Genomic DNA, 67981 nt, shown 5'->3' on the forward strand with positions numbered 1-67981 from the left:
AAAATATCACCCCTTTACACTGATAAAACCTTTGGTTCTCTCAGGGCAGTGAGTTGAAAAAAATTCAGAGATTTACATATACATATTAATCAATTAAAACCTTCTAACTGATTAAAGATTTAACAGCATCTTAGGTTTGTTTAGTACATCCTTGTCAATGGTGTGAACCTTTGATCTTTTACTTATAAATTCTGTGTTCTGTATGCTGCTATCTCACTTCACCTCATGAAGGGTCTACACTCTGAAAGCTTGTGTTTTCAAATAAACCTGTTGGATATCACTTGGTGTCATGTGATTTTTGACCTAATCCAAGGAAAGACCTAAACTGTGGTACAGACTTAGGAGCCGGGGCACCTTTGATCGCTCACACTTTATCTTCCAACAGATGTAATCCAGTCCAGTCCATACAGTCCATTTGGCAAACTCGGGTGACAATTGAGAAGCCGCGAGCATCGTTCATGATACGTGGACTCCCGGAAGTTTTGATCACAGACAATGGAAAGTCATTTACCAGCAGGGAGTTTCAGTATTTCCTGAGTCGGATGGCGTTCGGAACGTAAGGACAGCTCTATACCATCCATCATCCAATGGTCTGGTGGGAAGAGCAGGCCAAACATTGAAGGCAGGCCTAAAGAAGCAGCCTACAGCATCCCTTGATGTCAAACTGTCCCGATTCCTGTTCGATTATAGGACCATCCCTCACACAACAAGAGCAATAGCTCCAGCACAGTTGCTGTGGGGAGAAGACTCCCCACCAGGTTAAACCCGATACTCCCAGACCTGGGTCGGTGGTGGGGGAAGGGTGAAACAGCAGCAGGAATGCCAATGTTGGCCACATGCCTCCTTTAAATGAGAGAGACAATTTAAGTTAGGGGGTGAAGGTTGGTGGTGGAACCGTGGAAATGGCCCTGCATTGAAGCAAGGTCAGGTCCCACGACTTACTAAATTCAAGTAGTTGATAGAGTCGTGGGCAAACATGTGGATTACCTGACAGCTGTTACCTCACAAACGGGGCAGGAGTAAAACTTACCTGGTCCCTCAGAACAGCCAGCAGGCCAGTCAGAAACTAGGTTCTTCCCCCTCCGTCTAACATCGAGGAAATCTTGGAGTCCAAGATGGATGCGGCCTCAATACTATTACCACCAGAAGAAGAGGAGGATGCTCTCCTGGTGGTCTGGATGCAAGAGGTGGGCTACGGTCCAGTACATGCCATCAGAGTCAGAGGCACCAGACCTGGGGTGAAAATGTTGCAGGAAAAGCTACATGAGAAAGATCAGGCCTACATCCCCGGACTTGGGGCCGTGGGGGGGCAGTGGGGGTTGATTTAGGAGTGGAACCAGGTGGGCCTCGTTGACTACGAGATCCTCAAATGGGATTGTTAACCTGGGACGATCAGGCAGCCCTGGCTGTCCAATATAGACAGGAGACTGTCTGTCTGTCTGTTTTGGGGGGCTGTGGAGTCCATGGACCACGTATATATTGGGTGTGGACACTTGCACTCCCTTTTTAGTTCTCTTAAAGACCACATTTTGCGTTTTTGGTTACACTTCAGCCCCACGCTCCTGATCTTTGGGCACCCGGTGCGGAGGGGAGTGGGCAGGTCGGAGGATCTCCTCATGGGTCTGCTCATGGGCCTGGCCAAGCTGCTCATTAACAGGTCCAGGCAGCAGGCCACGAAGGGGGTCATTATGGCCGAATGCCTGCCCCTTGTCCGTGGCTACGTTTGTGCCCAGGTGTCCCTGGAGAAGGAGCATGCGGTGTCCACCAATATTCTCTCCACCTTTCAGAAGAGGTGGGTACCGTGGGGTGTGGAGTCCTTTATCTCCCCATCAACTTTCATTTTGATTTGATCCCTACCCTCCCCTTCACCTTTTTGTTCACCTAGGCATTGCCCCCAAGGGCTTTGCTTACTGCTGGTTCTTTAGTCACATGAGTGTCTTTCCTGGTGGTGGTATGTTAATAAAGTTACTTGCACACCTGGTGTTTTTACTGTGTCTCACACCTGCACACGCAAAGGGGGAAAAAAAAATGAAAAGAAAATATAAACAGGAGATTTAGAATCTCCTCAGTCTAGGAGACTGACTCCGAGCTGGCTGGCTACATGCAGTGTACTGTTCACAGATAAATAGAAGGTGACTTGGTGATGGGATACTGGCGTTTGTGCAGTTATTTCACTTTGCACTTTACACAGTTATTTTCCCAGTCAATACTAAGAAAGTTGAATGACCTCATTCTCATTTTTCTAAAGTTCTTTTCATGTTTATGGTACTTGCATACAATTCTGAAAGTTAGAAAGTGGAGCTGGAGGCCACTCAGCCATTGTGGTTGTGCTGTTTTTATGACAGAGTTACCTAATTACTAACTCTTGCCTGGTCTTCACCAAAGTCTTGTAATTTCCTTTCTTCAAGCACACATTCAAATTGCATTTGAAAGTTATCATTAAATCTACTCCCACCCAGTGTTTATGTTCCTTCCGAAAGGAAAATGTACGTAAAGACTATTCTTACTCATTGCTTAGTGCCTCAGTGACATAGAGTTGTTACACAAGTTTGCAGAGAAGTTAATTGCATGATTTCCATCTCAAGGTAATGCCTAGTGAAAAAATAGGAAGAGGCATGGTGGCTCAGTGGTTAGCACTGCTGCCTCACAGTGTCAGGAACCCAAGTTTGAGTCAACCCGCAGGTGACTGGCTGTGTGGAGTTTACACATTCTCCCACTGTCTGCGTGAGTTTCCTCCCACAGTCCAAAGATGTGCAGGCTAGGTGGATTGGCAATGCTAAATTGCCCATAGTGTTCAGTGATGTGTAGATTAGGTAGGTTATAGGGAGATGGGTCTGGGTGGACTTGTTGGGCCGAAGAACCTGTTTCCACACTGTAGGGATTCTATGATTCAAAAGCAATTGATAATATGTTCAAATGGACAGGTGGCAATGCTTTAGATTTATTTTCCTTGCCCTTCTCACGACTAGAAACCATATCATCTCCACTTGGCATGTGAGAATTTAGCAAGAAGATTAAAACAGGAAGATGTGCATGTGAGATGAGGGCGTGATAGTCTCTGCCCTTGAACATTCTCCTTATATTCACTGCTGAGCCTCACACGTGAGAACTGGCTGCTTGAGACAGGTACCATTTGGTTGCTGACGGCCGTGAAATTGTACCATCGCAACAGACAATGCCTTCAAACTATGAAAAGAAAGTAACAATGGAAAAGCACCAACTCAGAGCATGATAGTGACAAAGAATCTTGTGTGGCATCTGTGGCTCAGTCAGAAGCACTCTTGAATCCATGATCTTTTGATTGAGCAGTTCAGGTCCCATCGCAGAAATATGGGCAAAAATTCAGACTGATACATCAGTGCATTACTGAACAAGTGCTTCACTGTCAGAGGTGTTGTCTATTAGATGACATATAACATAAAAACTTTGTCCACCTTCTTAGGTAGATGAACAAAAACTAATGAGACTTCTTGAAGAGAAGCCAGGGAATTTTCCCTGTATCTCTGCCAGTATTTATCTTCTATTAACACCAAAAAGTAAAAAAAAAAGGATCTGGTTGTTATCACATTGATATTTTAGGATTCTGCTGTCTTCAAAATGCCAGCTGTAATTCTTGCACTACAACAATGACTAGACTTCAAACATCATTGACTTTGAGGTGGCTGGAGTTTGGGAAAGGTGCTATCTAAATGCATGTCTGCTTTCTCTCTCAGAAAGAAGCAACGGCCTAGGCAAAAAAAAAATCAACAAACAAGACAGAGAAAGATTGAAAAGAAGTTGAAGTTGTTGTGACACAGGACCTGGAACCCAGTTTACCCATTTTTGGTTATTTCTTTCTTGGGACACAAGGACCATTGTGAGTCATTAGAAAGAAACTCTGTTCCATTTAGTGACTCTGTTCACTCCCACTGACAATACAACAGTAGACTCAAAAACCACAGCTGAAGTAAGTCATACCAAACTTCAGTACTAACTACATCACCAGGCTGTGTTCCAATCTGTTGTTGGTCTGGGTGTGCAGCTTACAAGGGGTGCCTTTTTAATTTCTCATTCTCAATTTATTGTCGGCTTTCTCATATACTTATAGAAACTCTTTTTTTTTGTTTCTGTCCAAAGACACTGAACATTTTTAAAGTTTTCTGTTCTGATGTTTCAATAGGTAATATTGACTCTAAATAATTTAACATTTTTGATTCATTCATGGGATGTGAGCATTGCTGGCTGATCCAGCATTTATTGTCCATCTTTTACTGCCACTGGACTGAATGTCTTACTGAGCCATTTCAAAGTGCAGTTAAGAATCAACCACATTGCTGTGGGTTTGGAATCACATGTAGGCCAGACTAGGAAAGGGTGGTAGATTTCCAACCCAAAAGGACATTAGAGAATAAGATTTTTTTTTAACAATTGACAGGAATTAGATAGCCACCATTACACCAGCTTTTAATTCCAGATTTTTCAAATTTCACCATCTGTTGTGGAGGGATTCAAACCCACATACCAAGTGCAATAGTCTGGGACTCTGGATTAATGCGAAGAACAAACTCCACACTTGGTTGGATCAAATAAAATCCATGTGTGTCTATGTCAGCATCTGCAATTCTATCTTATGGTATTCTTTCTGACTGGAATAGGAAGTAGTTTTTAAACATGTCAAGGAACTGTGAAGAAAAAAAGAGCTGTACCACAAAGTTTTAAAGGAAGGAGGCATCAAGGCATAGTTAATGCTGCACATAAAATCCCTTAAAGTCACGTGTCAACTGAACAGAAATAGGCTATTCAGCCCTTCAACCAATCCTAGCATTCAACTGAACCATGACAGATCTCCGTCCATACACCATTTACTTGCTACTGATCCATAACATTTAGTATTCTTGTCTAATAAAAACATTTTAATTGCTACCTTTCCAAATTTAATATCAGGTTTATTCAATTGTAAAAAGGTCTTAAAAAGTCCAAAATCCTTATCCTCAAATAACAGCAACGAGAATTCAAATAGCATCAATAACATAATAAATGTTTTGAGGTTCTTCACAGAATCATTAATTTAAAGAAACTGTGGTACCGAGCCATGTAAGAAAATATTTGACCAGACGGTCAAAAGGCTAGTCAAAGGGGAAGGCAGTGGTGTAGTGGTATTGACAATGGGCTTGTAATCCAGAACCCTAAGCAACTGGTGAGAGTTCAAATCTCCCTAGAGTAGATGGATGAAATTTAAATTCAAGGAATTTAAAAATCTGGCCTAATGTTAAACATTGTAATCTGTTCTTAAAGATCAATCTGATTCACTAAATCCCTTAAAAAAGGAAAGTTGCTGGTCTGGCCGACATGTGACTCCAGACACACAGCAAGGAGTATTGTATTCTAACTGCCCTCTGGTAATTAGGAATGGGAAATATGCACCTAAGTAGTATTGCTGACATCCAGTGAATTTTTTTTAAAAAATGCAGGTTTTTAAATCATGAGAAAAGCATGGAACAGAGCGTTTGAAAATGCACTGTCAATTGTGCTGATTTCCCTGCAATTAAAGATAAATGGTTTTGTTCCTACAGCTGTGTTTATTACTCTTAAAATAATTTCTGTTCCCTCCAAAATTAATTTGTTGATTTATTCCCTAAAGTAATACACATTTTTGCTCTTGGCTTAGAACAGCATGTGTTTGCTCATAACTGATTTCACTCAAATACTTGAACAGAATCCAGGGGAAAAAAATACTTGGAAACCAGAAAGCCAATTATTGGAAGTCAATCTAACATTGACTTACTGCAGTCAAAACTAAGCAAACACAGCACCAATACTGCCATCCAGTGTTCTATTTCTGAATAACTGCTCCACTGTGCAACAAGCATATAAAAAGGAGAAATGTTCTGAACACAAGGGCTAATTTTCCCCATATCCAGCACTCGGTTAAAGGATAAAGATTCAATATTTTTATATATTGCCTAACAATGAAAATAATTAAATAATCTCAAAACAAGACACATAAAGTTCTTGAGGCATACTGGAGTGACTAATCTCAACATTCAAAGGATTTTGAGTAGAAGGCCAAGATACCAACAATGAAGAAAGCAGTTAAACAACACTGTTTTAACTTGAACTCCAACAACAAGCTCAGCTGGTTGCTGTGTTTCCGAAGTTTGGTAAACCATGTTTACCTATACCGCACAGCATGATATTTAGATGGTCACAACGTACAACGATACATGAATCTATGGTTAAAACAAAAATCAGCACTACAAATTTAAATCAAAATGTTTTAGTACCATTTTGGTTATCTTTCTTTTGTCACTTAACATCTGAAAATCCCAACACTTTCAAATAGTTTATAAAACTCAATGTTACCCCTGATGGTCCATAAAACACAGCGTTACTCCCTGACAATCTATCAAATCCAGTATTACACCTTGACAGTTTATAAACTACCCCTGATGGCCTGTGAAACCCTGTGTTAAGCCCTGAGGGTTTATAAATTTCAGTATAACCCCAGACAGTCTACAAAAGCCAACGGTCTCCTGGTACTTCTGATGGTCTTTAATCTCAGTGTTACTCTCCAACACATCAATATTGAGTGGAATGGATTTTGTAAGTGGGTTGAGGAATTCTGGTTCAGCTCAGGCATACTGTGTAGTTTAAATCTGCAGGACATATCTTTGTATCTTCCACCGGATACCTGCCCAGATGTCAGCCTGATTAAAAACCAAAAGAACTGTGGATGCTGTAAATCAGAGACAAAAATAGAAATTGCTGGAAAAGCCGAGTAGGTCTGGCAGCATCTGTGAAGAGAAATCAGAGTTAATGTTTCAGGTCTAGTGACCCTTCCTCAGAACTGATGGTAGGTAGGAAAATGTGAGTTTATATGCAGAAGATAGAGTGCAGGAAGGGTGTAAGGAGTAAACAATAGGTGGGGATAGAGCCCAAAGAGAGAGAAGAGCAGTTGGATAGACAAAGGATTGGATAACAATCTGGCTAGGAGGGTGAATAATTGTTAATGGGGACTGAGGAAGGGTCACCAGACCCAAAACACAAACTCTAATATCTCTTCACGGATGCTGCCAGACCTGCTGAGCTTTTCCAGCAACTTCTGTTTTTGTTTCTGATTTACAGCATCCACAGTTCTTTTGGCTTCTAACTGTTAATGGGGACTGTTAGCAGCTAACAACAGGTGGTGTGTAATAGCAGACGATGTGATACCAAAGCCTGTTTGTGGGGCTTGGGGTAAGGAAATGGGAGAGCTCAGACCCTAAAATTATTGAACTCGGTGAGTCTGGAAGACTGCAGGGTCTCCAGGCAGCAAAATGAGGTGCTTGTGCTGAGCTTTCATGGAGCACTGCAGTTGACAGGGCCCCAAGCTGGGTCCATCCCACTCCCCGCACTTCTACCCTCACCACTTCTCCTCCGTCCCACAACAGTGTTAGCATTCCCCTTGTCCTTACCTACCATCCCACCAGCATCTGCATCCAGAGGATCATTAGTCTCCTTTTCCACCACTTCCGGTGAGATGTCACCACCAGACACATATTCCCCTCCCCTCTCTTTTCAGCGTTCCACAGGGTCCGTTCTCTCCGGGACATTTGGTTCAATCTCCTTTCACTCCCACACACCTCTACAGTCTCACGGCAGCTTCCACTGCACTTGCAAAATGTGTAACACCTGTCCATTTACTTCCTCCCTCCTTGGTATCCAAGGGCCCAAACGTACCTTCCTAGGGAAGCAGCGCTTTAACTGCACTTCACACAATCTAGTCTCCTCTACATTGGGGAAATGAAGCATAGACAGGGTGACTGCTTTGCAAAACAGTTGCATTCTGTTCACAACAAAGACTGTGTGCTTCCAGTTGCCTGCCACTTTAACACAGCATCCTGTTCCCTGGCCAACATCTCTGTCTCAGGCTTACTGCAAGCTGGACGAAAGTATACATTTTCTACTTGGGGAGCCTGCACCCTTCCGGACTCAACATCGAGTTCAATAACTTTAGCACCTGAGCTCTCCCATTTCCTTATCCCAAACCCCACAACCAGGCCTTGGTATCACATAGTCTGCCATTACTCACCACCCACTGTTAGCCACTAACAGTTCCCATTAATAGTTATTCACAGTCCTAGCCAGATCATTATCCACTCCTTTGTCTATCCAACTGCTCTTCTCTCTCTTTGGGCTCTATCCCCACCTATCATTTACTCCTTACACCCTCCGCCCATCCAATCTTCTGCATATAAACCAACATTTTCCTAGCTACCATCAGTTCTGAGGAAGGGTCACTTGACCTGAAACGTTAACTCTAATGTCTCTCCACAGATGCTGCCAGATCTGCTGAGCTTTCCCAGCAATTTCTACTTTTGTCAGCCTGATTAACTGGCTTGTCTCCCTTTTGGAGGAGGAACATGCTGGAGGTAACGATAGGTGCATGTAAGGTGCCATTTGCAGAACCAGTGATAGCTATTACAGGAGGATCCAATCATTCATCCCAGGAGGAGACTGATCCTGAGAGGATCCAGTTGGAAGGCCATCTTTGGATGTGGTGGGGAGGGGTTCAATGGAATGTTAAAAGCTAAACGTATGAGCACCGGGGTTGGGAATGCTCGACTGATTCAGGCTTGTCTATTTCAACATGTTAGTCACATTATTACAGTGATATTAGTATGATTTTTGAAATTAAACTGTGGATGTGCAGGCTTCCACTTTTGGAGTTTTGAGTTATCAAATCAGCATGGATGCATCTTATGCTGTTTCATCTTAGCCCTCAAATGAGGACTAAAGTGACCAGCAACAGTAACAGCATCTGTAGCAGATATAAGAAGACTAGCAGCACCAAGAGCAGCGCAGCCTGCGCACCCCTCCTCCTGCCCCGACACATTCACTATTCCACAGGGGAGAGATGTGTACCAGATTAATGATTGATGAGGGCAGAGCAGTAGATGATGTTAACTTGGACTCTAGTAAAGCCTTTGCCAAGGGTCTACACGGTTAACTAATTAGTAAAGTTAGATCACACGGGATTCAAGGTGAGTTTGCCAATTGGGTACAAAATTGGCTTAACGGCAGGAGACAGAAAGTGGTGATGGTGGGCTCTTTTTTGGACTGGAGGTCTGTAATCAGCGATGTTCCACAAGGAACGGTGCTGGGTCCACTTTTGTTTGTCATTTATATACATGATTTTGATGAGAATATAGAAGGCACAGTTAGTAAGTTTGCGGATGACACCAATATTGCTGGTATAGTAAATAGTGAAGAAGGATATCTAACATTATAAAGAGATCTGGATCAATTGGTTCAATGTGCTGAGGAGTGGTCAATGGAGTTTAATTTGGATAAGTCTGAGTTATTGCATTTTGGTAAAACAAACAAGGGCAAAACTTATTCGATTAAAAATTAGGACCTTGGGTAGTGTTCAGACCTAGGGATTCATATACATAATTCTTTGAAGTTTGCATCATATGTAGACAGGGTGGTTAAGAAAGCATTTAGCATGCTTGCCTTCATTGCTCAGATCTTTTGAGTATTGGAATTGGAATTGGGACATCATGTTGAGGTTGTACAAGACATTGGTGAGGCCTCTTTTGGGGTATTGTGTCCAGTTCTGGTGCCCTGTTATAGGAAGAATATTATTAAGCTAGAGAAGGTTCAGAAAAGATTTACCAGGATGTTGCGAGGAATGGAGGGTTTGAGGTATAAGGAGAGGCTGGATAGACTGGGACTTTTTTCACTGGACCGTAGGAGTTTGAGGGGTGACCTTGAAGAGGTTTATAAAATCATGATGGATATGGTTAAGGTGAATGGCAGGTGTCTTTTCCCTAGGGTTGGGGATTTCAAGACCAGGGGGCATATCTTTAAGGTGAGAGGAGAAAGATTTAAAAAAGACATGAGGGGCAACATTTTTACACAGAGGGTAGTTCATACATGGAATGAACTTCCAGAGGAAGTGGTGGATGTACGACAGTTATATTTAAAAGACATTTGGATAAGTACATGAATAAGAAATATTTGGAAGGATATGGGACAAGCGCAGGCAGGTGGGACTAGTTTAGTTTAGCATTATGCTTGGCATGGGTTGGTTGGACCAAAGGGTCTGTTTCCGTGCTGCAATACTCTGAGAGAGCTGTTGCTCATAGAACATGTTCACATCATCAGAGGATGCAGAGAAAGCATGTAAACCTTCTCAATAGCAGAGGCCCAGAATCCGGCATCAGATATGTGCAGCCTGCTTGAAAAGGATCTGTTGCAAAATAGACTCGGTGTCCATATTTTGCCAATGGCCATCAAAAGTCACCACTGCCCTTAAATTCCTTGCCTCTGGATGCTTCCAGGGCACTATGAGAAATGTTTGCAGGATCTCAAGCTCAACGGCCAATAAATGCATACAACATCTCTCTAACGGTTTGTTTGCTCAGGCAGGTAATTCTGTCATCTTTGTCACTGATTACATCGGTTAGATTGAACAGCTATTCCAGAAATATCCTCTCCTTCGGCCCTCAGATTCTACATCTGCTTTTAGTTGAGGGGAGCTTACATCATTCTATAGTTTCTGACACAGATTCACCATTGCTAATCTTATTTCCATCATTTGGTCTTTTTCACCTGTAGTATGTGAGTTGCCTGGTGAAAAACCCAACTATCTGCCTTGCTGGTCCCACTGAAAGATGAGCATCTGAGTGAATGGTCTGTATGAGTCCTCAGACTAATCAGTGTGTGGTCTCCACTGCTGAATCATTATCATCCTCCTGCACCAACGCCTGTGGAATGCTTGAAGGTCCTGTGAGAAATTAAAGGCATCAATGAAAACAGCCAAACTAGGATCATAAGATATTGGGGCAGAATTAAGCCATTTGCCCCATTTAGCTTGCTCCGTCATCCAATCAGGGCTGCTATGTTTCTCAATTCCATTTGCATGGCTTCTTCCCGTAACCCTGAGCCCTTTACTAATCTGAACTTGTCTATCTCTATCATAAATATACTCAATGATTTGGCCTGCACATCCTTCTTCAGCAAAGAATTCCACAGCTTTAGTAGTAGGGAATTTGAGTTTTTCTGGAAAAAAGGAAACATTGTAACAAAGCTTTTCATCTTACAATTATCAATATCATTTGCAAAAATATTGATTCAAGGGGAAAATTGATATTTATGCTGCATGATATACTGCCAAGTGATAAACTTCTTCCCATAGACAATGCACCAAATAATGACGATTGACAGTCAACTGCCAGGTTTGCTTAAACTTTAAACCAGGGAGGTTGACTGATTGATCAAGACATTGTCCGGAGAGATGAACCAGTGAATGGCTGTCATCCACTTTGTTCAATTGAAACAGGTGCTACGTGGGTAAATGTTATTTCTGTCTGCAAAATAACAGGACTCCGAGCATTAATCTATGTAGCTTCCAGTGCACACAAGCATGTCACACTGCTAGCTTGACTGACAATCCTAAATTAGCTGCTAGTCTTATTCTTTGGCCACTCAGAATTATTCAGCAAATGTCCAATGCAGTACCATATCTGATGGTTAGACATCGGATTACAAGTTTTGAAAGAAGTCTAGCCTTACAAATTGCTTTAAATCTGCAACCTTTCATTCTTGCACACGTGGCTACATTTTCTCTCATTAACTTGGTGTAGGTCTCTCATTATTTTGAAAACTTCAATCAGATCTCCTCTCAGTCTTCTCCTCTCCAAGTAGAACAGACCCAGTTATTCCAATATATCTTCATAACTGAAATTTCTTATCCCTAGAAGCATTGTGTTAACCTCTTTTGCATGATCTTCAATGCCTTCAGATACTTCGTAAAATGTAATGCTCAGGACTAGATGCAATACTCCAGTTAAGGTGAGACTAGAGTATTAAACAAATTTGCGGCTTGCTGAAAGATTCCTTGCATAAAATGCCCAAATGTCACACTTTGTGAGGTGCCAAGCAAACTTTAGCAACACTTCAAAAAGCAGAGTTATAATGTAATTTATCTCCTCTCAGTAGGAAAACATTTTCTACAGGTTATTTTTCTCAATAAGAACACAAGTTGAAAGACATGTTTGTGTTTTACCCTTCCAGGAATATATTTTTAAAGAGGGTTAAAAATCAAATACTACTGCTGTGATAATGTTCGATTATGTACTAGTGTGCTGTGAAGGTCACAGCATGAGGACAGCAAATAAACTCCTCTATTTTGCAGGTAAAAATTAAAGACATTCACTTGCTCTCTTGGAAGCAAATCAACAAGGAAACAGGGCATAAGAATTCCAACTAACCTGAAAAGTCACCAATCTCAAAAAAATCAATTGCTCAACTACCAATGCCACTGCTATCCCCTAAAGTAATGGCAGCAACATTCCACTATCTCCTCTTCCATATTAACCTGTATACCTTCTAACGGTATTTTGTTCGGGCTCACTTCTCATTTCTAATCTTTGCGTGTGCTATTACTTCATCTTGCATTTAATATCTAATAAACTCACTTTTTCATTAAATCAAGAACGTGTGTTAAACTGGCACTGCCTTAAAACATTAATTTATTTGGTCTGGGAAAATGGTATTCACAAGGAGAGTTTCTATTTTAATTAACTGTGTTGAGGCAAAGGTAGGTGAATAAAGCAAGACAGCCAGTTTATCCCACCTCACCTGGGTGCGAAATATTTTGGAGTATCCAACCTGGCACCATATCGAACCAGGGAATCTCACCCAACACTGCTCGTAACAAACTGGGGCGCATGTCCGACATTTAAATTCTCAGATTAAGCAAACGGATTCAACGGCCTTTTTGAAACCATTTTTTTAAAAAAAGAATTGCAAGAGGTTTTTTTGAGTTTGCACTGCTATAGCACAAAAATGCTCAGATTTGCTACCAGCAGAATTGGGGAAGCTAGTTTTAAGGATTTAAATGTTTTGTCCTGAGATTCAGTTCAGAAATTCCACAAGACACTTACAACTAAAATATTGCCTGGAAGTTTAAACTAAAACTCTGGAATTTTATAAGTAAAGCCAATGGATTACAGGTGGAAATGAGCACAATGAAATGATTTAGAATTGTGGTAGAGATTAAAATTGGAGAAGTGGAAATAGAGAAGGAAAGGAAAAGAGAGGAGGAAAGAGATAGCAAAAGAAAGAGAAAAAAATGGGAAAGTGCATGGAGATAAGTGAGAGAATTTCAGGAAAAACAGTAGGAAAGGGAGTTTAAACCAACACTGAGGGGCAAGAATCCTACTATGTCTTTGCAAAGACAGCATGAGCTCATGATTAAGGTGAAAGCAATTCAGTTTGCTATTTAATTCCTAAATTTGATGAAGCAGAGTGGAAGCTTTGTTTATCTCTTTCAAGTGATTAGCACAGTTGTTAAAAGTGGCCAACCCAACAATGCAGAGAAAGCTTTCAGGGAAAGCTCACAAGGTTTAGTCCCTCTTACCTGAAGAAAATGTCATGATTATGAGGATGGTTTTAAAAAAACGGCTATTTTAAACATGTTCCAGTTAGTGCCAGGTTTGTACCAACAGAAATTCCATACCCTCAGGAAATAGACGTCACTAGAATTTGAACAGTATAAGCAGATTGATTTTGACCAGAGGTACAGATAACTAAAACAAGCCATTTAGAAAAGCCTCTATGAACTAAAACTTCATTTTTTTCCCAATAAGGGTATTCCAATTGAGCAGAGAATAACTGGGGCCAGACAGGCAGCCACACTGTGACAAACAGACTTTCCTTGGTGGCAGCCTAGTAAGCTGGCCAACTATTCAAGAGACTAACTCAAATGACATACACTGAAGCTAAGGGAGCATTTCTCCTGAAATGCAAGGTTAAGGCATTGATAAAGAAATGAACTCCCCTCATTGACCTCCAAATGAGGAGAACACAGTGGTCAACCTGATGGTGGTGCTGGCATAATACTGCAGAGAAATACTCCTGCCAGTACAAAAGACTCTAATGGATAGGCATGTCAGTATTCATAAAATAGATGCTGCATTCAGCCAGCAGAGTTACTGGACACAGCTCTACAAGGATCTAGCAAGATATTGCAGAACTTGCCGTTCATGCCAGGTTGTGGGAAAACCCCAACTCACAATAAAAAGTATACCTATAATGTCTGTGTTTGCTGTAGATGTTCATGGGCTTTGTGCAGCCCCTGCCCAAAACATAAGGGGTCTACCAGCACATCCCTACTGTCATGGACATGGCTATACAATTCCCGAAGGCTGTTTCACTGAGGACCATATCCACCAAAAGAGTGTTGAGGGAACTGACCCTGAGATTCAGATTCAGGACTCAAATTTCACTACTAACCATCTAACCAATGCAGAAACATGAGCAACCTTAGACTCCTTATTCCAGCTAAAGTCTTCAATGCATCACCTACAGTGACGAGGGCCACTAGAATGGTACACCAGACCGTTAAAAGAAACATCCATGACTGGGTAAACGACTAGATATTTTTCTGTTTGCCACCCGGGGACTCATCCAATATACCACTGATTTTGCTCAGTTTCAATTAGTTTATGGGTTTCAAGTGCAAGGGCCTCTGAAACTAATGAAGTGTTGGTTTTCAGAGCAGAAGGAGGATGTCTCCATGTTACACTACATGGTAGAACACCAGGAGCCACTCCAGCAAGCCTGTGATATTTCCCAAAATCACTTGAAAATCTCCCATGCAGTGATGCAAAGCCAAACAGCCAAGGATCCTATGACCCGAACATTTCACTTGGAGGCTACGTGTTAGTTTAAAGTTTTGGCAAAGATCTGTAGCTCAGGTTGTGGGTGAGGTTGTTGACTTGTTCACCGAGCTGGCTTGTTTTTGTTCAGACGTTTCATCACCATGCTAGGTAACATCATCAGTAGTGCCTCCAATGAAGCGATGTTATTCTACTTTGCTTGCAATTTATACTATCTGGTCCGGTATAGTGAGTACTGTAACTTCTGGTTTTTGATCTGATTTGTATATGGGGTCCATTTCTATATGTTTGTTGATTGCATTATGGCTTATTAAATTACCCAGCATACCTGAGTGACCTCAGTGTATAGTGACACCTGCGAGATGCACTTATAGCATTTGGGGTGCTGCTTCCAGAAAATACAATCAGCTGACTTAGTTGTCAATCTCATAAAGGCTGAGTTTGCTAAGGCTCAAGTAGCCCCTCTAATGTAATGGATCAAGAATGAATAATGTGCAGGGCTGAAAAGTTGTGACAGTTGCCCATTCCTACAATGAGATGGAAAATCATGTGGTTCTTGCGGATCTATGGGTTCTACCAAAGATTTGTCCCAAACTTCATCATAGCAGCTGATAAACCTACTGCGGAATAAAGCAAAGGTAGATTTGACAGAGAAATGCTGGTCAGCTTTCAAAAAGCTGGAAGGCATTCTATTAAGTGAGCCTGTGCTTCCAGCTCCAAAGTGCATCCAAGCATTTAAAGCAGCCATTGATGCAAGTATCATCCTGTCGGGGCTGCCCTCCTTTAGGAAGATAAATCTGGAATAGAGACCCAAAGGGGATACTTCTCCAAAAACCTAAACAGGCACCAGAAATATTACAGCAGAGAAGGAAACCCTTGGTTTATTACTGATTCTCAAACACTTGGGAGATTTATTTTTTAATCATGAAACATGGGCATCAGTGGCCAGCCAGCAGTTATTGCTCGTTCCTAGTTGCCCTTGGGAAGGTAGTGATGAGCTGGCTTCTGGAAATACTGCAGTCCCTGTGCTGTAGGTTGATCCACAATGTTGTCGGGGGAGGAATATCAGGATTTTGACCCAGTGACGCTGAAGAAATGGAGACATATTTCCAAGTCAGGATGGTGAGTAACTTGGAGGGGAATTTGCAAGGGGTGGTGTTCCCATGTATCTCCTGCCCTTGTCCTTCCAAGTGATCTTGGGTTTGGAAGGTGCTGTCTAAGGATCTTTGGTGAATTACTGCAGTGCATCTTGTTAATAGTATATACAGCTGCTACTGAACGTTGGTGGTGGAGTGAATGGATGCTTGTACATGTACTGCCAATCAAGTGAGCTGCTTTGTCCTGGACAGTGTCAAGCTTCTTGAGTGTTGTTGGAGCTACACCCATGCAGCCAAGTAGGGAATATTCCATCACACTCCTGGCTTGTGCCTTGTAGATGATGGATAGGCTTCATGGAGTCAGGAGATGAGCTAGTCACTGCAGTGTTTCTAGCCTCTGACCTGAATTCTTAACCCCTATCTGAAATGGACACAGAGAGACCATAGTCCATGAAACCTTATATACAAAAGGCCCAGAATGCTAGGAGATTCCATTGGACTTGTTCCTTCAACTGCACCACTTAAAAATCACCCACTTTACTGGGAAATCAAATTAACTACAGATTAATCTATAATTACAGATGTCCTGTCCAGAATTTAAAAGTGACATAGTTAGTACTGAAAAGATAATAGTCATTGAGCCTAGGAGAATGAAGGTCTTGGCATGCATGTATATATGTAATTTTATATATCTAATTATTATTCCTCCCTTTGGAAAGAAATGAGAATGAATCTCACTTCATTGTGGAAAATGTGTCTTGACAAAGGATCAGAACCCTAAATTATTCACAGATACATTGAACTTTTGGACAAGATATGACTTTTTAAAACAAAAGCTCAGCCTGACAGATCATGTGCTCCTAAGGATGGAATTCGCTGGCTGTGGAAAGATCCCCTATGTGAACCTCCAGAAGCTTCAAAAAGAGTCTCCAAAAGCAGAGGTGCAAGGTAATCTAAATACCACCTCTCAGCAAGTAAAGAAACTCCAGCAGGTTATTTCCAGACTTTGCATATGAGTCAAAAGACATGTTTGTGTTTTATATACCTAACCAAACGCAACTGCTGGTAGGTGTGTGTTAGATGGTCTGTTGTGAACCAGTGTGCTGTGAAAGTCACAGCTCAAGGATAGCCATTAAAAAACATCACTGTAAGTAAAAAGAAAAGAAATTATCGCACTTGGAGTGCTAAAAGACAATCAGCAAGGGAAGGAAACAGAACAAACAAATTTCAACTAACGTGGAAATTCAAGAATCTCAAGTTTGACTGTTCAAAAATGATCATTGCCACCAGTATCACTGGAAAATTTCATTGTCTACTTTTCATGAACAACCCAGAGACTGATCCATGTATCTTATAACCTTTATCTTTTTTTTGATCCTCTTCTCATTTCTAATCTGTCTGTATGTGTGTTGATTTATGCGTTTAGTATCCAATAAACTCACTCTTTAACTCAAGAAAACCTAGTTAAATTGGCTTCTTTTAAAATAAAAAAGATACGTTTAGTCTGGGAGAATAGTATCCACATGGGACAGCATGGCTCATACTTAACCTTGTTGCAACCAAGTGACGGGGCAGGTGAGTAAAGGTGAGGAGCTAGATTATCCTTCCTCACCCAGGAGCTCAAGAAATTGGGGTATCCCATCCAGAGCTATAACAAGTCAGGAAATCTTGCCCAGAACTAGTGACAGTACCTAGTACCCCCTCCTTGTAACTTTTAAAACAGTCTAGTGGCAAAATTTCTTCCTTATTTTTCTACCATGGCCTGGGCAGCATCTTACCTTTATTGGATAGGTGTGGTGGGGAGAAGAGAATAGAAATATGTAGGAGTCAGGGGTCAGGTTGGGTCCAGTGAAGTGGGGGTTTTTGCACATGCCTGTGCAGCTGTCTGTAGAGGTTAGGGGAAGGTCAACTTCTTAGCTACCCAAAAAGTAAAAGTAACTTTTAATTCTCTTGTTTCTGTCTAGCTATTAATCTAAGTCAGTCAGTTCACTCAGACGTCTCTGACTTAAGTCTAACTCAATCTTGGGGACTTTTTTTGAATGGCTCCATATCTTGGATAATTTCCCATCAGATGTTCTGACATCCAAGCCAGTTTGAGTGAGTCTGCTGCGTCAGCACATCTGCATGACCCTGACAAGCAGTTCTTATCTATGTTTGTAAAATACAATGGTTTTCAATCAGAAGATCAGGGCCTTTGTAATCCAGCTGTCAGTTCTGAACAGGTCATATCAAACTCAAAACATTAACTCTGTTTCCCTCTCCACAGTCACTGCCTGACCTGCTGTGTCTGTCCAGCATTCTCTGTTTGTTTCTGATATTCAGCATCTGCAGTATGTTACTTTTATACAAAATCCAGCTTACTGGAAACCACACAGCAAAAGAACTGATCACTACTGCCTGGGCGGAAAGGATTGTCTTTATTTTGTGTCTTCTCTTTCACTTCCTCCTCTTTGTGCTCCTGCTCTTTAACCCTCACCCAAAGTGTGGGCAAGGCTGTTCCCTGGTATTGGCTGTTTTACTGAAATGGTGCCCTGCTCACTTCCCCTCAGAGATTGGGGCACATCTTGAAAACCATTTTCAAGCTCTAGGAGGCCAATGAGTGCCTTGGAACAGGCTCTAATGAATACAATTTCAACCCCTGAACATCTCTAAAACCATTAATTTTTTCCAACAGTTTTATACATTATATACAAATTCCAGTCCTGCTTCTATATTTTACATAAAACATCCAACGCTGCTGTGTCTCACCTGCCTTATTGTGAATTGATGATTACTTCCTGAAACACTGTTCTGTCAGGAGCTAACTAGAGGATCACAGTGAATCCAGTGCTAGAGATTAAATTCAGTAATGGCAATATGTGAAAGCCAATTTTAATCAATCCCAGAATTTGTGGGCTAGCATATCTTGATAATCGACAATCTGGCAATCAAGCTGCCTCGTTCACAAATATTCTTCAGGGAAGTGAACCTGCCCTTGCACTTGTGTTTAGTTTTCCAGGTTAACACCATGCAGGTGATTCTTACCTTGTTCTGACATGGTTAATAACCCACACAGTCGTGTACACTATAAAAAACCCAATGACATCTTCCCAAACAATGAAGAATGGACATTAAATGCACTCTTGCTCATACCTTGAGGAAATATTTTTCACATTGCTGGAGACATGTTTCAGAATCTTTTCATCTTACACATATCAGGACAAACACAAGAATGTCAAATTTCAAACAATTATGACAATTTACGCTACTAAGGGAAAAAGGGTGCTGACTGGTTGACAGTTGACTTTGGCCAAGGCATTGTCATGAAGAATCAATGGTGCAATGCTTGAACATATTCCTTTTGCTTACAGAATGTAGGGACTACATATGTTTCGTTTGATATATAAACTGGAAAGTTGAAGTTTGGGCCACTTTGTTTCAGAAAATCAACTAGTTTTATTCTATTATGACTTGAAGGGAAAAAAAAAATTGAACTGCATGGTCACTTACTGGTTATAAAAAGCGCGTTCATTTTTTTGTTAAAAGATGTTGAACTTTATACTTTTGATAGACAAAATGGCACCTAATGCTTTGAGTTGAAAAAAAATGTGCCCAGCGACTTTGTTTGGATTGGCAGTAGCAGTCTGTCGCAGAACTGAGAGCAGAGAGAAGCAGACGGACCTAGACCTCCAAATGCCTGCAAGTGAGAATCCTCTTGTTCTTTCTCTCTGTGTGTGTGGAAAAGAAACAAGACCCTGCAGAGAAAGAAGACTGCTAACTCAAACCAAGGTTTGGGTCCAACTGACCAGCTACTGATTTGAGGAATGCTGTGGGCAACAACAATGTGACCGTATGGCCAAAAAATAAAAAAATGTGAGAAAGTCACATTATTTAACAACCTCTGATTCGGACTCGTGATCCACGGACTTTGTTCCGTTCTATTTGTATTTTCCAGCCAAGATATTCCTGAAAAACTCTTTGCCTCATGTATCTTCCTATCCCAAATGTGAAGGTGTATGCGCATGTTTGGATTTGAAGGCAACATAATTTAAGTTTGTGTATTAGTAACTTCATAAAATCCCTACAGTGTGGAAGTAGGCTATTCAGCCCATCAAGTCCACACTGTCCCTCTGAAGAGCATCCCACCCAGAACCAACCCCAACCCCTACCCTATCCCTGTAGCCCTGCATTCCCACAGCTAACCCACCTAGCCTGTACATCCCTGGACACTATAGGCAATTTAGCATGGCCAATCCACCTAACCTGCACATCTTTGGACTGTGGAAGGAAACCAGAGCACCTGAAGGAAACTCACACAGACACAGGGTCTGGAATCAAGCCAGAGTCTCTGGCGCTGTAACTTGTAGTGCATTTTGCCAAACATTGGTTATAATAAATAAATTTTTGTTTTCTCATTCATTGAAGAGACATGGAGTTGACAGTTTATTTTATTTTAGATAGTGGTTACAGTCAGGCATTAACCATCCAGTTGATTAAGTTGATCATACTTTACACTTGTGACTACATCACAGAAAAATGGGGCTTGCTTTCCTGTGCATTCTTCCCTTTGGGGTCATGACAGAAGAGTGCACGAACAGATGTCCCTTCTAACATGCGAAAAAGCCAAGTTATGAACTTGTCTGATTGCCTTAAATTACATGTTGGTGCTAGTAGCACACTTAGGAACGTTCAGCAAGGGCTACATAATTGCAGAATTACATCTAACAGCAAGGGTTTTGTTTTGGATTTCGCAACTGCAAGTTGGTTGACTATAGTCTAAACCCTTCCTAACATGAATAATCAATAGAACATGCTGTATGCTTCAATCAACACTCAATTGGACCTTTAGCTTAGAAACCAGGCATCACACTGGTGTTGAAGTTCTGATGTGGAGGTGCTGGCGTTGGAGTGCAGTGAAAAAGGTCAGAAATCAAGTGACACCAGGTTATATATAACTAATTGTACTCTACTATCTTATATTTTCTTTCTGCTTCTTCTTATTAAAATGAATCATTTCACATTCTCTTCATTAAATGTCATCTACTCATTCACACATTTCACCAGTCTGTCAATGTTCTTTGAAGTTCTATATTACTGTCCTCATGACTGAACTTACTTCCAAGGTTTGTGACCGTTTGCAAGTTTTGAAATTATGCCCTGTACAACTAAAGTCATAGCTTACAAATACATATATAAGGAAGACTCTAACTTTTGGGTACTCTTCTACTAAACTTCCTCCAGTCCAGAAAAAAAAGTTAACCACTAATCTATTTCCTAACCTTTATCCAAGTTATTCCATGAACTTTGCTCATAAGTCTATTATTTCCACAGAATCCATACAGTGTGGAAAAAGGACCATTCAGCCCAACAAGTCCACATCGACACTCTGAACAGCATTCCACCCAGACCGATTCCCCGACCTTTTCCCTGCAACCCTACACTTCCCATGGCTAACGCACCTAACCCACACAACCCTGAACATTATGGGAAACTTATCATGGCTAATCCACTTAAATTGCACGTCTTTGGACTGTGGGAGGAAACCAGAGTACCTGGGGGAAACTCACACAGATACAAAAATAACATGCAAACCCCACACAGACAGTTGCCTGAGGGTGGAATTGAACCCAAGGTCCCTAGTGCTGTGAGGCAGCAGTGCTAACCACTGAACCACCAGACCAAGGAGTCTATTACATTGCACTTTTATTAAATATCTTTTAAAATTTCTGTACATACCGCACCAGAATGATCACTGGTATGGAGGGACTGTCTTATGAGCAAGTGTTAAACAGATTGGGACTCTACTCTTTGGAATTTAAAAGAATGAGGTGTGATCTTTTTTAAACATGTAGGAGTCTTAAAGGGCTTGACTGGGTAAATGTTGAGAACATTTCCCCTCATGCGAGAGGAGAGGATCAGAGGGGACAGTCTGAGAATAAAGGCCAGCCAGTTTAAAGCTGAGAGGAGAAGGAATTTCTTCTCTCAGAGTGTTGAGTGTCTTTGTAACTCCTTGCCACAGAGAGCTGTGGAGGCAGAGTCCTTGTGTACTTAAAGTTGAGATCAATAGATTCGTGATCAGTAGTGGAATCAAGGATTATGGGGAAAGGGCAGGAAAGTGGATACGAAGAATGTAACACCTGCCATGATCCTAAAGGATATCAGAACAGGCTTGAGAGGACAAACTGCCTACTCCTGTTCCTACAGCTTATGGTCTTAAGGGGAGGTGACAGCCTTGTGGAATTATCACTGCACTGTTAATCCAGAAACTCAGGGTAATGTTCTGCAACCTTGGGTTGAATCCTACCACAGCAGATAATAGAATATGATTCCAATAAAAATCTGGAATTAAGAATCTAATAATGACCATGAATCAATTGTCATACAAACTAATATTCTTTAGTTAGGGAAACTACTATTCTTATTTGGTCTTGCCTACATGTGACTCCAGGTCTCCAGCAATATGGTTGGCTTTTTAGGGATGGGCAATAAATGCTGGCCTAGTCAGTGACACTCTCATTCTGTGAATGAAAAAAAGTCACCAACGCTCTGTTACTCATCAAAAAATACATGCAAGTTAGTGAAACACAATATAACCTTTACCTAAGTGACTTTGGCTATTTGTAGGAATGCACCATGTTCAATGTTGGGTTTATTTCCTAAATAGATTACTACTCTTAAAAGTACTAAAGTAAGCACTATGGGCAGATGCAAAACTCTTTTTCATTGGCAATAACATTATTGCATTCTCTTAACGTTACAAAATGACCTGATCACAATGATTCTTAAGCAATGTACTCATATTGAATTACATTCATAGGTACAGGACCAATCAAAATATACACTTCTAATACATGTATTTAAGTTAGCTAATATCAAAGCGATGCTAAGGTTACTTCAACTGAATTTGAAGGTCACATTTTAACTTTAAAAGAAAATGACCGATGGCCAGGACAGATTAAGTGATGCTTTAGATATAGTTTAAAAAAAAACCCTTTGTCCCATGATTCATCATGTCTAACACCATCTTTGTGCGGGGCATAATTCTACCACCTAAATACCAACACAATCCAGTTCATGAGGTGCAAGTGAACTTCTGTTGACTCTTTTTAATTTTTATTTGAAGAGAGCCAAACCATTATTTGGATAGTGGAGTGCAGAAAAAAGCAAATTCAAAGTGTCCCGCCAGCCCCCATCTTTGTAGGGGGCACCGCCCCACCATCTTACGCCCATCCATCCCACAATTCCGCGCGCAGCCACGAGCCGGCGCCATCTTTGAAGGGGGCAACAGCCTTGCTTCCCCTATGACCTGCTATCATTTAATCTAAAGTACGTACGTTCCTTCGTGTTTTCAACATTGCGTACAGTTCTGAAAATGCTCGGGAAGAGGAGGGAGTGGGAAAGGGGGGGCGTTCAATCTACTGTATTACGATATTATAATCTCGCCGAGGGGTCCATTTTTTGAAGGCTAGGCTGCGAACCTTCAGAGTTCCCCGAAACTCACGAACGTGTGGTATAACCTTGGCCGCAGGATCCATCTTTGTGGGGGGCACCGACTCCTCCTCAGTGGAGAAACCTGCCCGATTAATTTCTCAAGAAGCTTTTTTTTGCGAAGCTTGGCGTCTCGTCCCTCAACGTCGCGTGGGACGATAACGGAAGCTGAATAAAAAAAGTTTAATCGCGGGCCGTCCATTTTATGTTACTGTTGTTTTGGTAGTGCGTGTTTATTTTTGAGGGGGAGGGGGTGAGTCCTGCTGGCCCCATGTGCTCGAAGGAAAAGGGGGCGGTTTGTCTTCACCGAGCCGATCGCGTTTACGTCACGGGAAATGCCGAGTAACCACCTCGTTGGTATTCCTGTGTCTCTGTGTTTCTTTTTGAAGTGGGGTGGGGTGGGTGTTGGCGGTGGTTTATTTAAGGGGCCGCTGTTTGTAAGCAGCTCAACGCCAGGATCCTTCATCCTCTCCATGTGACGGCGCCATTTTAGAGACGGGGGGCCGAGGGCGCGAGGCGGCTCCACAATCCTCCGGGGCAGCGGGTGGCCGCCATCTTAGTGCAGGGCAGGAACCTCCCCGTCCCCATAGCCCCTTAGTTTGCATTCCTCCCCCCGCCAAACCCCACCCCTTAATAATTCACTCCCATATTATCCGTCATTATTGCTACGATCGAAGTGACACCCTAAAGAGGTTTTGAAGTTTTACTTCCTACCCCCCCACCCCACCCCCTGCCTCTCAGCTGTGTGTTTGTGGCAGTGGGGGAAGGCCGCCCCGCTGTATCCCACAACCCTCCGGGCCGGTGCCCGGATGTGGACGGTGGACGATGGCGGCGCCCAGCGCAGCGGACTCCCCGAGCCGGAGCTGGACGAGCGCGGCGGCCGAGACCCCGCTGGACATCGCGGCTCCCGCTTGGGCCGAGGTGGCGGGAGACCCCTCCGCCGAGCCGCCTACCCCCAGCTGGACGGGCGGGGCAGCCGACAACCCGGCGCCCAGCCCCAGCCGGCCTGCTGCCTGCCGCGGGATCTCCTGGACCCCGGCCGAGACCAACGCGCTGATCGCCGTGTGGGGGGACGAGAGGCTGCAGGACGTGCTGGAGGGCAACCTGCGCAATTCGCATATATTCGACCGCATCTCTCAGGCCCTGCGGGAAATGGGCTATGAGAGAAGCGCCAACCAGTGCAAGGAGAGAATCAAGGTACCTGAGACTCTAACTAGTGAAGTAACTAGCAATCAGCTTATTCAGTACTTTATAACTCGCGCTCTGTTGGGTAGGAACCCCATGCTGCAACTTCGTTACATTTATTAGTTTCATGGTGCTAACTAATATTTTGTAATTAGTATCCTGCAACTATCTCACCTTTGCGTCAATAAGTTTCTGTAACTAAACATCGCGGTTGTTAAATAACTTGCTACAACCACCATACATTCTGTAGCCAGTAACTTGGCTTTCTGCTCCTAATTTAATATTCTGCCGCCAGTAACTGCCTTTCTGTTCCTAATTTAACATTAACTAGGTTACGCCAACTGGCTTAATGTTCTGTAGCCATTAGCAGGCCTTCTGCAACTCGTTAATTGTTGTGATTCTGCCGCCCGTAGCTTTGTGTGACTTATTTACTGTATACCACTTGGTAACGAAAACGTTTTATTTTGTTGATTCCGATTAGGTTATTTTTAGGACGACTTTTTCTTTTAGGGGGTGATGGTAGGAGAACATTGAACAGACCCGCTTCTTTTTACCTGGCAATGGTAACTGGTAGAGTTGCTAGAGTAGATGATTAATATCTCCAGTCCTTGCAGTACTTTGCTTCTTGGCTAAATGGAGTCTGTATGTTGTCACATTTAACAGAATTACCATATTTATAATATCTTTTTTCCTCCATCCCCCAAAAAACCCTGCAGCTTCTTTACAATCTAGTTGATGCCTGTGTTTTATTGTTCTATATTCAGGCCATGTTTCTTCTTGCATGAAACAGCTAACATTTTACCTACCTTTGAATGTTTGACCTTTTTATCTGATTCCTGCACTGAGTAATTTTTCAGATTTATTTTTAGGTTCTTGTATATTTTCAAATATAGGTGTCTGTGCCGCCACCTTCTAACATTAGTAAGGCTGGATTTCTCCAGTATCCCCTCACTTTACTTCACTTAAGCAAGAATCGGCCTTGTGCCTCCTCTTTGGACTGCATCCAGGGCTTGAATTATCATGCCCTAGTATTTCAAATTGACTGCAGTATTCAAGGTGTGGTCCGACTAGAGTGTTATATGGATGAGAGTGACTTCTTCCAAGTTGTGCTGTTATTCATATGCGTTTACTTCAACTGCTCAATTAAAGGCCTGTTCTAGAATAGTCTAGTATAAGTACAGAACTAAAGGGAGTGCTATACCTTTTGAATGAGATGCTAAACTAATGCCCCTCTTCGCTTTACAATGTCTCTCAGCAGTACTCCAAATTTATTCTTCAGCCAATGTAATAAAAAATTATCTACTATCCAATTTCAGATGTTTGTAGGGTCTAATTGTGTGCAGTGTGTAGTTATCTTCAAGGAATTAACTTTACTTTAGCTGATATTACTCCCTGATATTATTCCGATTTCATAAATAAATAGTATCGTTAAATAAAGCTGAGGCATAAAAATATTTGGGTTTTCAGTTAAAAAATTGTTGATAGTATAATGTCCAATTAGCCAATATAAAAAATTCAGAAGTGTAACAGATCCTTTAATTTTGAATGAAAGACCCAGTGAAGTGACTTTTTTTTTGTTTTACATTCTGGTATTAAGATGACAAAGTATACCAACTTGAGGCACAATAAAAGATAGTCTTTGTTTACAAATGAGATAAAAGGAGGTGAGAAGTTCTCTTCTAGAGAAATGAAAATAGGCAGAGAAATGGGCCTCTTCTCGTGTACTGTGTCCAGTTCTGGTCTCCTTTTATTAATACAAAGGATATTATTAAACTGGAGACAGTTCAGAAGAGCTTTACCAGAATGTTGCTGGGAATAGAGAGTTTGAGGGAGAGGGTGGAGTGGCTGAGACTTTCCTTCCTGGAGTGAAGGAGGTTGAGAGGTAACCTTACAGTGGTTTATACAATCATGGGGGGTATAGATAAGGTGAATAGCAATGTCTTTTGCCTAGGGTGCGGGATTTCAAGACTAGGGGACATATTTTTAAGATGAGGAGAGAGATTTTAAAAAAGACATGAGCAGCAGTTTTCTCAGTGGTTGGTGTGTGGAATCAACTTCCAGAGGAAGTGGTGGATGTGGGTACAGTTACAATGTTTAAAAGACATTTAGATAAGTACATGAATAAGAAATGTTTAGAGGGATGTGGGCCAAGTGCAGTCAGGTGTGATAGTTCAGTTTGGGATTATGATTTGGGCATGGACTGGTTGGACTGAAGGGTCTGTTTTCATGCTGTATGACTCCATGAAAGTCCACAGCAGCTCAGGCAGCATGTATGTGAAGGGAATGATCACTTAATGTTTGGGGGAATCTGCTTTCAGTCCCTTAATTGTTTTTAAAGTTAGATTTTGTAACAAATCTAACAATGTTACATTCATAAACAGAATTAACATTCTAAACCTGAATCAACATATTACTACAAATAGGAAACCAAAGTAGATAATAGGCATGCATTTTGCAACTAAATCCACAATTACTAATTTTGGCCTCAAAAGCAACTTACTTCAATTGACATTATACATTTAGTAGTTCAGAGCATGTGAGCTCGTATCTTGTCCCTCACTGATCTGAACTTAATGCCTCCTACCTCATTTGCCCTCTACATAACCAAATAACTTGTGCTTTGCACATCACCAATTTTTAACCTAAACTGCATGAGCAGCAGCATACAAAAGCCTGAAAATAACATCCTATTCTCAACTAGTGGATTGCACTTAAGTCTTCAGTTGAAAAAGTGTAAACTTTTATTTATGCATGTCATGGCTGAAAATAGTTTACAAACAATTGACTACTTTTTCAGTGTAGTAGCCCCCAAAAAGGCAAATACAATAATCAGTACTTGAATATCAAGGATCCACATGAATAAACATGAAAGTAATCCATTTGCTGGTGGTCACCTCGGCATTCTCTGCTATTCTGACAGTGCTTCTACAGTCGGCTGAATAAGGCCTTAGTCAATGCCCCAACTGAATGATGGTTTGTTTTCCAACCATGCAGTTCTCCCTAACTTGGTGCAACCACCTGAACCAGTAATGTGCTCCTTTGTCCTCTAACCACCTAAACCAAGAAAGAATGCCATACCGTGACAAGTATTCTGCTGGCAAACCACTAAGTAATACCCTATACTTAAAGCCATAAAAAGTATGTAAATACTCAAGTAACATCTATGGCGAGAAGCAGAATTATGTTTCAGGTCAATGACTTTTTTTGTGAACAGTACTAATGCTTCTTATACGATCGCCATATGTACACGCTGGGATGCATTTCATTTCTTTACTCCCTCTTGTCCATTCTTGCAATAGTGGTATTGGGTACTTCAAAGGAAATTGCAGCCACTATTTAGCTAGTTGTCTCTAGGGTCAAAATCTTCTATTTGAATTGTTAGGTTTCAAGTCACTGGGTTATTTTTTTAAAAAAGCAAGAGTAACACATATAAAAGACTGTCATATCACATCTATCCAGTATAAAGTTAGAATAGTAAAATTAAGAAATGGTGAGGGTGCTCCATTTGGGTAATGTGTACCCTGCAAGCTTGAAGTACTGGGGTTGAGTTAATCATGGGTAGAATGATAATTGTGCATTAGTTATCTTTGAACTGTTGCTTGATCAGAAAAGTGGGGCTTCAAAGGGGTGACCCTGGTCTCAATACCATGCTAGAAAGGTAGTGTTGAATTCCACTTTTAATTCATTTTTTGACCTTTTACTTTTAATTCAAACTCCTAATCTTTGAGGAAGGCATCAAATCCTTAGCCAATCTCACTAAATTGGGGTATTTGACCTGGAGTACATCTTATTTCTCTCATCCGTGTTCTGAATTGCTTATAAAGTCAGTTTTTTGGTGGACAAGAACAGTGTGTTCTATGCAAATGGATGCAAAACTAACAACTCTGAAATGCAGCAGAGGTGGAACTGCCTGTGAAATAATCAACATTTTTTAAAAAAAGTACATAACAGACTTTGGCAGAATCATCCATATTTGTTTCACCACCTACAGGTTTAAATTTAATGTGTTGCATCTTTCAAAATGCAACAAAGTAATTGAGATTTAAAGACCACAATCTCATTATGCTTCCACTCCCACTATAACTAAAAACATGTAAATGTCGGAATACCTCTTGGTTTTAATTTCACTTCCTAATAGTAACAACATAACTTTGTAATCAAATGGTTTATGTATTGGTTAAGACAACAGTGACTATCACTCAATGTAGGATTTAAGAGCAGGGGTCCCATTCAACACTTTGAGCCGGTTCTATTCGATAAGATCATGGCTGATTGTGGTCTCAACTTGACTTTCCGGGCTACCTCAATAACCCTTGACTTCCTTGTCTATCAAAACATCTGAGTAAATTCAATGACCTTCCCCTCTGAAAATAGGATTCTATAGACTGATGGTTCTCTGACAAATTTTCATTTCCCAGCGCTATTTTAGACCAGCACTCCATGGCTGCAAGGTAAATTTTATTTTTAAGTCAAAGCAGCATACTTCTGTTGTGTAAATAAAATACTGTAGATGACGCTGATTGCCAGTTGTTCCACTTGTGATGGAGTTTCATATAAATCACTAGTTGTAATGTCTCCTATCTCTGTCAAATAACTATATGTTAGAGAGGCACCACAGATCATTTTGTAAGGAAACAAGTCAGGTTATCATTTTGTGTGTGCACCCTTTGAGGGAAGTGTTTCAACTGTAGACTTGTGTGTGAAACATTACCTGGCCTTTTCTCTTCAGAGATGCTGGTGGATCTGGTAGCATCTCCAACATTTCCTGTTTATATTTCTTTGGGAATAGTCTTGTCGAACAGCTCTATCCAAAATTTCCTGTCCTGCTAAACGAGTACTCCTAATATTATCCTGACGCTGACACAAGCCACCGTTTCTTGTTTGTTACTGGGTGAGAATACTGGAGTTCGCTACCTAGTGTGATGGCAGGAGCACGGATAAGCCACTCAGCCTGTTTGGGAATCAGTCAAAGAAAATCACCTGACTGATATTGTTCATGTTCCCTTAGATTAAATAAAGTTAGTATTTTTGAATGACTATTGTTAAGTGGGAAATAACACTCGATATACAAGACCTTTTAATGATTTCCATTATCTCATATGCAAATTCAATTCTCAACTTAGCTGTGTGCAGTCTCAATGGATGTGTGTTCTAAAACTACAGGGGTATGTATTCAGGGGTGCCTATTCTTTTGCAAGTATATTAGTCCTGGTGTGAATTTTTAGTTCTGGACTGTATCCAAGGGGAAAATAAGGAATTAGTGTTTATTGTAATTTGCTTATAGTAGCCCTTATGTGGAAAGAAGCACAGCTGTGTTCCATGCATAATGTGGTAAATACAGCGATAGCAAAACTAGTTGCCTGGCACTATTCTGTTGTGGGAGGTGTCTTTGTCACGCAATGGTGAGACAGTGCTAGTTTTGATATTGCAGGAGAGCGTACCACCTCTTCCATCTTGCCTGTTTTGCCTAGGCATGTGCAAGATGATCAAGAATAATTGAATAAGTTAATCTTTTCACCAAAAGAAATTATTAGGAAAGTTTGGGCTTTTAACATAAAGAACTATGAACTGGAGGGGAGGCCTGGTTGGACAAAAATTAATGATTCAAAGAAACTAAAGTGTGGATTTCTGAATCTGCCTGATGGATGTATGGGAAGACTGAGTGAGTTGAGGTGTTCTGCAATTCTGTAGTTTCAAGAGAGAATGAATTGTTGTGATGAGTTATGATTTCAGCTTGGAGATGATGTACTGATGTTAGGGTCTCACTTGTTTTCTTTTTCACACAGACTCTAAAGAGGTGCTATAGTCGGGTAAAGGAACGTGGTCGGGGTAAGAGAACCTGTAACTACACGTTTCAGCAGCTGGAGCAGGTCTTCGGGCGGGTGCCAGTTGTGTGGGAACCGAACACCTATCAGCCGGTTCTTATTGATAGCAGCGGACTGTACCAGGACGCAAAATCAGACACTATTAACCTGGATGACAGCCGGGAGGTGCAGCCAACTCAGTTGGAAGATTGGGGAAACCAGAAGCCAGATTTGCTCATTAAACAAGAGCTGCTTATGAACCAGAAGCAAGAGTTGCAGGCCTACCAGAAACAGGATCTCTCAGTCTACCAGGATGCAGACGAGGACATAGGTGAGCAACTGGTTTACTTTATATAAACCAGGCCGTTTTATATTGTCCATGGGAACGTTGGCATTTGAAAGGATTTGCCTGTTTTTGTTTCAGGTATGGTCAAGCTTCATAATTGACTCCATGGGTTGATCTGTTACCTTTTCAATGGTACCAAGCCTGGAAGATGACAGGTTCAGCTCAGTGGCAACAATGTACAATCATGCTTCCCCACCTTCAGTACATGGATAATCATAGTAAAATGTCAAAAGTAATTAGCCATGCCATGAATGAGACAGTCAGCAAAGGTGTCTTGTCGCTTGTAGTGCTGAGCAAATCTGGCAGTATCGCCCTCCATAATCAAAGGCTGCCGACTGAAGTCAAATAATTGAGCACAGATCAGTGGTTCAATCTGAGATGCTTCCTTGTTTAGTTGGTCACTTTAAACTTGTTGAGCCATAGAAGAGTGTGTCTAGATCTCTGTATCCAAACTGGAGCTTACCCTTACCTTCTATTGTTTTTATTTTGAAAAGTTTAAGAAATTATGGCTAGGTAAGTGGGAGCAACAATAGCCTCAAACATTTCTCTATTCCACAAAACAAAATATTTTTAAAGTGCTTAATTCAATAGCCTTGTTGTCAAATATGTGGCTGGATGCCAGACATTGAAGGTCCTGATGCATCTAATTTGGACAAGGTATTCACTTTCTTGTGGCACATTTTCTTTTCTCATCATCTGCCTGATCTTGGAGGTGCTGGTTATTGCAAGAGTTCCAATTTTTTTTCATGTACAATCCTAGGCAGGGATGCTCCATCTTGAATGACTTTTGGGGTGGGGAGAAGACCAACACTAAACTTAATCCAGTCTTTACCTGATATCCACATATACGGTCCAGCAAAGTAATCAATAGCAAGAAACTGAGATATCTCTCTCTCTCCCCATCTTATCAGTTAATTGTGCTGGATCACGAATGACAGTTAGAATATTCCTCTAGGTCCTTGAACTTGTCAAACTTTCAGCCTGTGAACTTCTTATCAAGAAAAAGGACCGGAGAGAACAACTGTGCTTGAGTGGCATTGGTTGTAATGGATGTAATAAAAAGGGGCCACTAATCTCACTTAATTTGAAGTGAGAAAGCTTAAAAAGAATCCTACACCTAACAGTTTTCTTGACAGCATCCCTTCTCCCACCCCCACTTTCTCAGCATAAACTTGCATTTATCTGGGGAGAGTGTGATGCAGAAGTGAAGTTGGCAGCAATGTTTATCCTAGTTCTTGGCTGAAAGCACTTAACTGACTTATGGTTTCACTTCCATTATGGAGTGTGGGTAAGAATGAGTACAAATTAAAATAACACAGAAAGCTTTCTTAATGCTATTTCAGCCCTGCTTAAATCCCAGTGATCTCTGTTGGTCCAGTTGTCTGTCTTTCAGCTAGGACTGTTGCAGCCACTGTGGCAGGTCACCAGTATAAACATGTTGGTGCCAGTGTTTTGCTATTACATCAGCTGCTGCTCCCATCGCTGCTGCAGGATGCGGTTGCAGAAATTGACACTTTTTTTGTCTGTCAGAGCTATTCAGGACACGCCAAAATCAACAGCAAAATGTTAGTTTGCGTAACCTCCAGTGAGGTGAGTTTCCAAACCAAGCCTTTTTGACAGAAGCTTGATTTTTATTTTTTAACATTGATCCAGGGGAATTTAGTGCAGTGCACCTTTCTCAAATAAAATGTTCAACATTGTACCTAGTGACGCTAGCTAGTTTGTTTGCTCGAGGTCGACCAGGTTACGATACTAGCACAGTTTGTCAATCCACTAGCTGTGCCTTAGTTGGTTTTAAAACCTAGTTGGTTTTAGCCCCATGACTCGTGCTATGAAATAACTAGCTTTTATTTGCCTGACAAATGTATGTCGCTCTTCAGTCTTTGTCCTGAATTAAAATGCAAGATGTTTTCCACTGCAGTGCTGAATACAAAAATTGAATAGTAGAAATCTGAAGTAAAACACTATAAAACTTATGACATCTTATGAAATTTTATGACCTCTGAATTTTTTACTGGAGTGCCATGGGGCCAAAATTTTGAAACTTTAAGAAAGAGTGATGGTGTCATATCTCTCAAAGCTTGCCAAAATGTTATCCTCCTTCAGATGTATTGTCTAATCATTCCAAGCGTTTGCAAATTTTCTTTATATTAATTTTGGATAAGCCAGCATTTAATGCTTTTTCCTTCATTTGAAAGCAAATGTCTTTATATGGTTCATGTTCTATAATGTACCAAAATGTTACGGCCAGTGAGGTGAATGTGAAAATCTTCGCTCTTGAAGCTGAAAATGGTCAGTCTGATGAAGGGTTTAGGCCTGAAACGTCAGCCTTTCTGCTCCTATGATGCTGCTTGGCCTGCTGTGTTCATCCAGCTCTGCACCTTGTTGTCTCAGTCTGTTGTCTTTTTTTTCACCTTCTCAGACTGCCTGTGTGCATTTTCCAAAAGGCTGTATCACGTTTTATTTCAAACTGATTTCTATTCGTGTTAAAATCTGATCAGAAGATACAGACTAATCTCCCAAGTGTGTTTTTTAAATTGCACCTATTGATGGCTGTAATAAACAGTCAGGCAGGAGGAGATCACTGGCGCATTTATCTCCTCCGATGCTATCAGTAGGATTTTAGTAATGTAATGGGCTTCACAAATTTCCATAGTGCACCAGTTGAAATGTCGTCTTCTAGAATTTACGTTACTAAATTTGGGTAATGTGTGGAGACAGCATTTTGATCTGTTAAAATGGTGATGACCGCTGTGCCACTGTTGAGGTCATAGTAAATTAAGAGGACCACATGCTTGAACTTTATAATACAATATTAAGAAGCCTTGATTTATGTTAGATCTTAGTCTTCGAGCATTAGTATGGTGGTATTAAATATTCTGTGACTTTGCATTTTCTTGTTACAGATTTTTTTATTCCACAGCATTGAATGTATAGAAATTCACATCTCCAACTAATTAATGTAGAGCTTTTGGATTAGGTAATGCAGTCAGTGGTCCAAGGATTTATTTGATTATAAGGTGTAAATCATGAAATCTTAAGAGTTCGTATTGATACTCAACCACACCTAAATCAATCTCATTCATTGGTTGCCTTAAATAATTAATGGACAATTTTTTAAAAAGCAGAAAAGGGATAGGCATGCCAGCATATTGTCCATATACAGCTTCCCAGCATTACCATAAATTGTATGTCTAATGCAATCTCCATGACACAGATGAGGGTCCAGTGGCTTATGTTATGTGACACTAAATCACAAAGGTATTTGCTGAGATCTGCCTCTTTCTTCTTCTTTTTTCTTTTTCTTCTTGCTCCCTCCCTAACCACTCGTTTTCCTGCTCTGGACTTTCCCCGCATCGTTTGCGGGGCCCCCTACCCTGTTGCCTCTCTCCTGCTCAACATCGCACTCTTGGCCCAGCCCTAGCCCCAACCCTGCATTCTCTCTTTTGGCCTTGTTCCCACACACTCACTCAAATTATCTTTTTCCCCACCTGCTCTCTCCTCCTCACCCCTGCACTCTCCATTCTCTTTCTGCCCCCCCACCACTCCATCTCTTCTGCCTGCTTCACACCATCTCCCTCTGCACTTACACTCTTTACGTCCCTGCAGATCCACCTCACTTGAGAGAGGCTTTGTTTCTTTCTTCAGGGTGAAGCTTATGTACCTTAGTCCTTCCTATTATTGAGTTCTATCCAACAACGCTCGTTCTTTGAAAGGTGAGTGAAAAGAATTGGTGCCTAAATGGTACATCAAAATGTTTGAGACCATCTCGATAAAGATGTTGTCACCCTGTAGCAATTAAAGCATTTTTGTTGATCACTTCTAAAGTTGGAAGTGGTAGATTGTTATAATTAAGAGAAAGGCAACCCATTGAAGTAATCTCCAAATTGGAGTTGTTCAGATATTTTCTGTTGGAGCAACTATGCTGCCCCTTGTATTCTAATAGCTGCAAAGAAAGGGCTTCAATTTTGATGACTAGATAGGGCTTTTCTGTGATGGTGATTGGTTGAGTTTACGTATAGCAGCAGATACTTGGGCATTGTTCTTGATCAGTTGGAAAGTGTGAAACTCCAGATTAATTGGGGGCTGACAGATACTAGTATGGAGCTGTATAATATTACGATTGTGTTCAATGAAGTAGACTTCCTCCATGTTCTTTTGCACAGATTTTGTCTGAACTAAAATGTTTACAGTCAGTGTATAGACATAGTTGCATAAATGTGTAGACCTATACTGTATAGTTGATGCAAGAGGAAGGTATTGAACAAATGAGCTTGGCTGTATCAGCCAGTTATGATATCCAGCTGCTGTAGCATGCCTGCCTTGATTACTGCCCTGGTATTACATCAACATCTTGCATTATTGGCCTTATTTAATTCCCTACTAACTACCCTCAAATATGGTCAGCTTTCTGCAAGCATTGTTTTTGAAGGAAAGCATGAGATGCGAAATCATTTGCTCACTAGCTGTCATTGGGAGAATGAATATTTATGTTCCCTTTGGGGAAGTTTTGAAGTAATTTAAATGTAGTTGCTGGGATGCAACAATTCAGAGGATTTGCCCAAGTGGTAAGGAGTATCAGCTCTAAATTGCTATTCCACAGGAGAGTCTCCTCTGACTTCCCAGTATGAACTGGGAATGATGAACTGCCCCTGAGCACAAGTTGAATTTTTTTTTCTATTCATTTGTGGGATGTGGGCGTCGCTAGCTGGTTAGCATTTCTTGCCTATTCCTAGTACCCTTGAAGGTGGTGGTGAGCTGCCTTCTTGAACTGCTGCAGTCCTCCTGCTGTGGGTTGACCCACAATGCTATTAGAGAAGGAATTCCAGGATTTTGACCCAGCGACAGTGAAGGAACAGTGATATATTTCCAAGCCAGGATGGTGAGTGACTTGGAGGGGACCTTGCAGCTGGTGATGTTCCCATATGTCTGATGCCCTTGTCCTTCCAGATGGAAGGGTCATGGGGTTTGGAAGATGCTGTCTGAGGATCTTTGAATTTCTGCGGTGCCATCTTGTAGATAGTAGCAACAGTGTACTGAGCGGTGGTGGAGGGAGTGAATGCTTGTGGATTTAGTGCCAATCAAGCGGGCTGCTGTTTCCTGGATGATGTCAACCTTAAGTGTTGTTGTGTCTGCACTCCAGGCAAGTGGGGAATATTCCATCATGCTCCTCACTTGTGCCTTGTAGATAGTCAACAGGCTTTGAGGAGTCAGGAGGTGAGTTACTCGCCGCAGTATTCCTAGCCTCTGGCCTGCTGTTGTAGCCACTCTTAATGTGGTCCAGTTGAGTTTCTGGTCAATGGTAACACCCAGGATGTTGATAGTGGGGGATTCAGTGATGGTAACACCATTGAATGTCAAGGGACAGTGGTTAGATTGTCTCTTATTGGTGATGGTCATAGCCTGGCATTTGTGGCGCGAATGTCACTTGCCACTTGTCATGCCCAATCTGGCATGGAAAAATACAGATTAAATGTAGAAGTGCAGGTGCTGGTTCATTGCTGAAGTTCCCATTGGAGGTAGATCCATTAATGAACCTGGGTATAAACTGACAAAAGATGGTTACACTACCAATAAACAAGGACTTGGGGACGTGGCCCTACTGTTACTGGTTCTGCTCTTAGACACAGGCTGTCAATGTATTAGTCAAACACTTTGAACAGTCACATCCTGCTTGAACAGTTTACTTATCACTTGCTATCATGGTACAAGTCACTTAACTTGAAAAAGGGAACCAAAGTAAATCTTTTTCTCTTAAATAATATTCTGAAGAGCCAGTTAGTTGTAGTAGAATTGCACATTGCAGACTTTGCTCTTCTCTAGTAACAAGGAAAGAAACCTGATTTCCTTCCCCCTTGAGAAATAATAGATTGTGTGAAATTGCTATAAGAGGTGAATTGTAACAGTTGGTCGATAGTTTCCTTAGGAACCTTGGGTGCTGTGTGTGTACTCCAGATTTGTATCTTGACTAATTCAACAATTACTCTGCAATCTAGTTAATGATTATCCTCTTCCACAAGTAAAGCTGCTTCTCAAAACCAACAAGAGTTGTTGAATTTTATGTTGCGTGTCCCATTAAAATCTGTGATCACATTGATAGCGAAGCTATGCATTATTTTCACGGAGGGGAAAGAACTTTTTGAGTCTTGCTGCTGCAGTTTGCAACTCTTGAAAGGGAGCTGTGATTGTGGATCTGTACCTCCAAGATTTGGAAGCAAAGCGTTCTTCTGGTGGAACTGCATAGACTTGCGCCATTGTTGGCTATTATTAACAGGTTTGTGCTGACAGTTAAGTCTGTAGTTGCCAATTGTACGTGCAGAATCCTTGACTTATGTGGTAAACAAGCAAAGGGGAGCCCAAATCTGAAATCAGAGCTTGTACTGTAATGCTTAAGACACTTTTAGACATATTTCAGACATCTGGTCTTCAGTTTTCACACTTTTTCTGTTTGTACATTATAATCCTTTTTCACATTCATAAGTGTTAATGTATTCTTTCTTGTTTCTTTTCCACTCTTCGGTGCTTTCACATTGCCATAAATTGGGGTTTAGAAAGGCTGTAGTTTGGTTACTGCAGTCAAATGAATTTGGTGAGTGTCAACCAGCAATTCAATGGAGAGGGATTACAACTGAAACATTTTATTCAGGCACAGTTTTCCAAGGGAAAGAAGGCCAGATGCCTGGCTTTGTACTTTGTCAGGAACCTTCAAGCCAACCAGTGCCGTTTACATCCCTTACTACCAAGACAGCGGAGATTAGTTGAACAGTGTGTGTATACGTGTAAATTGGGATTTTTTTTTTTCTTTTCTATATACCTCAACTCCACAGTGGAAATTGCACCTGTCAATTAAGTATTGGCAAAATCAGTAGTTGCATTATCTAGTTTATGTTCCCATCAATCTTTCAATTTAACTTTGGCGTATTCTCTTCCTTTCGATCAAACATTTAGTCACCCATCCTAATACTTCCACCTTTCACCTGGCATTGATTTTTGTCCATAGTGCCTTTTTTAAAAAAACAAATACTGTATTAAAGTTGGTACATAAATTTGAGCTGCTTGATATGACTGTGATAAAACAGTGAAGTAAACCCCACCAGCATCTATCTGCATCCATGTTTTATGTGCTGTGAGTTGCGCATTTATAAACAGAAATTTGTCTGTAGTAACATAAGTGCAGAAGAACAGCCTTTAAAGTAATTCATTTTAATTACTACAAAGGCCTCCATTTTGTGCGCCTAGTATTCCTTCGACTCTGGTTTTACTAACTCAGTAGTTCGGTTGCGCCAAAAACCACAACTTGTATTTAGTTGGATAGGCGCATTTTAAAATTTGATGTATGTGTATTGTTGCCTCTGTTAGTAGAATGATGGTCATGGAATGTTTTTGAACCAAAAAACTAGCATTAAGTGACTTGATTGCCTCTAGAGATCAGTTTGACCTCTAAGATGATTTTCATTGGTCTTAACAGTTGGAGGATTTAATTATAAAGCAATACATAAGGGCTTATGTGCAATTTTAATCTTCATTCTATTCAGCCAAAACAATTTTTGCTTGAAATGATAATGTTGCTCAAACTTGGAAATTGAATTGAGATAGCAGGTAGTTTATGTTTGACAATAAACTTTGAGTTCACAGTTGACAAAGCAATTTAGCAGCTTTGAATTGTAGTTAGACTGTGTTTCATAATGGTATGAGTTTTTGCAAATGAAATCTTCATGATCAGCTACATATACTTAAACATGTGTATATCTTCTCCTTTGGGCATGTGAGCAGAATAGTCAGCAATTTCCTGACCATTGTTGCTGAATAATGAACCTAGTGCAGCTGGCTCTTTCTTCTAGAGATAAGACAAAGCTGGTGTACGACTGCCTATAATTGCATAGTTTCTTCAAGAATGCTTAGGATGTGAGGAAACGTTGGGTATTGTCAGCAGGTGAGTGGTTTGTGCAGGGCTGGGCAGAACACCGAATGTGATGCTCAAATGCAGGGAAGTACAGAGACTGGAATGTTCCTGAAGTCACACCCTGGGAAAGGGATGAAAGATGTTATACCACCACCACTTGTCTCTAATGAGAAAGCAGCCTGGGTGACTTTACCTTTGCTATTAGCTTTTGATTTATTCGATTCCAATGTGTGATGTATAGCAATCCTAAGAAGGTTAACCAAGGTGCAAAAGCATTTAAATAGGTAAATTGGCATTAAGTATTCTTATATATTGTATTGCCATCCTGTAGTACCAATTCCCAGTAAACCAAGCAACATGTCTGTTTCCTGTATCAGGCGAACTGGTTATTAGTCTCCGGTCTGTGTTCTTTCCCTCAAGCCACATGAAAGTAAGCCTTAATTTCCTTAGTCAAAATCATAGAATAACACAGTGCGAATTGTGGCTGTTCACCCACTTGTGGCTGTGCCAACTCTTTCGAAGAGCTTCCAGTTAATTCCATTCCCCTAACCTTTCTCTATAGCCCTGAAATATGTTTCCTCTTAGCGTTCATCATATTCCTTTTTTTTTTAATGGAAGTTCTTATTGAATCTGCTTTTACCATTCTTTCAGGTAATGCAATGACTTGCTGTGAAAACAAATTTCTCCTTTCTCCCCTCCCCTAATCTTTTGCCAGTCACCTTCAGGATGTCCTCATTTAAAATATGATTTTGGGTGCCCCTTTAAATTTCCCCTTAACTTCTGATCTAAGAAAACTGCAGCATTTCTAGTCTTCCAATAGCAACGCCTATATTTGCATAGTGCCTTTACAAAGTTTAATATGTGGACATATTACTACAGATGACCAAAGCCTTGGTCAAAGAGTTAGGGATTAAGGAGCAAATTAGGATGTGAAAACAATGTAAAAACATTGAGAAAGTGAAGTCCAGATGGTAGCTTTGGCTTCAACTGCTTAGGTCTTGTGTGGTGGTGAATTAAAATCAGAATTTCCAACGGCCTAAGTTGGAGGTGTACAGAAAGCTCTGAAAATTACAGGGTGGGGCAAAGTGTTGGAGGGATTTGAAAAGGAGGATAAGAATATTACATCTGAAGTTTCACATTCCTGGAAATATGTTGGTAAATCTCCTTTTGTGTCTGTTTAAGTCCCGCCTAAATGTGGCACCCAGAATTGTACACAGTACCTGAGCCAAGGCCCAATCTGATTTGTAAAGGCTTAGCACAACTTCTCTGCTTTTACAGACTACCTGTATTAATAAGGATAAGGGTAAAACGCCTTCAGAACTTGTCTTGCCATCTTAATTTGTACATCCAAGGTCACCCTGTTCTTGTACCCCCCCCTTTAATTGCACAGGGATGACACATTCAGATGAAAATCATTGGTTACATTTAAAGTTTTGTGGTTTTAATAAATTTTATCAGGCTTGGTTTTATTGGATTAGATTCGTAATTTGTCATTTTTTTCTCCAAAGCTAAATGTAGCTGGAGAATGTTACTGCTTTCCAGCTTACTGACACAATAGAAAACAGTTGAGATTGTCTTGGTGAAATCTCAGGCTGAAATTATTAAAATTACTAATTTAAAGAACTATGCAATCAGCACATACTTTAATATAGGTGTACTGCATGCCTGTCAATTTTTTGAACATCATAATTCCAAGATATTATGACTAATCTCATACACTTGAAACCTATTTGTTTAAATTTATCAATTACTGGAATTGATTTAATGTATATCAGGAAGTATGGGTTGTGATCTTTTTAAAAAGAACTTTTTTTTTGACAGACGAGGGTACGATTAAGCACCGGCAGCTTTCCCTTCCTGCAGCAATGTGATTTCCACACAGAAAGCAGGATTTGGAAGGAATGTATACAATTTGAAATTTATGGCCTCCGTCCTTGTTTGTGATAGTCCCTGCTTCGTGAGGATCTGGGCACAAACTTATTCAGTTTTATTCTGGATTGCAAGTGTAGAGTAAAGCAATTGTACTTTTTTTTTTTTGGATTTCTGCCATTTTGGCTCAAAACAGACAACAAAACTTGTATTATCAGTCTTAGTTGAACTTCTGCTTGTTATTTGACTGCGAGCAGCCATTTTGTGTTAAATCATTTTTTTGAGGACTGCTTTATGTTTCCCATTAGTGTTGGCCTAAAGGAAGAAATCAATACAATCCCTGCAGCTTGCTCTGTCAGATATGGCGAGCAGATTTTTTTAAAAAAAGGGTAATACCAGGGAGTGACTAGTAAACCTTTTTTATACCATGAGTTGCGTGACCATTGTAGTGAATACGCTTCCTCTCTTCCTGCAGTATGTTGAACCACATATACATCTGGTTTTTCAGTCTTTTGTCTCATACACACATGCATGCAACATTTAAATGGATCTTAGAGACATTCCAACTTTGGTAAAAGTCTGAAAAGATTTGCCAACGTCTAGTGTAAATTTGGGGTATTCTAATTTTAATGATGGAATGAGGGTGCTTTAGTGATATTTTAAACTAAGGCTACTCTTGACAGATCAATGGATACTGAAGATGTATGGAACTAATTTAGAGAAATGCAAGCATGTTTTCTGGTAGTCTGGCGATATGTATCTCTCCAACAACCTCACTAATCAACAATTTTAGTGAATATTATCACGTTAATGTTTGTGGCACTTTGTGCAAATTGACTGTTGTTTCCCATGTTGAAAGAGCAACTACGCTGCATCTCATTGGTTGTAAATAGCTGGGGAAAGTGGCAGGTATTCCAGTGTTATGATAGTTATTATATCAATGCAAGTCCTTTTCTTTAAAAGAAAAGATTAATCCAATTTATAAGGCTCAGGAAATGTTCCAAGTTTTCTTCTAATTTATTTTGTAGCGAACATTTCCCCTGGCGAGAGTGCAATGGAGGCTCCTGGGCCCCCCTCTGCTCTTGAAACTGACTAGTTGTAAAATGCAAGCAGCCATATAAACTAAAGGAAGGAACAGAATCATTAAATTACTGAAGTAGGCAGCACAGCTCATTGAGTCCATGCCAATCCTCAATAGAGCGATCCAATCAGTCCCATTAGCCACTAATCTTCAGTCTTGCAAGTTTTTTTTCCTCTTTCTTTCTTCCCAGCCCATTCCCTTTTTGATCCTATCCAATTCCAGAATCCTCATAGCCAGAGAGTTCCAGGTCATTCCCACTCTTTGGATGAAAAAGCATCTTTTTACATTCCCATTGCAAACCCTAAATAACATCTTAAACCTGTGTACTTAGTTTGTGTCGGCTAATGGGTAAAGCTTTATTTGTCTTATTTAGACCCCTCACTATCCTATGCACTTATATCACATCTCCCATTAATTCAAGGGGAAAAACTCCAACTTCCTCAAAGTAATTCTTATTTGTTTTATTTAACATGTCAAGAGTCATAGAGCTGTACAGCATGGGAACAGACCCTTCAGTTCAACTTATCCATGCTGACCAGATATCCTATGTAGATCTAGTCCCATTTACCAGCATTTAGCGAATTTTCCTCTTAAACCCTTCCTATTCATATACCCATCTGGATACCTTTTTAAATGTTGTCTTTCTACCAGACTCCTCCACTTCCTCTGGCAGCTCATTCCATTCACACACCACCCTCTGGAAAAAGTTGCTCCTTGGGTCCCTTTTTTTTTTAAAATCTTTCTCCTCTCACCTTAAACTATGCCCTCTAGTTTTGCACTCCCCCTACCCCAGGGAAAAGACCTTGTTTATTCACCCTATCCATGTGCCTCATGATTTTATAAATCTCTAAGGGCATCCCTCAGCCTCTGATGCTCCAGGGAAAATAGCCTCTCCCTATAGCTCAAACCCTCCAACCCTGGCAGCACCCCTGTAAATCTTTTCTGAACCCTTTCGAGTTTCACAATATCCTTCCGATAGCAGGCAGACCAGAATTGCATGTGGTACTCCAAAAGTGGCCTCACTAATGTCCTGAAAAGTCACATGATCTCTCAATTCCCAATTCCTATACTCAATGCACTGACCAATAAAGGGAAGCATACCAAATGCTACCTTCACTATCTTGTCTACTTGGGACTCCACTTTCAAGGAGCAATGTACTTGCACTCCAAGGTCTTTTTGTTCAGCAACGTTTACCACGACCTTACCGTTAAGTGTATGAGTCCTGCCCTGATTCGTTAAATGTGTTACTTGCTGTATTGAGGATTGCAGGAGGATCCTGTTGATTCTGCCACTTACAAAGCCAAGGACACATTGACTTATAGATTGCCCCCTCCATGTTCCCTTCAAAACTACATGCATCAGCTTTGTTTGTATCGATTATTGCAGTTCTTCACTGTTATTTTTGACCTAGAGACAATTTGTCATGGTCATCTCAAGGGCAGTTAGGGATCAACAACAAATACCAATCTTGCCTGTGATGCTCACGTTCTATGAGTGAGCTAAAAAAGATAACTTGATCAATTATCTGGTATTTTTTTAAAAAATGACATTTCTTTGCTTCAGTTTTCTATTTAAAGTTAGCAAACTTAAACGAATTCAGTCAACTGCTCTTGGAAATGTACAAAGTCATGCCATGTTTGTATCCTCTGTTCAGCACTTTGAGTCATCCTATGTTTGTAAAAGGTGCTGTTAAGTGGAACTCTGTCCTTCCTTACTTGAATTCTCGGTCTTTCCAAATCTTAAAGAAAATGCTCAGCCAATCATCACTGAAAAGCAATAATGTTAATACTGAAGAACTAAAGTTTTCACTTTCAGGTATTTCCTTTTTTGTGTTCTTGTTGTTCAAGTGTGAAGGAATTCTCAGCTCCGATATTAAATTATATTTTCTCTTCATTGCTTTTGAAAAATGAGTGCACTTCTTGTATTTTCTTTTTGCAAATTTCCAATATTTGCAGTAATTTTCTAAATTTCCCATAGCGCTATTAATTGCCATGATCAGTAGATAGAGGAATGCTGAGGAGCAATTTCTAAAGTGCTACTGTAAACACTTCTATATTTGAACACATTGGTTTTGCTGTAGAACTGAAGAAGCCAAAGATTAGTGCGGATGAACTGTGGAAAAACCATCTGAGGTTCAAGCATTCTACTATAAAAATTGTTGCTTGCTATTAATGTCCAGCATTGGTAACCTAGGCTGTTTTATCCTGCTCCACCATTCAATAAGATCATGGCTGACATGATTCTCTTCAACTCCGTTTTCCTATCTTTTCCTCAAAATCTTCAGTTCCCTTACTGAATAAAAAATCTTGTTTACTAAAGTCTTTTAAGAAAATAAATATGCTGTCCTTACCCACAACAATCTGACTCAGGGGAGGCAGTGGCTTAGTGGTATTATCACTGGACTGTTAATCTGGAGACCCCAATAACGTTCTGGGGATCTGGGTTCGAATTCTGTCACAGCAGATGGTGGAATTTGAATTCAATAAAATATCTGGAGTTAGGAATCTAATGATGACTGTGAATCTATTGTTGTTTGTCAGGAAAGACTCATCTAGTTCACTAGTTTCCTTTAGGGAAGGAAACTGCCATCCTTACCTGGTCTGGCCTACATGTGACTCCAGACCCACAGCAATGTGGTTGACTCAACTGCCCTCTGGGCAATAGGGATGGGCAATAAATGCTGCCCAGCCAGCGATGTCCTTCGTCCTGTTAATGAATTAAAAATCTGCACTCTGAAATGCCACTCAAGCTAAAAGGAAATTGGGGATGACCAGCAAATACTGGCCATGTCCCTGGTGCCCACACTTCACAGAACTGTACAGTGCAGAAAAGGTAATTTGGCCCAACGAGTCTGTACTGCCAAAACTGTGCTAAATCTACTCTAGCCACAGTTTCTAACTCTATACTCTTGGATGAACGTTTGAAATGGAACAGCCAAGTATTTCTAAAGCTTGAGATTAGCAGCCTCTACTTCCCTCCCATCCACTCACTGACATGTGATCCATTCCTAAACAAAACAATCATCAGAACCAAGCATTATTCTGCTGACTTCTGGGATCATCTGAAGTTGAAAGATTTTATTCCTATCTTTCCTGCTCACATCGTGATAGCTGGCTTGATTGGTTAGGTCAACGTACCTCAGGGCTGTCTTTATTGGCACCTGGCCAGTCTAGGCAGTTTAACCAAGCTGCACACACTCTGGCTTCTAATTATGTTATAGTTTTTCAGCTAGGTACTTCTGTGCGTAGAATAGAGCCCATTTTTGGGAATTTCAGTTTTCTTGACTTTAGTGATGTCATCTAAAGCTTCAAGAAACTTACAAAAGAGCTCCTTGAAGTCATTCTCCAGAGATGATTGGTGTGTTATCTTGTGGTTGCTGTGTAGAACTCTCCCAGACCTTCAAATGCAGTTTTATCAGACTTTGAAAGCGAAGTTCATCTAGCAGGAGTCATATAGACTTGAAATCTTAGCTTGCTTTCTGTCTATGGATACTGCCTGACCTGCTGTGATCTCCAGCATTTGTTGCTTTCAGTAAAGTTCAACTTAATGGATAAGAGTAGAGGCAAGAATGCTATGCTCTAGCTGAGACCCTGTGGTCCAACCAAATAAGCAGTGCGATAACAATTGGATTACTTAGAACTATTTATTTGCTCCAGAATGTGTACAAACAATCGTGTGCTTCCTGATCTCACTTTGCAACTATCCAATGATTACATGTTTGGAAGTTTAGTAACTTTTATGTAAAAATCGATGTGTACCTCCTTTTTTCCACTTGAACTGCTGTCACATTTTTGATGATTTGCTTTGGCTGATTTGAAATAAGTCTTTCCATTCACTGCATGCAAGATTGCACATGACATGGCATGACCAGAATGTATGGTTTAGCTGCATTTGCAGCACGTGATTGTATCACTCCCAGAATTACATATAATTTATTCTTAAACTGGCATAATAAAATTGAAATCACTTTGTCAGGTGGTGTGAATTGAGATACATTACTAATGAGATACCACTACACGTTATAGGAAGTGTTGTCTGGGTTATATGCTTTCTTGTGATTTGAGTTATTTTTAAGCCTGATAGCGTTCCTAAATTGGTAAAATATCAACGCTACCTGTTTAATATAGTGCACTAATGAAGGAACTTAATGGAACTGTGACGGACTTGTCACAATTTTTGACTTGCAATATTATTTGAATGTCAAACTTTAAATAAACAGGATGTCAAAGAGTGCATAGCAGCTATTATTTTTTTTTTCAGTCTGCAGGTGCTGAACCAGAAACACATTTCAGCAGAGAAAGACATCGTACATGGGCAGGTTTCAGCCCACAATTGGATTCTTTGTTATCTATCTTTGAGGCCTCACTTGTGTTTATGACTTGATGCACTCAGGCTTGATATTGCTGAGATCCTAGCAACAGCAGTAAGCTGTAACGATGGATGTGTGACATTTCTATACTATGTCCACTTGACCTATGAAAAGCAACTAGCTAGCAACATGGTTACAGATTTCAAAGTTTGATTGTCTATTGGGAGCATTTTGAGCCATAAAATGCTGTGCAGGGATTGCAAAGAATTTGAGGAAATGAATTAGAATCGTGCAATTGTTTGAAGAGTACTAGTTCAAAGTAGTATTTTCTTCACAAATTGGATAGATTGAAGTGTTGTGTTCCAAAGAGTTTTAATTGCTCTCTCGTTCTCTCCCACTCCTTTTTTTGTTTTCCCTGGCATACCCCACTCCACCCCCTCCCCAACCCCAAAAAAACCCTTCAGATCAGATGATTTCTCCACGTTGTTTGATTTTTGCTTTTGTTGAACTGATCATGTTTACTGTGTAGCTTGTGTACTGTAGTTAACTTTAGTTTGAGGAATTTGTCACGTGTTTCTTTTTAATCACCATTCCTCTCTTTTTCCTTTTATAGAAGAAATGAATTTTGTGAAGAAGAAGCCACCAACAAGGCACAATTCTACAGACAACATGCAGTAAGTTGCTTCCCAAAGTTTGAATCTAAAACTCTTTGAGGTTAGTGATGCTGTGGATTTGAAAGTTAGCTCCTGTGCCTGAATGTAGAATTGATTGCCTCCCAAATGATGTATTTGTGATTTTTTTTTAAAAAAAAACTTGTCTCAGTCCTTTGTGTTGCAGACATGCTTCTATTATCTTTAATCACTTTAATCAGATCAGATTTGAGTTTATTGTCACATAAAAATTTTAAAAACATTTTTTACATGTTTTTCACGTGTCCCCATGCTGTGACCCAATTTTGAAGCACTGAATATAATGCAAGATTTTACTGTAAGAGTTCATCTTTTCCCTCTTTTACTGCTGCTTGACATTGGCTGGAGTTTGAAACTGGCTCTCGGGTCTCGTTACGGCCCTTCGTCGCCACTGTTGTAGCCATGGACCTGGGGATACGCAGATTCCATGCTTCCTGTTCCCCATCCAACACTCCTCCAGACATTGCCGCTGGTCATCCGGGTCTGCTGCCCATTTTGCCGGCACTTCCTCTCCTTCAGGTGCCTGAACCTAGCTGCAGGTCTGAACCCTCAGCTCAGCTGGGGAGTCATCCTGGGACCTGCTCCTTGCTCGCTGGGTGACCCAGAGCTGGGGTGGAGCCATGTCTGGCTTGTCCTGGTGTTGGTGTTGCTGCTGCTTTTAGAGGTCACCACCTCCACCCAGCATTTTTTTTGTTTTTTTTTTTGAAAAAAGGGGGAAAAAAAAACAGAAGGAACAGATGAGCCCTGGGCTTAGCTCTGCTACTTTGCCATCTTGAACATCTAGAGGGAGAAAAATTAGCCAGGATTTTAACTCTGCTTCTGTAGAAGGTGGGTATGTCAGTAAATAAGGTTCATGTTATGCCTATACAGTGGCACAGTTTAGTAACACTTTAGCCAGCAAAGGATTGACTGGCTCTGTAGAACAGCAGAGATTAGTACCTCTTCCCAGCACTGGGTACTGGTGTTAAGATGATGTTGCTTAAGATAAGGAATGTTGACCTGAAGATGCTTTGTTAATTAGACTGGAGTTTGTCATGAGCACAATTCTTCTGGTTCTGGAAAATAACTTTCAGATTGAAGGAGCAATATTTGGGAAGCCAGCAAAATAGTTTGTCAATTTCTTATGTTGTGTTGCAGTTAGCATTGATTCTCGTTCTGCTGCTCTTCGCTGAGTCAAATTTCATTGCTGTAGGGACTGATGCAGTTTTATATTTAAAAGTACACAACTGACCAGAGCACCATCCCAAATTAATTGGAGCTATGGGAATATTTTTACTGTGTAGAATTGATGGCTGAAGTGTCAGTAAATGCACAGCCTTTTAAAAGTAAAGTAAATTTTAGACCACATAATAAACTGCCATTCTGCACATTTGGGATGTCCAAACTGGAACTAGTGAACCAAGTCCCTGAAACTGTTGCTGCTTGTTCAGTTTGATTTGTGTTTGCTGCCTCACCTAGTTTTAAGTTCTGACTTTAGGTTTAGGCTAGACCATTCCATTTATTTTCTGTTAATTCATGGGATTTGGGCATTGCTGGCTGGGCCTGTATTTATCAGCCAGTCCTAATTGCATGTGTGATGAGCTGCTTTCTTAAACGGCTGCAGTCCATTGGTGCAGGTACATCTATAGTACTGTTACAAACTTTCAGGGTTTTGGCATGGCAAGTGTGAAGGAACAGTGATATAATTCCAAATCAAGATGATGTATAGCTTGGAGGGGAACCTGCAGGTATTGGTGCCCCTGTCCTCCTAGGTTGTAGGGGTCATGGGATGGGAAAGTGGTATGGAAGGAGGATTCCTGCAGTGCATCACGTTGATGAAATGTGCATTGCTGCCACTACGTGGTGGATTAAATCACATTTATGTTTAACCCTAAATTTGTCGTACAGCTCTTGAAATGTGAGAAATAATGAAAATATACTTGTCACAAAAGCAAAAGATTCAATGCTCTATTTTGAAGGCGCCAGTCACACACAATTGCTGGTAGCATGCTAGTCTGGTCTAAGTATCCCTCAAAATAGACTGGAGTCCTTGAATTAATTTCCTCCTCCACTCTTTGGGTAATAATATTTTAATTATATTAATTAAGGCAAAATACTGCTGATGCTGGAAAACTGAAATGGAACGCTGGAGAAACTGGGATTGTTTGTCAGCATTTGCAGAGGGGAAAGTAGCTAAAATTGAGCCTAGTCTTCAGAATCACTGGGCTCAAAACAATAACTCTACTTTCTCCCTATAAATGCTGCCAGACTTCCTGAGTTTCCCCAGCAATTTGTTTTTAATTTCTGATCTTCAGCACCCACCATTCTTTGGTTTATTTTAATAAACATGTTGATCAGTTTTCTGAATGAAGTGTTGTGCCACTTGTCATTAATCAGAGTTGCCTGTCTAGTATTTACTGCATTCATTACACAAATGTTCCTCCCAGAGCAGAGTCTTTCTAGGCCAGTACAGTGCTCCATCTATTGAGGAAGAAATGTCACAACTATTGGAATGGTAGGCAGCCTGAGAATTAGGCTAAGCAACCTCTGTTACTTCAGTTTGGTAAAGCAACATCTGGCTGTAAATCGTACATAGTTGCACATCACCAGAGCCGAGTAAGTCACTTGACTAATGAAATAAACTTGCTGCAGGTCTGTAGTCCAATTTTCTTACCAGATCTTAGGACATGTAGTAATTTCTGAGCAGATCAGAGATGACTCTGAGAGTAGATTTAGGGTAAGTAACCAGAGGGGACAGGTTTAAGATTTTCAAAAAAGAGCCAAAAGATGAACATCTTTTAAAACTCAATCAAATATTATGTTCATGCTTCCTCCTTGGAAGGGCGGAGGAATGAGATTGTAGCATTGGTAATACTTTTTAAAAAAAAAAAACCAAATAACTGTAGTGTGGAGCTAATTGGGAAGCTCTTCAAAGAGCAAACACGAGGAACTGAATGTCTTCCTTCTGCACCATATGATTTTACATGAGTTTTACAACTCGTGTGCTGTCACTTTTTTTTTTCTTTTTTAACTTACACGTTTGTTGTTTCCTCCTTTTTCCAGGAAGCCGGAGATTCTGCAGGCCCTCACAGCACTGCTAGACGCTGTCCAGCCCAGATGGCAGGAATTCCAAAGTTATGATGAACTCAGCAGTATGCAATTCACAAATAAACTCGGAATTTTTGCCATTGGGTATAATACACGGTGGGTCGAGGACATTCGGTACCATTATGCAGAAATCAGTTCCCAGGTGTTGGTTGGAAAAAGACTGAAGGAATACTTAAACCCAGATAAACCAGAGGGCAAAGTGATTGCGATCAAGCGTCAAAAAATGAACTGGAAGAAAGTCTATTACAAGCTTTTTGAGATCACTAAAAGTGAAGCGCGCTGTCTTGAGCTGCACTTCGCTTTCGAATGGATACCCATCGCACTTTCCCGAGCGGCTGGTGACAACACTATACAGTATTTGCTTCCGGGCGGGATCCCGGACACCAATGGCCTCTACGTGATTGGCTGTGAGGAGGCTGAAGGCGAGGTTTTTTCCCCGCGGCGAGATTACGGGATACGGGTGCTGCCCAGAGTCACCCTGCGGCGGGATTCCGGCAGCAACACTGCTGGGCCCTCTCTCTTGGAGAGCGAACTCGTCGACAGCAGTGAGGTGAAGTCAAAAATCCGCTATTGTTACTTGGGCTTAGCGGAGGAGGCGACCATTCGCCATTGCATACTGCAACACTTTCAACCGCCTGTCAAGATGCTGGGCCTAGAGACCTGTACAATCAACAGCTTCCTCGCTGAAAACTGTCGGGCAGGAGCCATCTCCAGATCTATTTACATCAAATTTATAGAAGTAGAAAAAGAGTATCTGTCTGCTGGCTGCGTAATTGAGTGTTTGGAAAAAGCCATGGGGTATTCTTTACGATTCACAAAGTAAATCCCGACAGTAACGCACGTATTCAGTTGTGATGTGCAGAAGAGTCCTGCCTGGTGACATTTAGAGCTGTAATAATGTCAGGGTTTTGATTTTGAAGCTTCCCACACTCACTGTCCTAAGGATTTCGATGCCATCGTGGCTGAGGAAAGGGATTGGGTAGAACAAAATTGAATGTTCAAGACTATGGGTGGAATGATTGGGAGCACAAGGCAGGAGCTGAAATCATGGAGAGAAGGAGTTTGCAGTTACTCTGTTCCATAGAAAGAAGGTTTCGACCTGAGAGAGAATGTTGGAGCCTTTGTGTCCATTAAAGGCTTTAATGGTCTAATGTCTTGGTTATGGTCCTATTAATGTACAGTAGACTGTACAGTCCAACCAGTTTGCCTAGGACATGAATACAAGTTGAGAGCACCTACCTTTCTTAATGGTCTGGTAGCATATTGGGATGCATGCTACACTTGTATTCTCTGGTCTTAGCATTGTCTAGCACTCAAATCGACTAGCCACTCTTGTGATTTCATTGGGTTAGGAACTAAGTTTCTCAGTGATAAACTGAGTAACAAATGTGTATTTTAATTGGGGGTAGAGAAAGCAAAGATGAAGGTGAAATGGAAATTGAGATTGGGTCTCGGTCTGCTGCAAGCATGCCTGTTCTACTGAAGTTAGCATTGAACCAGGGTGGGAGCGGGGGCAAAGTTATGCGGTTATATTTGTGTTGTTCAGAAGGCTGCTAGAATGTAGCCCTGGGAGGCCAAAATGTCAATAAAGCCTCCTTTTCTCTGTCAAGTTATTATAACTTCCCCGTTGTCAGAAACCCAGTTCTTTGAGCCTCATTTTATATAGGATCTTGACCCAGCTCCAAATTTGCACAGCTGCAATTGTTCTGGCAATTACTGATGTGCGCAGTGCCTTGAAAGTATCCCAGGGTTGGTTTCAGCACATGCCGAACAATTTTGTGAGGTAGATGGCTGGAATGAAGATGAAGTTGAAGAGCCAAGAAGGCAATAGAACTCTTGATGAGGAAAGCCCTGGTGCAAATTATTCTGTTGGGCTTCCAGAGTATAATGCCGACAGTGATTTTAAAGTAACTAGATGCCCTTGATTGGTCACTACCGCCTGGGCATTTCAAAATCAGTAGTGCACTTCTACCTAGACAGATATCTGATACAATTGAGAAAGTGTATAAACATCCTGGATTGAGATTCCAAACAGAGCTTCCCAGACTGTTTTGTATCTAAGTGATTTTCCTCTCTTTTCAGACCCAGTTGATCTCCTCTTTTTAGTTCCTTTTCTAGTCAGCTAATGGTTATTCATTGCAAAGCGAGAGCTACCACCAGACAATCTGAAGTAAAATATTGTTTTAAGACCAAAACAATTTGTTTGCATGGTGGTGTAACCCACTGGTGTTCTCAGTACCATGAGGGAACATTAGAGCTACAGTGTGGTGCACCTATGATTGGAGATATTGGGAATGAGGCTTGGGCCTTTGTTGTGCAGTATGGGTTAAGGTAAAGTTACTAACTCCAGAGGATGGTAGGCCTCCTCTCTCATTAGAGAGGGACAAAGCTCACTTGGTTGGATGGCAGGTTTGTGATGAAATGATGCCAAAAGCACAGATTTCAGTTCCCACACCAGTTGTTCTGCCTTCTGTACCTTACCCCTTGCCTGAGACATGGAGAACTTTAGGTTTAGCATGCCACCAGGTGTCTCTCTATAATGATAGAATAGCCTACTGGTCCTCTGGGATTGTGGTGACCTTATCTTATTGTGCATTAAACCTCCCTCACCTGAGTGTCAAATTAGCTCAAAAGCTGTCAACAGATTTCAATACAAGCTAACTGCCAGGGCTTAGTGGATCTATTGGAATTTTTGTTTTCTAATCGTTTAAGTTGTTCTTTCTTTTAAAGTATTGTGCACACATCAGTTTTTAATCACTGTTTTCCTTTAACTGAATTTCAAAAGATGTCTCTGCTTTGAAGTTTGAGATTGAGGACTGAGTAAGAAAGTCCTCTGCTATCACACTCTGTCAGACCAATGCCCTTTATTAGAGAGCACAGGTCCCAAAAGTGTCTCAGCCTAACTTGAGCTTGTCACATACGTTGTCCTCAACATTAGAAATTTAAACTCTTTATTGTAAAATCCCTCGGGAAATTTCAAATGGGTCATTTAATCGATAGCACTATATCTTAATTCTGAGTCTTCTGTTTTTTGGCAATGGACCACAGCAAAGATAAACCTAAAATATTAACATTTTAAAGCAACTCCAGTAAAAGAGGTATCCTCTCCAACAGTATTTGCCTCACAGTTCCCTTACAGGCAATAGCTGTAACCTTGTTTCCCAAGGTTTAAAAATATCGAGCTTTCACCTTTTAATATTAAAACACTTTAAAGTGAATTCCAGAGTATGAGCTTCAGTAGCAGCTCTAGGTTGGTTACGCTTCTGCAAATTAAAACAGGACCAAGTAGATGAGGACAGTATCAGGTTTGGTCCCTAACCTGCTCTTGATTGTATTGACAGGGAAGTTATTGATACCAAGTAGAGGAAAAAAAAATTGATTTCCTGATCCTGTTTGCTTTTGGAAAGAATGTTGCTTTGTCTTCACTGATAGTGTGTCCCATTGTGTGTATTGCGATAACCGAATTAAGCTAGGCTGTGGGACTTCACCTTTAATCTATGCTCTCGTATCCATCGTGAGTTCAAATAATTTGCTGTCTAACCTGAGACAAAGTCTTGGACGAGATTGGTAGGATTATCAACAATAACGAGCCATACTTTGAACTGATGCCTTCATAAGAGGAAAGGAAGTGGAGGCAAAACACAGCTAAGCAAGAAAACTGATTTGTTTCTTGTACTTGCCTCCACACTGAAGTTTCTGTAAGTTCTGAAGTTTATTTTTCATTCCCTTTAGTATTCGTTTGTCCATTCCTTTTTAATTCTCACGTGTCTCATAACTTTCCTTGGTGTGGTACTTTTCAGAAGAGTCACAGGCAAAATTTTATCATTTTAATTTACACTGTTCTTTGTGAAGGGTCATGCAATTATACAGAAGGCAGGAACATTAAAGTTACACGAAGAGCATCAAAGCTACCTGCATCTCTGACACATTTAGTTATTCAGAGTAAATTAACTCTTAATCACCTGAGCCCAAAAAAGTCAAAAGATCAAAATCTCAATCAACACAAGTGTCTTCAGGGTGTCAGTAAAGCTATCAACTCCATTGAAGACAGGCAGAGCAGTTGATGGGATGGAAACAGTGTTTGGGATTATGTTTTGCATTACATGCCATTCTTCCTCAAACTTGGAAAAAGATTTGATGCAGTGGTACTTACAGTTGTATCACAGATCTGTTGCTCAGGATTGTGTTTTAAGATTTATACGGCACTAAATCAACATGTCTTGAAGCCATAGAGATAAATATTGAAGTAAAGCCACTTTGCAGCTTTTAATGTAGATTCTCTGCTAATGGAACAAGGCGCAATATATAAGGTACACTTATAGTGCACTTCAAGTTTCATAAAAGACCACTTTTGATAGTTAACTTTTCATTTGACCCAGAAATGGAGTACATGTGGCAACAGTACAGCCAGGTATTCTGGAAGCTTTCCCAGGATCATGACCAATTTGAGCAAGATCATGCAGTGTTGGCTAGAAACATGGAACAGCCATAACCCAAATGTATTCTGTGGAGTCTCAACTACACTGGAACCAAAAGGCATGGCACTTAAAATTGGAAACATAATTTCTAGGAACACCAAAATGTAATGATGTAGGGCTGATTTTTAGTATTATCTTACACTGAAGATCTTTTCATTGATAAGTGTAGAACACTTCCACGTTTTTGAAGATGCTGCACTAGTGCCATTTAGGTTCATCACGTCTATTGAGTGAAATGTGACTGGTATCTATCCTCAATGTTCAGTAACTTTCTTGAGATACCCGTGTTACCGAGATTAATGATATTCAATATTAATCGTGATTCCAAACTGCTTCATTGACGTTGTTCTCCTCCCCCCCCCACCCACAGTAACTTCCTATTCAGCGGTAAAAACGAGGGACAATAACTAATTTTTCCTCCTTTCTCAATTTGAGAAACAGGAGTAAACCATATGACTGCTCCAGCCAGCTCCATTTTTTCAATAATCATGGCTGATCATCTGCTTCAACTTCTCTCCTGCTCCCCATATCCTGTGATTTCCTGAAACCAAAAATCGGTCTGTCTCAGCCTTAATCCTGTGGGATAGAACATTCCAAAGATTCACCACCTTTTGAGTGGGGGAGAAAATATTTCTCCATCTCAGCCCTAAAAATTATTGGGCCTGTTATCCTGAGACTATTCCCCTGGGTTCTAGCAACCTTTCACGACCTACTCTGTCAGGTTCCTTTTATAGCCTTCTTAGTTTCCATTAAGTTATCTCTGAAAACAACTGAACTAATAGAACATTCTTGAGTTCCTGTTGCCATCTTGCAGCAGTGTGTCTCAAATTGTGTAACTGAAGTAATTGTCTTTCAGTTTTTAAAAACTGAGTTCAGGAAATTAAGAGGCAGCATTTCTGCTTCAGGTTAATGTGCATCATTACACTGTTAACCTTCAAGTGAAGCCTGCACATTGCTGTCTTAAATGTTATACTTTGGCAAAATTGCAGCCTGTTTTAATATGAAGGCAAGAAATTGAAAAATGTTAAGGTGCGCTTCTGAAACTCTTCCTGTCCCGTTTCGGAACTGAGACCGTTCTGGATATGACTACTTCAGTGATAAGTGGTGGACCTTGGGTGTTATTTCAATGTCCATTGCTGAGTAACTGTATAGGTCACCTGGAGCACTGTTGATTTTTCTTTTTTGTTTAAATTTTTATTTTGCAGTATTAGCTTTGAAATTATTTATGCCACTTTGCTCTTAAGTAGCAAGAGTTGAATGATTTGTCATGAGAATCTAAAGAAAATAAGTGTCTAATTGAGGCCAGCCCTAAAAGAACAGCTTCTATAGCTACAAGCTGGTCAGCTGAGAAATGAGTTAACTTGGATAGTGTATGAACCCAGTTCCAGAAAGCTATGCAAAAAGCCTTGCTGAAATTAAGTAGGGCATTCATATCCTTCCTTTAGTTCAAATTTAAACCCTATTTTGAGGCTGATTCCAAAAAGAACCATTGCTTATGAATAAGTGTATTCTCGAAAAAAAAAAAGGGTGCTATCAAAGCTTTTTGATTTGCGCTCAGCAAGTCAGTTGCAACAATGCCAAGTTTCAAAAGGAACACCAATTTATGTTGCATGAGAAACAGGTAACTTATTTGCTGGCAAATTAACTGTGGCCAAGATGTTGCTATGGAAAATGCACAAGGAAACAGTCAGTGTATCCAAAATAATTTCTCTCTATTCCTTTTAGTAGTTTTATACATCGATTTGATGCCATCTAGCTGGAAATAGTGTTAGTTCCCGTTTCAAGATTCTCTCCTGGTGACCTGTAGATATACTCTGGAGTGTACCACTTTGTTTGGCAGTAGCCCTTTAGTGTCTCATCAGTTCTTGGTTTGTGAAGCTAACAAGTGAATGTTGACAGCTTCTAACTGAAGGGAATGACATTTGAATCCAAGTTGAACTTCCATCGGTGTGGTTGTTTTTTTTTTTCAAGCAGTATCACTGGATGTTAATCAAGAACATTTGCTGATTTGTTTCCTCCCCCCTAACCCCTGATCACGTTAAACGCACTGGAAGTAATTACAGATTCTGCTATTACCCAGGGTATTAGCTAATAAAATACAGCTCAGGAATCAGATCTCCAACCTTGTGTGTATAGTTTAAGTTATGTACCTAATGGTGCCCTTATCCACAAGACCATTGTGGAGGAGCTTCCAACTTTATATTTAGCACAGCTCTAGGAGACATCTCCCTCTCATTCCTTTGGAAAATATTAATTCTGCTGATTTCAGCAGCAATCCAATTAGCTTTATTAATTGGGTCTGTGATCCCTCTGTTTAGAAATACAGTTCAGTAAGTGTGTGCACACAACCTAATCACAAACTGCTGATGAAAATTTTCACTAATCTACAATTTGGACAGTGTGGAAACATTCCAATCCCACCGTAAAAAGCACAGGACTGCTCTGTACATAGTATATCGGCTAATAAAGGCACTAACGCTTAGGACCCTGCACCTACAATAATGGCTTACAGCTCCCTTTGCTTTCATGAATTGCCAGAGTGCACACTATGTTGACACCTGCCTAGGTTCAATGTTACGTTCTTACATAGTGCAAGCATTCAAGAGTGGGCATTTTAAGTACTCTTAAGTAACGTAAGACTACTGGAGATCCCATTATAAATGAAGACCAAATGAAAGTCAGAAAAACAAAAACCAAATCACTGGAGAAAATCCCCAGAACAAGCCACTGTTCTGAACGATGACCAACCAGGCAGGCTGAACTGTATTGTTCTTAGTTTAGACACTGTTGATCATATAAAGATGAAGATTATAGTTAGAGGTAACTTTAAACAAATAAAATTGTATTTTTTACATTTTTGTGCTTTGATTTTTCCAAAAAGTTTTATTTTGGATGTTTCTTTGCCCTCTGGTAATTAAGCTGTCTAAAGCTTTGATTTTAAACAGGGCAGCCATTCCTCAGTATGTAGCTGACCAATGATGCACATGCTCCATATAATACAGACGTATGACAGCCAGGACAAGGTGTGAAGTTGTTTCATCAGCAAGTGGCTGATTGTTGCACTGATGTCCAAATGTCCACATTTAGTGGTAGAATTAAAATCTAACTGAGTTTGCAGCAACAAAAAATCACAGAATAGCAAAGAAAAACATGAACATGTTCTTTTTCCATTTTTCTTAACTGAAATATTATGTGGTATTTATCCCTGCTGTTTTTGATTATATTGTAATACTTTATGAAATGATTTATCCTTGTAAGAAGGAAAAGAATAAGCATCTATGCTGACCAGCAAGTGCTTGAGACTCGAATATGGATTAGAATGTTGGCTCCAAGTGAGAAAGACATAAGATCATCTTTTGATTTGTAAAATTGGGGGAATATAATCCTCACTCACTGCCCCACATAAGAATGTTAGGGACTTCCCATTATTTTCAATGGGGACTCTCAGCGGCTTTGGGATGTTTTGGTGAGATATGTCTTGTATTCTTCTCTTGATGCAGCATTAAGCTATAAATTATTAGATATTAAAGACCATTATGACTTTATTCTTGTGTGTGTGTGAATACCTGAAATAGTAAAAGTATCTGAGATTTTACCTTTTTAAAATCTAAAGTAGTTTGTTAAACTTCAACAGTGTACACAACTACAACATCATCTTGAACACAGTAACATGGTATCGGGTTCTTCAGTGCTGAGCATCAAAACAGAAATTACTGGCAAAACTGAGTAAGTCTGGCAGCATCTGTGGAGAGGAAACAGTTTTGAGTCCAGTGACTCTTCCTCCGAACTAACCTGTTGGTTGATATAATTGTAGGGAATCTCCCTTGTCCATGTTGTGGACTGCTATTGGCTTATACTCCAGTGGATGCCTTTTTTTTTTTTGCATTTATTTTAAGTTTCCTGAGCAGGATGGCCACATTCTACTATAAGTACAAGTGCCTGGTGTAGCAGTCAGGGTTTCTACTGGGGAGAATGTTTGTCTGACCTCACCTCAACTCCCTCTCTGGGAACTCTCTGACGTGTCTACCCTCTGGTAGATTCCGAGATAACAAGATGTAGAGCTGGATGAACACAGCAGGCCAAGAAGCATCAGAGGAGCAGGAAAGCTGACGTTTTGGGCCGAGACCCTTCAGGGTTTCTGAAGAAGGGTCTAGGCCCGAAATGTCAGCTTTCTTGCTCCTCTGATGTTGCTTGGCCTTCTGTGTTCACCCAGCTCTGCACCTTGTTATCTCAGATTCTCCAGCATCTGTAGTTCCTACTATCTCTGGTAGATTCCCACTGGTTTACTAGACTCTGGGTTTAACTTGGCTTTAGCTGTCTCTGGAACTCCTTGTGGTGGTTGCAAGTGCACTGGAGCTTCAAGGTTACTGACTTTTCCTGACTTATTAACTTTGGAGGCGGGCTTGGTTCACACCTGTCCCATTTCATTTTGGTCTCTAGTGCACTAAGTTAGCTGCACAGTTCCTGCACTGTCATAAATTAATTGAGGCATTTACCTCATCGTCTACATTTTTGTTTTTGGGGGGGGTGGGAAATGGGGGAATCATCACTACTACTTCCTCAGTTGGAGAGAGTGTTGGTCAGCCAGGCCCCCTGTTAATCCAGGAGTGCAGCCTTTGATTAAGTTTTCTACCTAGTTTGGAACTATTATGTGACCCTGTTCTGTCCTTTATCTCTGGAGACAGATGCTAGGCTAGTTTTTGCTGCTTTTTTTTTGTGGTTCCTCAATTGGGTGAAGCAGCTTCTTGCCCTTGCAGCTCTTATTCCAAATTTGGAAAGGCTGGTTTGGCAAGAGTGCAAGCTTCCTTTTAGATCTGGCTATATTAGCTTTCCTACCAACTATATTCAGGGATTTTGCTCTACCTTTCTTATATATTTAAAAAAAAAGGTTTTGTTTAGTCACACTGCCTGTTCATACAATAGGGAGGTACAGGCTTTCATTCTTTTAAATCTGAGTGTGGTGGCTTTCTCACTCACTGTAGGACTATTTAGTAGGAGGCCATTAGAGGTTTCTAAATATTACGACCCGACAAGTCAAATCCTATTGCAGAAACTTGGCTTGATAGATGCTATTTTTGATTTGTTTCAATTTTAAAGTGATCTCTCACTGAAACATAAGCAGACAATGCTGCAGGTTATGATTTGAAAATAAAACAAACTTATAAGTACAGATCTTTGCCATTACTTTAAATCCAACTACTTATACTACAGGATTGAAGATTTTTGAACGTAGTAAAATTATAATTTCATTAATTCCAAAAGCACTCATTTATAAATTGAAATAAAATACTTACGTATTATATAGCTTGGTTAATACTCAAACCTACTGGGGTATTGGCTACATGGTCACTAGTGTTTAAGCTTATTGTGACTTCAACTAATAGGTTACAATTGCAGATATACACAGGGAGAAGCTAACGTGTGCTTTATACAGTTTTATGTAATCTCTTTAGAGATTTATGTTAGCATTTCTAAGGGCTCTTGTACAGTAGTACATTCCGTACCTCTGGATCAGAACAGCTGGGTTAAGGTCCCACAAGCACCAAAGGGATTGTATCATAACATACCTGAATGGGTTGATTTTAAAAAAAATTTCCAATACTTCCAGTCTGGGACCAACACTAACTCTTCACTCTGTAATTTAGTTTCCCTTCGGAGCTTTTTCTTTTCAAAGCCGTCCCATTCCAAAAAATTCACAGGACTACCCCACTCAAAATCAAACTAAAAGGTATTTTCTTCAGTTTTTTTTTTTTGAAAATAAAGTTCCAGAACACATTTGACAAACCGTGAATCTCCATTATTTGACATTGCTAGGTTGCACAACATTTTTTTTAAAAAAGTGCACAATTATGCTATAAATCCCACTCACTCTAAAGCCAGGCTTTGAATGCTAATTTTCAAAAGAATTCCCCCAGGCCTACAGAAATAAAAGTTAATAATTAGTTTCTGACACGTAGAAAACATTGATTACTAATTCTTCAATCAGAAAACCCAAACGCAACAAATAACACTAAAAATTATATGTATGAGTCACACCATCACTATGGAAAGGTTTAAGGTAGTCAAGCCTCTTGCTTGTCTGACTGAGGTATAGGCTGTCTTTTCATATTTGCCAGCGAAGCCTGGAAACATTGTGCCTCTATATAATCCTGGGGATCAGGATTCTACTTGCTACACTTGAGGTTGAATGGGATTCAACCAGTCTACTTGAAGACCAGCTGCCTTTATTCACTTTGGTTCCTCAACTAAGCACTGCACACTAGTTTTGGCTGCCTGCAAGTTAACTGTAGCACCTGAACTGCTTTTTGGGTGTTTGTAAATACTTTTTCTCTCTACGGCAACAATTTCCATAATTTTGCTATTGAGAGACGCGCTGTTTCCTGTTCTGCCTGATCGCCACTGGGACACCCTGGTGTACATGGGCTAACTAGTTGCCACCGACTTGTCATGTAACTCTTTGCGTGAGGCAGCTCCACTACTATCAGTCACCTTTTCAATTTTGTTAACATTTCTTCTTCCCTTTCTTTGCCTTCCTGATCTCTTTACTGGCCTAATCTCAGTTTTTGTAAACCTGCATGACAATTATTGAGCCAGCGTATTCTTGAAGGATTCTTTTGCTCCTGCAGGGCCTCTGAACATACTCCAGAATCTGCCACACAATAAAATCTGGCTGAACTGGTTTAGTTCCTCCAGCTTTGAACTGTCTCCCAGTGTCCATTCTGACCCTTTTTGATTCTAGCAATTCTTTTAGGAGGGTTAAGGCCTCCTCAGCTATGGGTAAACTGAATGGAATATTTCTGGTTAAGCTCTGACTTTACAGTCTTGCACTGTTCTGGGTTTTTAGGGCACACTGCCTGGAACCCTATCAAGCAATTTTTTTTTTTGTATGCCTTGCCCTGCCTAAGCATCCTATGATATGTTTGACCTTGTTTGCTATGATCTGCCTGTACTGCTTGGAAAACGAAACTTTTCACTGTACCTAGGTAGATGTGACAACAATAAATGAAATCCAGCCATTTCTGTCAGTATTTATACTTCCTTCTCTTTTTCTTAAGCTTCTAATTTCATCTCTAGAACCTCACTGCTTTTCTTGAAACCCTTTCTCTTTGCTGAAACTGTCTTCAGTCCCTTCCACAGCCAGAGTTATTATTCTGGGCAGAGCACCATGATCCATTTTAGGTTTTCATTCTCTTACCCATTCCAGAAATAAGACATTTGGAGCATCTCGAGTCTTTTAGCCCCACTTTGCATTATTATCTGTATTCTCTCAGCTACAACTTCCAACTGGTTAGAGAGGCGAGGCTGTCAGTTGTAGTTGTGTTTATTTGTCTTTAAAGGTTAAAAAAAAAAAGTGGTGTTTCTCCGAGCCCTGTTGGAGAAGTTCAATTTCAAAGTTGTCAGCATAAATTTTTTAGAGTTTATTCCACCTCCAGCAGGACACCATCACCAAACACAGGCTCATAGAGTTGTACAGCACAAAAGACCCTTTGGTCCAACTCGTCCATGCCAACCAGATATCGTAAATTAATCTAGTTCCACTTGTGAGCACTTGGCCCCTACCCTATCTATTTATGGTGCCCATCCAGATGCCTTTTAAATATTATAATTATACCAGCCTCCACCACCACCTCTGGCAGCTTATTCCAAACATGTGCCACTCTGTGTGAAGAAGTTACCCCTTAGGTACCTTTTAAATTTTCCCCCTCTCACCTTAAACCTATGCCTTCTAGTTTTGGACACCCCTATCCTGGGGCAAAAAACTTTGGTTATTTACCGTATCCATGCTCCTCGTGATTTTATAAATCTCTAAAAGGACACCTATCGACCTGCGATGCTCCAGGGAAGATAACCCCAACCTGTTCAACTTCTCCCTATAGCTCAAACCCTCCAACCTCGGCAACATCCTTGTAAATCTTTTCTGAACCCTTTCAAGTTTAACTATTTCTTTCTGATAGCAGGAAGAACAGAATTGAACACAGTATTTCAAAAGTGGCCTATGTCCTGTACATCTTTCCTCCTGTCCAGTGTCAGCATTCAAACATTCCTCCCTCAGTCCTAACACTTCCTCATCCACTGTACCCCCATGCAATTGCAAAAGGTGTAAAGCTTACCCTTTCACCTCCATCCTCCTCACTGCCCAAGGCTCCAGCCACACCTTGTGGATGACATAGTCTTTGACTTGTAGTTCTTTCAATCTGGGCTGCATACTCCTTTACAGTGGAAGACTAAATGCAGAGGAGATACGACAGCCTTGTAGTATCATCACAGGGCTATTAATACAGAGACTCCAGGTAATGTTCTGTGAACCCGGTTCTAATCCCACCGTGACAGATGGTGGAGTTTGAACTCAATATAAATCTGGGATTAAAAGTCTAATAAGGATTGTTGGGAAAACCAATCTGTTTCACTAATGCCCTTTAGGGAGGGAAACTGCCATAATGTGGTTGACACTTAACTGCCATCTGAGCAATTAGGGATAAGCAATAAATGCCAACGTACCCTCATCCTGTGAATGAATGAAAAAAAGAGAAAGACCACTTTGCAGAATGCCTCCATCCTGTCCATAGGATTGACTCCAACTTTCCACATGCTTGATTTTTCAATAACCACTTTGCTCCCACACTGACATATTCCTCCTGGTCTTGCTACAATGTTTCAACAAACTCCAACATTAGTTAATGAAATAAGACCCTATTTTCAACTTAGGCACTTTGTAGCCTCTAGGACTCAATAACTTCAGACCATGATCTCTGTCTTCCATTTTGATCAAAGATCCCCACCAGCTGCGTTTTATTTGTGTCTTCTTGCCATTTTTTATTCAGCAGAGTGGACTCATTTTCTCCTTATCACATCTGTCCTTAACAATTATTTTAATTTCTATCTTTCCTTTGCTACTATTTGCACTCTTCTGACTTTTGCTCTGAGCAGCATCACCATTTGTTCCACTTACTCCTTCTCCCCCTGTGTCAACAATGTAGAAAAGACAGCTTTTTAGCCCCCTTGCAGTTTGAAGAAAGGTCATATTGGACTCAAAAGTGTTTACTCTGTTCCTTTCTCCATAGATGCTGAATTTCACCAGGATTTTCTGTCTCAATCTGTTTGGGACACCAGGGGTAGATGTGAATGGGGACACAGTGTGGCAGCAAGAAGAAAAGCCATTGCAATTCTTGCCTTTATGATTATTTGGAAATCAGAATGATCTTGAATCATAGAAGGAAACAAATATTATAATCTTTGAATTTAATCTAAAATCTTATGATTTTCTCTTGCTAAATGTTGGATACAATGTTACACCAATAGCTTCTAAGAATTGTTCTCAGCCTTGACCTCAGGAAGACTCAAATCCTTTACCAGCCTGTCCCAACTCCAGCCCTCCATTAAGATTAACATAAAAATTCTGAACGTGGAATTTTTCTCCTACCTGGGAAGCCACCTCTCATCTAAGGCTGACATTAATGCAGAGAAACAACACCTGCATTCAATCTGAGTGTGGCCTTTGTCCAACTAAGGATGTGTCTTCTATGACCATGACACTGATACCAACTCTTCAATATGGCTCCGAAACCTGGCCTACTTATACACATCACCTCAAGGCTCTCGAGAAGTACCATCAATGCTGTTTGAGATGGATTCTTCATTGCAGCTGGGAAGACATGTATAGTGACATCAGCTTCCTTGAAGGAGCCAATAACACCAGCATCCAGGGCATGATTATCCAAAACCAACTCCACTGGGCTGGTTACGTGCTTAGGATGCCTGAGGTTTGAGTGCCAAAGCAGATGATCTTCACTCAATTCAAGGAAGGCACTCAAATGAAAGGAGAAAAAAAGAAGCTTTTCAAAGACCCCTGAAGGCTTCCCTCAAGAAATGTAACATAGATGTCAATTCATTCAGAAACTGATTTGGAGGAAGTTCCTGTATGGAAGGACGCAATTCTTTGAAAACACCCACTAGCAAGAGGAAATATGGAAAAGGAGCAGGAGAAAGGATTGTCAGCAATTTCAAGGTCACTGATCTATTCCACCTCCCAGAAACACCTGCCAAATGTGTGGTCAGAGTTACAGTTCTAGGATTGGGATCATCAAACACACAAGAGCCACAGGATCCATGACCAGTGACACAGAATTTCCTACGTGTACAACCATACTCATTAGTAAGTGATTACTGTTGAAAAGGACTGTAAGCAACAGCATTATGTTTCATTGTTGACTGTAGTATATTACTCTGTAAAGTCCCAGGTGACTGACCATAAGACTTTTTGATCAGGAGAGTGTCCAGAGTGTGTCACACATTTGCTGGTGTTTCCATCATTCCTGACCTGATTCACTTAAAAGTGGGAGGGGGCAGGTGTGGAGGAATGCTGGCATGCAATACTAGTCACTTGGAGGCATATAGAAAGCTGAAGATACTCTGGGTCACCAGTGAATCTTGGCCCACACTCAAAATCAGTGTAATTGGTTTGTCAATAATTGAAAGGCACTAGTCTTGTCATAGAAATATCCTACATATCCCAGATATAATAAATACAGGCAAATGTGGAGTTGGATTTGATTTGGCTAATGCGCAGGACGTTCCATAATTAATTAACCTGAGTTCGTGAAAAATGCCCATTTTGTCTGCATATCCCAATCTTTCTTACTGACAAAAAAAGAAGAAATCCCACTTTGTTTTCAACTGTTCAAGCTCTCAGTAGTTTGAAAAACACGTTTTCATGCACAAACTTCGCAGTGAAAACCTTATGTTTTCAATGAGGGGAGAAAATGCTTTTTGTGCAATCTGTTAGCATTGTATGAGGCAGTCTATCTGTCAAGAAGTCTGAAGACTTGTACACAATTCAAAGTTCCTGATGGTCTTATTTTGTCAGGATGTGGATGGTCAGATTTGTAGGCCAATTACTAATGGTGAGACAGTTCCAGGATATTCTTTTGAAACTCAGTTTAGTTGGCCAAGTGATGCATGTGATGAGGCTAAAGCTGAATGAATGATGGAGACATGGGCACTGCATGTTTTACTCAGTGGAGGAGTATATGTGGCCCTCACCAGCTCTGTATGCTGCCAGTGACAGTTCTGAATTGTACCCAGCCGTTGGTGACAAATTGGTTGTTGTGGTGCCTTTCTAAGAAGATAAAGGTAATTGCATGGCCACTCGGGATACCTCGGGATTGGAGGAGCAGAGTTTTCCATCCTTGGCTCCATTTCCTGCAGATGCTTGAAGCACAATATCAACACAGGCTCTGTGTCAATGCTGTGATGGAACTGTGCCAGCTGCTAGTGTGGGTCCTGAGAGCTGCAGGAGAGGGAAACCATCCCCTCCTAGTGACTGTGAAGGTGACAGTTGCTATGAGCTTCTATAAGACTGGTTCCTTCCAGGGAATGTCAGGTGACTTGTGTAGGATTTCTCAGTCATGCATCCACAGATATATCAGGATATTGACTGATGCTATCTGTGCAAGATCACACTGGTTGATTTCATTCCCAAAGACATGGTCAGTGCTCCAACTCAGGCAATGGGATTCAACAACATAGCTGGGTTTCTCCTGGTGCAGGAATCATCAACTGAACACGCTTGATATTGAGGGAGCATGATCAGAATGGCATGGATCATTAATGGAAAGGAGTTTCCACTTTCTGCAGGTATACACCCACTACCCTGGCAGCTGCTATGACTCCAACACCCTACATTGCCATGTACCTAGTATGTTTGATGGTCCAGGTGCCTTACAAGGCTGGGTACTGAGAAAGAAAGGCCAATGATAGCGACCATGACTGTTGACACCATTGCATAATTGATACAGAGCGCAGGTACAAATGTTGCCCATGCATTGACCAGGGCTGTGATGGAACAAAAAATGAGGCTGCTGAAGATGCTGTTCCAATGCTTGCACTAGTCTGGGGGGTGCCATCCAGTATAATCTAGGTCAGAAGCCAGACAACACCAGGTTATAGTCCAACAGGTTTATTTGAAATCACAAGCTTTCAGAGCGTTACCACATCGTCAGGTGAAGTATAGTCCAGAGAGATCATGTCACACCATCCTGGCATTCTGTGCTCTGCGGAATTGGAGCAGGCAAAAAGGAGGTGTGATAGACACTGAGGAAGTGGGGGAATGGGAACAGCATCCCGAGGAGGAGGAAGAGGAGGACATTGAGGAGGAGAAGTTCTCCCTGTGCATGACAGAGCTTGGCAGTAACGGGGCCTACAAACCAGACAGGAGCTGACTCAGTCCCAGTTCCAGCCAATGAGAGCTGGATGCAGCAGACAATCATGAATTTATAAAATAGTCATTGGTCATAATGCCTGCATTTCATTTGCATTGTGAGGTGAAATGCAGCCCCTATTCATTTTGCTTGTGTTCACTTTTGTTGAATGTTAATAAAAGCTCATGTTTGCATTTGTTCAATTGCTTGCCTGTATGTAGTGTTGCTTTACAGCACAATGACAAGATGCAGTGGGCAATGAAGACAGTGCAGTGGTAACTGAGAAAGGGTGGTTAGTTGGGATGTAGCTGAGGACAGACAATCTATGTGGCTGAGTGGTCATAACAATATTGAGAATGAGAGAATGGGATTGTATGTGTGAGGGAGTGTCATCCACGCCGGTTATATACTGTGAGCAATGTGGGGCTTTGCTGTTGCTGTACCAGCACTTGCCCAGGTATCTATCAGTCTTTTAACGATGGTGCAGAGGTTCAGGGATGCCAGTCTTTTGGCAGATATCCTTTGAGTACTGGGTTGTTCCGGGAATGTTAGAATGGGGGTGAGAGGGCGCTGTGGGGGAGGGCGGGCAGTTAATGAGGGGGGTTTGATTAATTATGATGAGAAATCTCAGTTGCCCCATGGAGTGAAACCCTCCATGGAAGTATATGATAGTGACAGCCAAAAAATCATGAGATTCATCCCTTTGTTCTTCCAGAGAATTTAAGCACAGAAACAAGTTATTCTGTTCAATCAGCTCCTGCCAGAATTACACTCCTCTCAAATCTCCTTCCATCTTCTCTTAGCTAAATATCTAATTGGAACCCTCTATTCCCTACTCCCTTGAATCCTTGTCTGAGTTCCTTTTCACTGTATCTATACTGCTTACTTCAACCTTTCGTGCCTTAGTGACTTCTACATTCTCACACCACTCCATTTCTGAAGAACGGTCCAGACCCGAAACGTCAGCTTTCCTGCTCCTCTGATGCTGCTTGGCCTGCTGTGTTCATCCAGCTCTACACCTTGTCATCTCAGATTCGCCAGCATCGGCAGTTCCTACTATCTTTGTGTAAAGTAGTTTCTTTTGAATTCCCTGTTGAATTTCTTGGTGACTATCTTATATTGATGGCCTCTGATTTTGCTGTTCTCCACAAGGAGAAACATTCTCTCCATGTCCAATATATCAAAACCCGTTCATCATTTTAAAGGCCCCCATTTGTTCAACCCTCAACCTTCTTTGAAGAGAAGAGCAATCCAGCCTGACCATCCTTACCTGATTATGCTGAAAATGTCTGGGTGTGGAAAGTTCTTGTAATTCCTCTCTGCACTCTCTCCGGTGCCTCTATATCCTTTTTATAATGGCTCTCACCAATGTTCCTATAATAAATGACAATTGCACCTGCTCGTCTTCAATTTTTTAAAAACTGCATTATAAAGCCATTTTTTTAGAAGAAATTCTACTTCATTTAACTCCTTTCTTTTCTTCACTGATGTACGCTTTCATTTTGTTTTTCACTTTAATGTGTCTATTGGGGTTTTAACAATCTTTATTTGAATATATTTGTAAGATTTTGCATGGTTCTGGGTATTAGCAAGAACAGCCTTTTATGATCTGACAATCAGAACTGAATGCAGTGCTGTACATGTTGTCTAACCAAGATTCTATACAGGTTTTGCACAACTTCTCAATGTTTGGTTTGCTTTTTTAAATGATCTTGATTAAGTCCAGTGTTTCATGCTGGAATCTACACATTGTGGGGTCTGGGCAAGGATAGACTGGACTTAGCCATGGACATTATTGAATAGCCTTCCTATCATGCATT

General features: G+C 40.8%; 1 protein-coding gene across 1 annotated transcript; it reads left to right on the plus strand.

Annotated features, from left to right (window-relative positions):
- The first annotated feature begins 23590 nt into the window (after window positions 1-23590).
- LOC109927524 (myb/SANT-like DNA-binding domain-containing protein 2) lies at window positions 23591-57509 on the plus strand. The gene is made up of 4 exons (XM_020527557.2): window positions 23591-24409; window positions 30184-30532; window positions 46324-46384; window positions 49442-57509. The coding sequence occupies exons 1-4, from the start codon at window positions 24038-24040 to the stop codon at window positions 50307-50309; spliced, it is 1650 nt and encodes a 549-aa protein (XP_020383146.1). The 5' UTR covers window positions 23591-24037; the 3' UTR covers window positions 50310-57509.
- The last annotated feature ends 10472 nt before the right edge of the window (window positions 57510-67981 follow it).

The sequence above is a fragment of the Rhincodon typus genome, chromosome 32, assembly GCF_021869965.1.
Source record: "Rhincodon typus isolate 14 chromosome 32, sRhiTyp1.1, whole genome shotgun sequence".
Lineage (NCBI taxonomy): Eukaryota > Metazoa > Chordata > Chondrichthyes > Orectolobiformes > Rhincodontidae > Rhincodon > Rhincodon typus.

Bases quoted from the DNA above. Each gene is read 5' to 3' on its own strand.
- LOC109927524 (XM_020527557.2), top strand. From the start codon at position 24,038: ATGGCGGCGCCCAGCGCAGCGGACTCCCCGAGCCGGAGCTGGACGAGC. The intron at 30,533-46,323 runs GTGAGCAACTGG...TTCCTTTTATAG, and splicing joins GGATGCAGACGAGGACATAG to AAGAAATGAATTTTGTGAAG. The intron at 46,385-49,441 runs GTAAGTTGCTTC...TCCTTTTTCCAG, and splicing joins AATTCTACAGACAACATGCA to GAAGCCGGAGATTCTGCAGG.